General features: G+C 53.1%; 3 protein-coding genes, 4 non-coding genes and 1 pseudogene across 9 annotated transcripts; 7 read left to right on the top strand and 1 right to left on the bottom strand.

Moving 5' to 3' along the window:
• The first annotated feature begins 9825 nt into the window (after positions 1–9825).
• On the top strand, positions 9826–14445 carry LOC114905265 (kallikrein-4-like). Its single transcript, XM_029239833.1, is given in 7 exon segments — positions 9826–9867; positions 10292–10341; positions 10938–11008; positions 12346–12508; positions 12946–13181; positions 13269–13405; positions 14023–14445. Coding segments are annotated over 5 exon segments (750 nt in total). The 5' UTR covers positions 9826–9867; positions 10292–10341; positions 10938–10947; the 3' UTR covers positions 14176–14445.
• Positions 14446–21741: 7296 nt separating this feature from the next.
• KLK1 (kallikrein 1) lies at positions 21742–37562 on the top strand. 2 transcript variants are annotated; one of them, XM_029239561.1, is made up of 6 exons: positions 21742–21815; positions 28516–28675; positions 29958–30244; positions 30391–30527; positions 31107–31750; positions 36421–37562. In XM_029239561.1, the coding sequence occupies exons 1-5, from the start codon at positions 21773–21775 to the stop codon at positions 31260–31262; spliced, it is 783 nt and encodes a 260-aa protein (XP_029095394.1). In that variant the 5' UTR covers positions 21742–21772; the 3' UTR covers positions 31263–31750; positions 36421–37562. The 2 variants fall into 2 exon arrangements, with proteins under 2 accessions (XP_029095394.1, XP_029095390.1); XM_029239557.1 differs by lacking the exons at positions 21742–21815; positions 36421–37562 and adding an exon at positions 26663–26746 and having other exon boundaries at positions 31107–31310.
• Positions 37563–47652: 10090 nt separating this feature from the next.
• On the top strand, positions 47653–53988 carry LOC114905000 (annotated as a pseudogene). The gene is made up of 4 exons (XR_003796080.1): positions 47653–47668; positions 49543–51034; positions 51413–52027; positions 52458–53988. The product of XR_003796080.1 is annotated as an uncharacterized LOC114905000 (transcript).
• On the top strand, positions 49379–49471 carry LOC114890069. Its single transcript, XR_003792209.1, has one exon. It is a non-coding gene; the product is annotated as a small nucleolar RNA SNORD88 (small nucleolar RNA).
• LOC114890070 lies at positions 50826–50921 on the top strand. The gene has a single exon (XR_003792210.1). It is a non-coding gene; the product is annotated as a small nucleolar RNA SNORD88 (small nucleolar RNA).
• LOC114890071 lies at positions 51817–51905 on the top strand. Its single transcript, XR_003792211.1, has one exon. It is a non-coding gene; the product is annotated as a small nucleolar RNA SNORD88 (small nucleolar RNA).
• LOC114890068 lies at positions 52295–52386 on the top strand. Its single transcript, XR_003792208.1, has one exon. It is a non-coding gene; the product is annotated as a small nucleolar RNA SNORD88 (small nucleolar RNA).
• A 1705-nt stretch (positions 53989–55693) lies between the features above and the next one.
• Positions 55694–60288, bottom strand: ACP4 (acid phosphatase 4). The gene is made up of 11 exons (XM_029239413.1): positions 60187–60288; positions 60010–60114; positions 59850–59936; positions 58568–58714; positions 58165–58263; positions 57877–57976; positions 57031–57159; positions 56860–56942; positions 56309–56428; positions 55890–56106; positions 55694–55809 (listed from the first exon to the last, which is right to left on the bottom strand). Exons 1-11 carry the CDS (start codon positions 60286–60288, stop codon positions 55694–55696), a joined length of 1305 nt encoding a protein of 434 aa, XP_029095246.1.
• Between the last annotated feature and the right edge of the window lie 8747 nt (positions 60289–69035).

Here is a 69035-nt window from a genome sequence, read left to right as displayed (position 1 = left end):
AGCACAAGTGAAACAATGACCATAACCAATCAATGCATGTGAGTGAGTTATTTTCATCATTATTACCAGCATGAGCATTTGGGGGGGTAACTGGTTGCACAGAAGAGATGGTTCTGGAAGACACCCCCAAGGTCACCATGATCCAAGAATAAACAGAGATGGGACTTCCCTGGCGGTCCAGTGGTTAGGACTCGGCACTTTCACTGCCATGGGCCCAGGTTCAATCCCTGGTCAGGGAACTAAGATCCCAAAAAATGCATGGCGTGGTCAAAAAACAAAACAAAAAGAATAAACAGAGATTATTGTGACCTCTCGGACTTAGTAAATCATTATATTAGTAGCAATAATTGGAGATAACTGTGGCTGAGTTCTGAGGCTAGAAACAGCCCCTCACCCAAGGTCTCACTGGAATGGGTCTGACCCCAGAGGTCCCATGCTCAGCCCTTCCTTTTAGTATCTGAGAGATCCAAGGTCAGGATCAAGACCTGAGCTCACCAGGGGCAAGGCTCAGAGCTCACCAAGTGCAAAGCTCAGGTGGCGACCCCGGCTCCCGTCACCAGCCCGGGTTGCACCTGCCTCCTCTGTTCCCACATCTGGGTCCAGAGCTGGGTGCTGAGGCCTCCAGGGTGACTGACCCAAGAGAATCTGGGGCCCCTCCTTTGTCCCTCACCCTTCACCTCTAACTCTCTCCCTGTGTGTTTCTCTGGATCCACAAGGGGGCAGTGTTGCACAGTAGTTAGGCGCACAGAGGCAGCGCTGGAGTTGGGAGGGGTGGTGTCCAAATCCCATCTCTAAGGATTACCAGCTTGGTCAATCGTAAATGACCCTTAGCTTCTGTGTGCCTCATTTTTTCATCTGTAAAGTCGGGGTGACAATACTTCCTAATTCATAGGATGTTGAGGCGATTGAGTTAACATTCGTGGAGAACCTAGAATAGTATCTGGAACAAAATAAGTGCTCTCTATGTAGTCTACGAGTAAGTCTATATGGAAGTACTCTTCATGACAGTGATGATGGTGTATGAGTAGCATTGTTATTTGTGACTTGCTTTTTCTCTGATCTGTTTGTGTCCACATCTTTCCGCATCCATGTCTCCACTTTTCTTCTGCTTTGGGGTCACAAAGTCTTCTGCTTCCTGGGGCCAGGCAGGTAATGAGGGAAGTCAACTAGCTGTGGACCAAGGAAAACCACAGGATGCCCCCAGGGCTGTGGCACTCAGAGCCTGCTGAGGATGGTTTATGGCCATGCAAGAGTGCAGATGCATTGCTGAGCGATGTCATGGCCTTTTCAAGAGATGCTGAAGATCTCCTGATCTTTCCATGCTGGTGACCATTTTTTTTTAATGAGCCAAAGAATATGGGCCGCCTCTAGAAGCTGAAAAGGCAAGGGAACGGACTCTTCCCAAGAGCCTCCAGAAGGAATCAGCCCAGTGAGTCTGACTTTGGACTTTGACCTCCAGAACTGTAGTAGAATAAATCTGTGTTGTTTAAAGCCAATAAATTTGTGGTAATTTCTTACAGCGGCAATGGAAATGAATGCAGGCTTATATACTGATAATAAGCTTTTCACTGATAATCAGAGCATATATACTGATAATCAGGATACATATCAGGTTATATATCATATATATGTAATAAATATATAAGGGTATATATAATCAGAGAATGTATACTGATAATAAGGATGAAGCAATGGAGCTGAAACCGCACAACCCATATTGGGACTTGAACCCACTACCTTTTCATTAAAATCACACACCTGGTCTCAGGACCTAGAGAAGTTCAGGATCTTTATGTCTCAGTACAGAAAGAATTTAGTGAGAGACAAAGTGATAGGTAAGAAGTAAATTTATTTAGAGAGATACACATTCCATAGACAGAATGCGATCCTTCTCAAAAGGCAAGAGTGGCCCCGGGGGAGAAACACACTCCACAGAGAGTGTGGGCCATCTCAGAAGGCAAGAGGCCCCAAAGTATGGGGTGGTTAGTTTTTATGGGATGGGTAATTTCATGGGCTATAGAGTGGGAGGATTATTCCAACTTTTTTGGAGAAGGGGCAGAGATTTCCAGGAATTGGGCCATTGCCCACTTTTTGGCCTGTTACGGTCGGCCTCAGACCTGTCATGGCACCTGTGGGTGTGTCATTTAGCATTTGCTAATGTATTACAAGGAGCATAAGATAACGAGGCTCAAGGTCCACTGGAAGTTGAATCTTCTGCCATCTTGGACCTAGTTGGTTCTAACCAAGGACTGTGTCATTCTTTTAAAGGTTGTGCCCTGCCACTGTAGGTGGGAGGACGGGGAGCTGGGAACTGAGGGTGGGGGCTACGAGGAGTCAGGGAAGGCTAATCTGAGGAGGCAATGTTTAAGAAAAAGCCTGAGGGCTTCCCTGGTGGCGCAGTGGTTGTGACCTCTCGGACTTAGTAAATCATTATATTAGTAGCAATAATTGGAGATAACAGTGGCTGAGGTCTGAGGCTAGAAACACTCAGCCCCTCACCCAAGGTCTTTGTACACTGGTGTGGCCGGGGACCAGGGAGGGTACATTTTTTCCCCCTGCTTCTCTTGGCACACAGAAGTGTTGCTGATCTTGAAAAAGAGCTCTAGAAATAGCAGATCTTTTGTCTGGGCTGATCTGCAAATAGCCTTCAGCTGTAGGAGAGATCTATAAACCTGTAAACCTGATCCGAAAGACTTCTGATCACCTTCAGAGTAGAAATTAGAATCCTCACCATGACCCAAAGGCTCACTGCACAATCTGTCTCCCTTTGTTCCTGCTTTGACCTCATCTCCCACCCTCTCCCTGGTGATTACTGCAGTCACACCTGCCTCCTTGATGTTTCTTAGATATGTGATGCACATTCCCACCTCAGGACCTTTGCACTTGCCGCTGCTTCTACCCAGAATGCTCTATGCCCAGATAGCTACCTGTCTCAGTCCTTACTCAGGCTTTTTCTTTCTTTTTTTTTTTTTTTTTTTGCGGTACGCGGGCCTCTCACTGTTGTGGCCTCTCCCGTTGCGGAGCACAGGCTCCGGACGTGCAGGCTCAGCGGCCATGGCTCACGGGCCCAGCCACTCCGTGGCATGTGGGATCCTCCCGGACCGGGGCACGAACCCGTGTCCCCTGCATCGGCAGGCGGACTCTCAACCACTGCGCCACCAGGGAAGCCCAAATCTAAGTGGATTTTAATCAGCGCCAAGTCCACTGGTCCTCCCCTCACCCCATCCCACCCCATCCCCAGTCTGGCAGGAAATGCCTGCCACTTAGAGGGTCCCATCTTCTTCTGCACGGTGATGACATAACTCAGCTTGGTGCTAAAAAAAAAAAAAAAAAAAAAAAGAGGGAATGTCCAGGGCTTTGGTCCATGGGGCCTACTACCTTAACTTCTGCTCATTTGATATTTGCTGAGGCCCCAGACCCTGTTAAGTGGCTAGAAGATGCCCCCGTAGTGGTCCCCACAGCCCACAGCCATTTTCCCAGCTCGCAAGTGGTCAGGCTGTGTTCCCTGTAGTTCTCCAGGCTGGAGTAAGCTCCAACTCTCACTCTCCAGTAAAAACCCCTCCCCAAGTCCTTCTCTCCATTGTCCCTGCTTCTGGGCGGACCCCCTGGTGCTGGCCTCTCTATCTCCTGGGATAGGAGCAGGAAGGGGACATGCCTTCAGTAGGCAGTTATCCTACTGAATCCCCATTGTCCTTAATAAGGAAAGAAAACACTTCTCTTCGGGTAATATAATCTATCCCAAAGTAGCTTTAGTTATTGAGCGATATAGGGGCAGCCACTCCCCCCAGCCTCAAGTTTGTTCAAACTCAGCCTGAAGGCATTTCCTGAGTTTACCAGGTAGAACTCAGGGGTCAGTTCCCTAAGGGCTGGGTCAGACACCCCTGGAAACATGGTCAGGGCCACCTTGGGCCTTAGGGCAGATGACATTCCTAAGCGGGCAGCCACCCTCCACCGTGTCCAGGAGATTTAAGACTCTCTTTTTGGCTCAGCCAGTCCGTGGGAGGGAGGAGGGGCTTGCTCTTCCAGTTATGTGGTAAGAGTAGGTGCTGGGGGCTGAAGGTGGCTTCACCTCATCCCCTCCCCAGCAATGTTCTGTGTCTTCTCTGATCAAAGCTGCACCTCAACTCACCTACAGATAGGAATGAGGGCAGATGGCTCAGGTGAGAGGAAGTGGACCCAGATGCATCTTGGACCCTCATGACTTGTAACCCTGCGGAGACGGTTCACCTGTCCTTCAGTTTCTGCTTCTGTTTCCTAATATGCGTGAAGGAGGCTGCATAGCAAAGACCTCAAGATGTGGGCTCTGGAACCAGATGCCTGGATTCACTGCCACTTTGCTGTGTGACTTTGGATAAGCTGATTGACCTCTCTGTGCCTCCCTTTACACTTTCATAAAATTAGGCATAATAGGTACCTCATGGGGTTATTATGAAGATTAAAACTAATCAACCTGTATAAAGCTGTTAAGAAGGCACCTAGAAAAAAAGTGGGTGATATATCACTGTTAGATCTTTTGTCTTTTTATTTTTTAATTATTATTATCCCTAGTTCCTGAGATGTGTGTCTTTCAGCGTCTACCTTTCACTATGTTTCCAACTCTCTCCTGCTCTATATCTGTCCATGTCTGCCTATTTGTCCACCTCTGTCTTCCAGCCTCAGTCTTCCTATGACTTTGGGGAAACTACCTAACCTTTCTGTGCCTCAGTTTCCTCATCTGTATAAAGTTAATAACAGTATGAACTGCATATGGTGTTGTGATGAAGAAAGTTATTACATATTAACCACTTAAAATAGGGCCATAGTAAGCTCTCACCATAATTTCAATTAATTCAACATTAATGAATTAATTGCGTTCCCCATTCCTGTCCCAGTGCAAAGAGCTGTTATTAACTGTAAGCTATTATTATTGTTTGTTATTGTTATTTTCTCTTTCCATCAGTCTTTGTGTCCTGCTCTTTCCTCTTTCTGCCTGTCCACCCCTGCATATCTTTCTCAGTAACTGTCTTTCTCTCTCTCTACCCATCTATTCAGCATATATTGGACATACTGAATGCCCGCCTACTCCATGAGAAGCATTGAGTTTTCCGTGGTGAACAGAACAGACAAAGTCCCCAGGGAGCTCCCAGGCTAATGAGAGAGGCAGATGTTAGAAAAATAAACACACAAACAGTAACACGTGTGTAAATTGTACCAAGAAGCGTGTAGGATGCTTTGAGAAGACAACAGACAAAACCCAGGAGAGTAGGGGCCTTGGATTAGATTGGGAATGGGGTCAGGCAAGGCCTCTGGGAAGAAGTGATGTTTGAGATAAGATAAAATGAGGAGAAGGGGCGCCTTCGAGATGGCGGAGGAGTAAGACGTGGAGATCACCTTCCTCCCCACAAATACATCAAAACTACATCTACATGTAGAACAACTCCTACAGAACACCTACTGAACGCTGGCAGAAGACCTCAGACCTCCCAAAAGGGTCTTGGTGCTCCGGCCAGGTGTCAGGCCTGAGCCTCTGTCAGGCCACCTCTCTGAGGTGGGAGAGCCAAGTTCAGGACACTGGTCCACCAGAGACCTCCAGGCTCCAAGTAATATCAAACGGCGAGGGCTCTCCCAGAGATCTCCATCTCAACACTAAGACCCAGCTCCACTCAACGACCAGCAAGCTACAGTGCTGGACACCCCATGCCAAACAACTAGCAAGACAGGAACACAACCCCACCCATTAGCAGAGAGGCTGCCTAAAATCATAATAAGTTCACAGACACCCCAAAAGACACCACCTGATGTGGTCCTGCCCACCGGAAAGACAAGATCCAGCCTCATCCACCAGAACACAGGCACCAGTCCCCTCCACCAGGAGGCCTACACAACCCACTGAGCCAACCATAGCCACTGGGGGCAGATATCAAAAACAACGGGAACTAAGAACCTGCAGCCTGTGAAATGGAGACCCCAAACACAGTAAGATAAGCAAAATGAGAAAAGAGAAAAACACAGCAGATGAAGGAGCAAGATAAAAACCCACCAGACCTAACAAATGAAGAGGAAATAGGCAGTCTACCTGAAAAAGAATTCAGAGTAATGATAGTAAAGATGATCCAAAATCTTGGAAATAGAATGGAGAAAATACAAGAAACATTTAACAAGGACCTAGAAGAACTAAAGAACAAACAAACAACGATGAACAACACAATAAATGAAATTAAAAATTCTCTAGAAGGAAGCAGTAGCAGAATAACTGAGGCAGAAGAATGGATAAGTGACCTGGAAGATAAAATAGTGCAAATAACTACTGCAGAGCAGAATAAAGAAAAAAGAATGAAAAGAACTGAGGACAGTCTCAGAGACCTCTGGGACAACATTAAACACACCAACATTCAAATTTTAGGGGTCCCAGAAGAAGAAGAGAAAAAAAAAAGGGACTGAGAAAATATTTGAAGAGATTATAGTTGAAAACTTCCCCAGTATGGGAAAGGAAATAGTCAATCAAGTCCAGGAAGTGCAGAGAGTCCCATACAGGATAAATCCAAGGAGAAATACGCCGAGACACATATTAATCAAACTGTCAAAAATTAAATACAAAGGAAAAATATTAAAAGAAGCAAGGGAAAAACAAAAAATAACACACAAAAGAATCCCCATAAGGTTAACAGCTGATCTTTCAGCAGAAACTCTGCAAGCCAGAAGGGAGTGGCAGGACATATTTAAAGTGATGAAAGGGAAAAACCTACAACCAAGATTACTCTACCCAGCAAGGATCTCATTCAGATTCGATGGAGAAGAGCAGAAACTGACACACCATTGTAAAGCAATTACACTCCAATAAAGATGTTAAAAAAAAAGATAAAATGAGGAGTGGGAGTGGTCAAGGGAGGGAGTGAAGGGAAGAGTGTTGGAGGCACATGGAACAGACCACAGGGTGGCCTAGAGGATGAGGGAAGCTGAGGATTTGCCCGGAGCTGTTCACAGGAGCCACATCCCTCTGGGAAATAGACTGGGGTGGATAAGAGTGGAAGCAGAGAGCCCAGAAAGGGGGCTGGGCCAGGAGAGGGGGAGTCAAGGTGGGGAGACCTGGCTAGGTCTGACTTACTTTTTGGAGGTGTCGTCCAAAGGACGACAGGTGCAGGTGCCTGACCTGCAGACAGGCTAGAGCAATCAAGAAAAGAATCAAAAGGGGCCTGTGAATGGGGGGACACTTATTGGGGGGTTAGGGTTGGGTCAAGTTGGGGGAAATTAAAACTATCTTTTGTCTCTATTTAAAAAATGACTTCCAGGGCTTCCCTGGTTGCATAGTGGTTAAGAATCCGCCTGCCAATGCAGGGGACACGGGTTTGAGCCCTGGTCCGGGAAGATCCCACATGCCACAGAGCAACTAAGCCCATGCGCCACAACTACTGAGTCCGTGTGCCACAACTACTGAAGCCCATGCGCCTAGAGCCTGTGCTCTGCAACAAGAGAAGCCACTGCAATGAGAAGCCTGTGCACTGCAACGAAGAGTAGCCCCTGCTCGCCACAACTAGAGAAAGCCTGTGTGAAGCAACAAGGACCCAATGCAGCCAAAAAATTAAAAAAATTAAAAAATAAATAAAAAATTTAAAATGACTTCCAGAATGTTTAAATAATCTCTCTGTGTGTCATTTTGTCTTTGCCTCTGTCTGTGCCCATCTCTCTGTCCTCTATTCTGTGTGTCTATCTCCCTGTCTCCCTCTGTGTCCCAATCTTTCTGTCTCTGCCTCAATTTGGGTCTCTATGCCTGTTGTCCCTTGGTCTCTGTCTCTCTCTGTCTTTTCTTCCTGTCAACCTCCGTGTCTCTGTTCTTTGTCTCTGTGTGTCTCTGTCTCCATCCCTCTGTGTCTCTGTCTCTCTTTGTCTCTTGTCTCTCTGTCTATCTCTCTCTGTCTCGGTCTCTTGTCTCTCTGTGTCTCTCTTTGTCTCTTATCTCTCTGTCTTTGTCTCTTTGCCCTGTTCTCTCTGTGTCTCTATCTATATCCTTCTGTGGTTTTATTTCTGTCTCTGGTCCCAATCTCTTTGCCCATCTCTGTATCTCTTGGTCTCTGCCTCTCTCCATCCCCCACCCCAGCCTGGGTTCTTACCCTAGAATCCCCACTCCTGGGGTCATTCCTGCCAGGCTGGAAGCATCTCCATGGCGTGACACACACACACACACACACTCTGTCTTGGATTCATCCCCAAATAACTGGGACATGTCTGCCTAACCTCGAGCAGGATAAGACCTAGGTGAGGCCACAGAACAGGGTGGAGGAATGCCACATCCACACCCTTCTCCCTCATTCCAGCTGCCCCAGCCCTGTCCCTCACTCTGGCCCCAACCTGCCTCCTCCCAGTGTCCAGACCTAAGTCACGTCTGGGCGGCTATGAGGCCTGAGCCCCCTCTACACCCCACCCCTACCCCTCCTCCTGGCCTCCTCCATCTTCATGGTCAGGGCTGCAGGTCCCAGGAGTAGGGCAAGGTCAAGGGTCTCTGTGCCCCCAGGTGACTGAATGCAGGCAGATAGATGGAGGCCGAGCCAGAGAACCAGACGGACACTAAGAAAAGGCTAGAGACAGAGAAATCAGAGAGAAACAGGGCCAGAGAGAGACAGAGAGACACAGACATTCATCCCTCAGCAGCACCGTCATCTGTCCCCACAACCCCTCATCAACGCCGTCCACACCTCCTCCTTAGGTGACCTCATCCAACCCCATGGCTCTAGACACAACGTCTCCTAGGATGACTCCCCACCGTTTCTCACCAGCCCTGACCTCTGTCTGCCCCATGGTGCTCACACATTCAACCACTTGGCTCCTATAGGCGCCTCCAGCTCAGCCCTTCTCCCCACACCTCTTTGCTCCTCCGCACAAATGGCGCCACAAATGGAGCCGCCAACAGACCCAGCCTCCGAGACACCATCCTTACCTCCTTTTTCCTCCCTCCCCACCTTCCACCCACCGGCTGGTACTTGACTTTCCCGCCCCTCCCCCACACGAGCCCTGGGCATATGTGTTTCTCTTCTCCTTGGACCACAGCATCTCCCACCCAGGCTGTTGCCACCTCCCACCTCCACGCTGGTCTCTCTGCTTCAATCTCACCCTCTACAATCATTCTCCACGCGGGATGTTTTTGAAACATAAATAAGATCGTGCCCCTCCTACCTCGTGCTTAAAATCCACCGCACTGAAAATAAACCCAAACTGTTTCCCCTGGCATGCAAATCCCTGCACAGTCTGCCCCGTTCCTCGCCTTACTCTGTCTCGTACACACCAACTTTCTCTCTCTCTCTCTCTCTCTCTCTCTTTTTCCCCAGGCTTCCGGGATCTTATTTCCCCCAGGGATTGAACCCGGTCCACCTCAGTGAAAGCGCCATGTCCTAACCACTGGACCTCCAGGGAATTCCTCCAACTTCTCTCTTTTTCCTGCAAAGCTCACTGCCTCTCAGCCTCAAAGTCGACTCCTCTGAGACTCCCCGACCACCCCCTCATCTGCAGTCACCCCACCCAATCCGGGTCACTCTCTAGTATCACCCGTAGTCTCTGCACACACATTACTACCAGATATTTGCTTGTCCCTGTAGTTTTTCTGTTTGTCATTCTCCCCTGCTGGGACGTGAGCCCCAGGAGCGCCGGAATTTGCTTGTCCCTTCCCGCATCTCAAGTGCGGACAGCAGAGCTCAGAGCGTGACAGGTGCCCTTTGTTGAGCAAAGCCTGCTCCCACTAACTGGGCGCCTAGGACACTCCTGGCACTTTGTCTGGGCGTTTTCCCTGCATTATCTCTTTGGATGCATTTTGGGAGAGAGGAAAAATGGTTACCCCGATTTTACAGATGAGAAAACGGAGGCTCACAGGGGTGCAGTCACCGGGCCAAGGCTCCAAAGGTAGAACGTGATGCTGGGGATTTGAATCCGGGAAGTTTTGCTGGGGAAGCACAGCCGGGAGAGAGAGGAAGGGAGGGAGGATGAGAGAGATTTAATGAGAGAGAGAATAAGAAAAAAAGAAAATGAGAGATAGAATGTGTGTGTGTGTGTGTGTGTGTGTGTGTGTGAGAGAGAGAGAGAGAGAGAGAGAGAGAGAGAGAGAGAGAGAGAGAGAAGAAACCTGACAGAGAACCAAGAAAGAAGGGGAGAGTGAGGCCAGGGTCTCCCAGCCCCTCTGGCTCCCTGGCCGCAGGCGGGCACAAGGCAGCCTGAGAGCGCTGAGCTGGAAGCTGGGAGCACCTGACCCCAGGAATGTGTCCCTGGGGGGCAGGCCGGCCCAGCTGGGGATGCTTATAAGCCCCACCGGGGCCCCTGTTGGACGTAGCAGGCAGGAGCTCAGCCCAAAGCAGGATCCGGGAGCCCAGAGACAGCCAGGTGAGTGGCCCCCAGGTCCCCACTCACTGCGCCCTAAGAGCACGCAGTCTTTGTGACCCACTGTCCCTACAGCTCCGTGTCCCTGTGACTCTCAGCATCCGGACCTTGTGTCTCCAGGTCTCTTCTCCAAACAGGTCTCTAGTTAGGAGTGTCTCTCCAGTTCTCTCTCTGTCTCCCCTGGTCTCTCTATTTCCCTGAATCTCTCTCTCCCTGCCTCTGCCTCTCAGTCTGTCTCCGATGATCTCTCTTAAATACTCCATCTTCCCTCCATCCCTGAGAGTCCAGTCTCCTCCATCCTCCTACCTCGCCCAGTTTATAGACGGAGAGACACTTTCTCCATCCCTTCCTCTCCACCTAGTTCTCTCTCTCTCTCTCTTTCCACTTCACTCTCCCTCTCTCTTTTTCTCTCTCAGCCTCTAAATCTCTCTAGGCTGTGGGTCTCTGGGCCATGATCTCAGACCCTATGGCATGTGTGTGTCGGGGGAGGGGTGGTATAGGTCCTTGTTTGCCCAATAATATCCTGGGAGGGCAGGAATGGAGAAAGAAAGAGACAGATGCAGGGCCCCCGGACTCACCTGAGACTGACCCTCACGCAGGTGCTGAAGGATGTCCATGGCAGGAAACCCCTGGGGCTGGTTCCTGGGCCACCTCCTCCTCAGTGTCACAGGTATGTGTGTGTGTGTGTGTGTGTGTCTGTGTGTGTGTGCGTGTGTGTGTCTGTGCCTGAGGCACAGTGTTTGTTACAGGCATGACTCAGTATCCTCCTGGATGTGCCTGAAGCTGCGTGGGTGACAGTACTGTGTGACCGTTGCTCTCCAGATGCACACTTGTGATTCCTGGTATCACAGGGAGTTTGCATGTGTGCTGCCTGTGTACTGGGTGTGTGTGGCTTTGCATGCCTCTGTGTGTGACATAGTATGACAGGGTGTGTGGTCATGCCCGTGAGAGTCGGTGCGTGATTGGGTGAACAACTCTGACAGTCTGTGCCTCTGAATATCCTGCAGAGTGGCAATTCTGTGAGGACCTGGGGAGCCTGGGGTGCCGCTAAAAGGGAGGTGGTGCTTCTGGGGGAGTCACCCATCGCTGGCAATCTGTGCCTGCTTCCTGGGTCTCCGATCCTTGGGCCCCCAGACAGCCACATCACGGGACGGTGTGATAGGGTTTCTGTGTGAGCCGGCTTTTTGCTGCTATGGGGGAGGCTGAGCCAGGGAAGGAGAGACTTGGAGGGCCATAGAGTGTGGCACTGCCTCGAGTGTCTGGCTGTGTCGCCCTTGCCTCTGCCACCTTGTGTGAGGGGGTCTACTTGTGCTGGGAGGCTCATAGCCCCAGTAGTGCACTGTCGAGGCGCGCGCGCGCGCGTGTGTGTGTGTGTGTGTGTGTGAGAGAGAGCGAGAGAGGTGACATGTGGGTCCCAGAGATCTATGTGACACACTTACAGCTGAAAGCCTCCTCTTGACAAGTGACCCCACTTCCTATACCCTGATCTCCGCCTCTTGAATCCTAACCCACCCCCAAAGAATCTGATCCGTGGAGTAAAAGGCCTGCACTGTGATCCCGCCCCCTTCTCACTCATTCTTGATTCCGCCCCTGAGAGCCTGACTGCCCTCAGGATCCCTGACTCCATCCCTGCGGTCCTGACCACACCGCCTGCACTGTGACCCCGCCCCCAAGTGGCCTAGTCCTGCCTCCTGAGTCTGTCCCCCAGCCCTGACCACGCCCCCCTGGACCGAGGTTTTCCCCCCACCCCCCACCAAGCTCTCACAAGCCGTGGTTCCACCCTGAGCCCATCCCCCTGACCTCGGAAGCCCTGATCTAGCCCCTGCACCGTGGCCACGCCCCTGCTCTGTGGCCACGCCCCCGAAAGCCGTGACCACGCCCCCAGGAGTAAGTGTCCAGCCTTCTGGGCCTTTTCCCCAGGCCTGACCACGCCCCTGCACCGAGCCCCGCCCCCAGAAGCCCCCGTTCCCCTCTGAGCCCGTCCCCCAGCCCTGAATCCGCCCTCAGGATCCCTCGCCTGGGGTGGAGGCAGCGACATCATAAACGGCGAGGACTGCCACCCGCACTCGCAGCCTTGGCAGGCGGCACTGTTCTTGGAAAAGGAATTTTTCTGCGGGGGCGTCCTGGTGCATCCTCAATGGGTGCTGTCAGCCGCACACTGTTTCCAGAAGTGAGTGCAGGGCGGGGCGGGGAAGGGGGCGGGGCCTGGGTCCTAGGGAGGACCCGGATGTACGGTGAGCTGAGGGGAAGCGCTTAATAGGTTCCATCTCTGGGTACTAAAAGTGAAAACCAGTGTGAAGGAAGGCTCTGCGAGGGAGGCGGGAGCTATGTGTTGCTTTGGAAGGACTCAAGAGTCCTGGGTTGAAATCCCAGCTCAACTGCTGAGTTACTAGTGACTTAAGGCAAGTTCTTGTCCCTGGATTATGATTGTGCCTTAGGTTGGGTAGCTCTTAGCGCAGTGCTTAGCAAGGAAGATGGGGCTAGGGTAAGGGGCTGGAGATGGGGTTGTGACTGAAGGCGAGAATGGAGATAATGGTGTAGTAGCCACAGAGCTATTCTGTCCCCACCCCACCCCCACCCTGTGACCCTCAGTTCCTATACCATCAGGCTGGGCCTGCACAGTCTTGAGGACGACCATGAACCAGGCGGTCAGATGATGGAGGCTCACCTCTCCATCCAGCACCCAGAGTACAACAGACCATCTTTTGCCAACGACCTCATGCTCATCAAGTTGGAAGAACTGGTGCCCCAGTCTGACACCATCCAAAACATCGGCGTCGCCTCACAGCGCCCGACCGCTGGGGATTCTTGCCTCGTTTCCGGCTGGGGTCGGCTAGCGAATGGTGAGCTCGGGAGTGTGGGTGTGTCCGGCCTTTCTGAGGGGGTTCTCTGCCCAGCCAGAGAGGCTAATCCGATGCTCTGCGTCCCAGGCAGACTGCCCAAAGTGCTCCAATGAGTGAATATCTCAGTGGTGTCGGAGGAGATCTGCAGTGAACTCTATGCCCCTGTGTACCACCCCAGCATGTTCTGCGCTGGCGGAGGCCAGGACCAAAAGGACTCCTGCCATGTGAGAGATGGGAGAAGGGAAGAGGGGAGAAGATCCAGGGAGAGATGGAGAAGGGAGGGGACAGGGAACCGTGGTGAGAAACAGAGATACGGGGAGATAGAGTGACAAATGGGGAGAGAGACTGAAAGAGAGAAGTCGACACAGGAATAAGGAGAAGCAAAGAAAGAGACAGAAATAGAGAAAGACAGATTCAGTAAGGCAGAAACACACATGCACACACGTACACCCACAGAGAAACATATACACAGACGCGTAGAGATGAAATGCCAAGTGAAATAGGAAAAAAAACAAAAATAGAATATACAAAGAGATGCAGAGAGGCACAGAGACTCCAGGGGTCGTTGAGACAGAGAAATAAGCTACAGGGGGAAAAGAAGAAGGAGGGACAAAAACAGAGACAGAACAGTAACAAACCCAAGAGAATCTACCAGCTGTTAGGATATAGGGGAGCAGAATTGGTGCGGTCAGGGCTCTAGAATGGAACGTTTAAGGAATATGTTGCTATCTTTTTTTTTCCCCCTCTCCTGCCATTGCTTCTCATTTGGTTCCTTTCTGATCTCACATCTGTCTCCATCTCTCTGTGTTTTAGATTCTCATTCTCTGTCTCTCCACAACAGGGTGACTCTGGGGGCCCCCTGGTCTGCAACGGGTCCCTGCAGGGCCTTGTGTCCTTTGGACAATCCCCCTGTGGCCAGCCCAACGTGCCAGGCGTCTACACCAACCTCTGCAAGTTCACAGACTGGATACAGAAAACCATCCAGGCCAGTTAACTCCAGGGACTGGGACCCATGAAATTGAACCCCCAAATATAAGCTGCTGAAGGAATTCAGGAATCTGGGTTCCCGGTGCCTTCTCCTTCAGACCCAGGAGTCTAGACCCCCTCCCCCATCCCCAGTAGTCCAGTCCTGCTAAGAATAGCTTCCTGTACACAGTGCCCCCTAGTGGCACAATGTTGACCCCGCCTTACCATTGGTAGAGAAAGTTGGGTTTTCACCGTCATTTGTTCCTTCATCTAAGCCCAGAAATAAAGTCTAAGAGAAGCACGGACTCGGCTCAGACTCTCCTCCATACTTCCCTTCCCACCCAAGGGATTCCAGCAAATAGCTTTCCCTCCTTGTGCCTCAGTTTCCCCATCTGGGAAATGGGAGCCTTGACCAGGAGTGACACAGGATCCCCAAGGAACGAGACATAGCTGGAAGGTTAAGAGAACTGATTCTGTGGATGTTGTCCAATTTCTGAAAAGTCAAATCAGCAAACGGCAAATTAATGGAATTTACTTATTTAGTTTATGTAGCTTTCACTGACTTATTTTGGTTTGGTCTTCTTAAATGCATTTTAAGAATTCTCGATTTGTAGCTGCCTCAGGACCCTCCTGCTGTAGCTGAAGACTGGTGGGAAGAATCTGGGGGGCGGCGGGGAAGGGGGGGTCTGAGGACAGAGAGAGGGGAGACTGGGGACCCAAGAATATAAGGAATTGTTATTATACTATAATAATTGTTATTATACTAAATAGAATATACTGATGAGAATTTATATTCATAAATATATTCATAAATATACTGTGAATCTATTCTTAAGGAAATATTTAAATTTTTATGTATCTCTTAATGTATCCTCAAATATATAAAAAGTGAAATAACTGGGCTTCCCTGGTGGCGCAGTGGTTAAGAGTCCGCCTGCAGATGCAGGGGACACGGGTTCATGCCCCGGTCGAGGAAGATCCCACATGCCGCGGAGCGGCTGAGCCATGGCCGCTGAGCCTGCGTGTCCGGAGCCTGTGTTCCGCAACGGGAGAGGCCACAACAGTGAGAGGCCCGCTTACCGCAAAAAAAAAAAAAAAAGTGAAATAACTAAAAGTAAGATAGACAAATCCCCACTCATAAAAGAGGATTTTGGGGATTCCCTGACGGTCTAGTTGTTAGGACTTGGTGCTTTCATTGCCAAGGGAGCAAGTTTGATGCCTGGTTGGAGAGCTAAGATCCCGCAAGTGGCGAGGCGTGGCCAAAAATTTTTTTTTATTAAAAAATGTTAAAAAGAGGATTTTAAGGTGACTCAAAAAAATAATAGAACAAACAAGATAAAAATGGATAAGGACATAGATGATTTGAACAATGTGATTAACAAACTTTACTTAATGGTCATATATAGAACATTGCACCCAGTATCTGAAGAACATACAATCTTGTCAAAACACAATACCTACCAGAATGGCTAAGATTAAAAAGATGGACAGTGGGCTTCCCTGGTGGCGCAGTGGTTGAGAGCCCGCCTGCCGATGCAGGGGACACGGGTTCGTGCCCCGGTCCGGGAAGATCCCACATGCCGCGGAGTGGCTGGGCCCGTGAGCCATGGCCACTGGGCCTGCGCGTCCGGAGCCTGTGCTCCGCAACGGGAGAGGCCACAGCGGTGAGAGGCCCGCATACCGCAAAAAAAAAAAAAAAAAAGTCTCAGAGTAAAGTAAGCTGTACTTGGGGTGTTCCCCCTGCTCGATGTCACACTCTCAAGCTGGGGCCTCACACACCTGTTTTCTCTCCCTGGGCCTCAGTTTCCCCATTTGTAAAACGGGGGTCTTGATAAAGAGGTTTCAAAGAGAGATGCCAAAACTGAGAGATGGAGAGACTTTGGCAAGTCCTTATCTACTGCTGCCTGACTGTGTCCTCTGAGAAAGACCCCACAACCACTGCTCCCCAGCAATCTGGGAAAACAGGCCTGATAACGGCCTGGGATTACTCAGCACTGATTAAGTGTCAGGCACGAATTTCAGGCACTGACGCCTCAAAACACTCCTACGAGGCAGAAACAATGATTATTCTCATCTTACAGAGGAGGAAACGGAGGCACAGGAAGGCCGAGTGACTTGCTTAAAGACACACAACATTATGTGTTGGAGGCAGGATTCTATCCTGGCTGCCTGGAGCCAGAGTCCACGTCTGAATCATGTCCTGGGTTAACCCGTCTTTCACGCACCAGCCTAATTTCGATTTACACACCTGCTCTGTGCATATTACCTCATCCAACCCCACCCATTTCCACTCCTCCCCCACTCTAAGACCCCATCACGGGTGTGCACTGATAACCAGAGAGGTGATGTTTCACACTGAAGGAAGCACAGGACTTCCTGGACCATTCTCTTGTCCCTCCCCCCAGACTTCTGCAACCTGGATGACCTTGAGCATCGTGGGGCTCTGTCCTCGCCACCGTCTGCTCATGTGTGTGGAATTGTTTACTGTGTGCTCTTAGCTCCTTACACGCACTAACTCTTACTCCTTGCAAAACTCTGTGGTTTTATCTGATTATTATTAAATAAAATTATCTGATTTTAAGGATGAGAAACTGAAAGCACTTACCAGAATTTCCAAAACATCAAGTAGTGGAGCAGGGGTCTGAGCCCAGGACCCTGAAACTCCACTTTTGACTGGTTCCATAATGAAGGGGGAGGGGGGGTTGTGGTGAGATGAAATTAGAGGAGGGCCGACACTACATGAGGAGTTCCCTGGGGCATCGAGAGTCCAGTCCCCCTCCCAGGGTGGGCAGGATGCAGTGACTGTCTCCCTGGGGCAAGGGTTCCAGATGAGGTTTGTTCCCTCAGGGGGATCCAAAGGGGCTCAAACACCAGGCCGAAGGCATTTGTCCAGGGGTGACAGGGAGTCTCCATGGAAGGGTTGTGAGCAGGGAAGGGGCAGGGTCATCTCTGAGTGTAAAGAGAGACCCTCTGAAGCCAACTAGTGGTGGACAGGAGGGGACAGACTGGAGGGTGGGAGGCCGCGGTGGAGGCTGGGGTGAGGGTCCAAGAATAGAGGGGAACACCTGAGCCAGACCGAGGGGACAGAGAAGAGGGACAGGGCTGGGTACCGCTGGGCTGTAGGGGATGAGGGGAGGGAAGGGGTGGAGACAGCACCCTCGGGGATCTGGCCACATGACTGAGTGGACAGTGGGGGCTGTCCCTGGGATGGGAAACATGAGAGGAAGGGGGAGGAGAGTTTGGGGAAAGAGAGAAATGTGTTAGGTCACAGTGAGTGAGAGGGATCTGGAGACCCCGGGCAGGGGTGGGTGTCTCCCGGGAGCAGGTGGCTGCCCAAGGCTGGAATTCAGGGTCAGATAGAGGAGAACTGCTTGGTTGGTGGTTGAACCATGGAGGTGATGAGAGAAAGACTCTAGGGAGTGTTCCCAGGAGGAGGCATAGGGCAGGACTCAGGCCTTAGTGGAGGGGAAGGACGTCTGGGGAGATGCCCAGGAGGACGTTGGTCACCCAAGTCTAACTCGGCCAGAGTGGGCGGGCGGTGCGGGGGAGGGGCGTTGACACCGTGTCGGGGACAAGGCGAGGCGCGGCGCCCTCCCGAGGAGCCTGCGCACAGGTCAGGTAAGAGCCTGGGCTGCGCTCTGGCATGATTTCAGAGTCCCATCCGTGTCACGGAGACGGTTACAATACCTGCCTGTGTGGGCTGGTGGGAGGAGCATGTGTGATCTTGATGGAAAGCGCTTAGCCTGGCACCCGGGAAGCCCTCGTTATGATCACCCCTCACCACCACCCGGCTCCAACAGAGGGAGGTACCTCCAGGGGTGGAGATGAACAGACCAACTAGGTGTTCCCAAAGACAGACACTGGATTCTTCCCACCCTCTGCCGTGACCTTTGCTGTGATGCCCCTCTCTGGGTCTCAGTCTCCTCTATATTAAGGAGGAAGGACTTCCCTGGCAGTCCTGTGGTTAAGACTCCATGCTGCCAACGCAGGGGCCACGGGTTCGATCCATGGTCAGGGAACTAAGATCCCACGTGCCAGCACTAAGACCCTACATGCCGGCACAGTCAAAAAAAAAAAAAAAAGGAGGAAGCCATCCATAATAAACACCTCATGGGGCTGTCAGAAGGATAAATGAGATAATGCAAGGCCAACACTCCATAAACAGAGACTGCTCAATTGAAGCTGTGGCCCACTGTGAGTCCAAAGCCTTTGAGCACGAATTTGTGGCAAAATGAAGGGGCAAAGTAGTTCTAGAATAGCTTCTAGCCTGGGAAGCCAAATTATCTGGGGGTCCCAGAACATCTGAAGATGATAGGCTTCTAGAATGTCTAGAGATCTGTGGTTTTAGGCTATTTTACGGTCTTGGGTTCTAGAGCATCTGAGGACCTAGATTTCCAGAATATCTCAGGCCCTTCTATTCTAGAATCTGAAGGTCTGGTATTCTAGAGCTTTTGAAGGTCTGTGGTTCTAGAGTGACAGAGACCCTAGGATTCTGGAATAACTAAGGATCTATGGTTCTGGAATGTCTGAAAGACATCTGGGGGCTTAGACACCATCATTTCCCCATATTATCTGTGAGGAAGTCAAGTGCCAGGGACCCCTAGGCATTGGCCACGGATGTCCTTAACAGTCAGCCCCAATCATGCAGCCCCTTCCTATATATGTGATGGATTTCCAGAAACAGGGAGAAACTATGCTTATAATAGGTCCCATCTTTCACTGGGTGATCTGAGGTCAGTATTTCCTGCTACTGTGCCTCTTCATTATTTAGACAAGCCACGATAGACTCTAGACAATTTTCCAGGGCCCTCTATGGTCCTGAGACACTGGTAAACAAACTTAAATTCCCAAAGCTTTGGGTCATCTTAATGGTGACCTCCAGTCTCCAGAAAACAGAATCCAGGTTTCAAGCCTCAGGATGCAGAAGGAAGACTGCAAGATCCAGAATAAAGACTCTAGTCTCCCAGTCTCTAAAGTCATGCTCTACAGTCAAGAGTCTAGGAATCTCAGAATCATGGAAGCCAGGCCCCTGTCTCCTAGTCCAGTCGCTTAAATACGCAATGTAGTTTTCTGGGGGTTTTGGGGGGTTTTTTGTTTTTGTGTTTTTGGCTGCGCCAGGTCTCAGTTGCAGCAGGCGAACTCTTAGCTGAGGCATGCATGCAGGATCTAGTTCCCTGACCAGGCCCCCTGCATTGGGAGGGCAGAGTCTTACCCACTGGACCACGAGGGACGTCCCCTCGATGCAGATTTGAAACTCCATACTTCACATTCCAAAGTCAATCCATGAACCCTCAGAGTCTAGACCCAGACCCTAGAATCCAGGCCCCATAACTCAAAATCCAAAATCTATCATTCATATTCCAGGCCCCGAAACCTCAAGTCCTAGAGTCCAAACATCAGACTCCAGATTCTTAGTCTGGACTCTAGATTCAGAGGCCCTGGATCTAGAATCCAAGACTGAGACCTGTCACTCAAAGGCCAGAGTCCAGTATCCAGATTCCAGACCCAAACTCCAGAAGTCGCATTCCAAAATCCACTCCCGACTTCAAGTCATGAGTGGCCGATTCTAGGCCCCAAACTCAGAATCCAGAATCAAAGATGAAGATCCAGAAATATCCAGAATCTAAAGTTGGGAGGTTCAGACTCCAAGATCCAGAATTGGGGATATATATCCAGAACCCAAGGTCCAGAATTGGATATCCAGACCCAGGATCCACTGTCCAGAATCAGAGATCCAAGATCCAGAATCCAGAAGAGTGGGTTCCGAATCCAGAATCAGGATCCAGAATGGGGGGATCCTGGTCCAGCTCCAGAATCCAAGATCGAGACCCCTAATCCAGGCACAAGAAGTGTGACTCTAGAATCCGGTTTCTACACTCCAGACCCCAGATTCCGGGTTACATGCTCCAGACTCCTGGTTCTATGTTTTGATCTCCTCCAATTTTCTGCTCTTGCCCTACTGTCTCCTCCCCCTTGACAAACTACCCTTGGTAGGGAAATTCCTCCTCAGAGACTCAGACAAAAGCTTCAGCCTAATAAATGCTCAGTAGGTCTTGTCCCCCACCCCACCAGCCACTTAGGCATCCCTGCCTGTAAACCTGACTCTCAGCCACTTCCCACCTCACCCTATCCCCCTCCCCCAAGACCCGGGTGGGGCTGGGAGCTTATAAATTCTGGCATTCATGTGCCTGCTCGTTTTCTTCTGGCTTCCAAGCTACCCCAGATGCTGCTGGAGGATCTGGAGGGGGGTGAGATCTTTGAGATGGGGCAGGGGGTTTGGAGTGAGGAGAGACACAGGTCTTCCCTGGTCTAGGGGAGACATGGGATGCCCTGGTTCCAGGGAGCAGACATGGACTGCCCTGAGGGATTTGCAAGTCAAGGGCACCTGGGTGGGTCCATGTGTTGTTTGCTGAGGCACCGAGTTGAGCCTGAACCAAGAAAACGTCCTGGAGATGCAAGAGGGAGCTGCAGCGGTAAGGTGGGGGAGGGCACGGAGTAAATCAGGAGGACGTCTTCTAAAGCACTTGTACCAGAGCCAGGAACAAGGTCAGGAGTTATCGCGCGTGCAGGTCAGCTCAGCACAATCTCCCTGAGGCCTCCCGTGTGCCCGGCCCCTGGCTGGGCAGTGCTGGGGACACAAAGAGGACCTGACCTGAACACTCCTGGGGATGGAACCAGAACAGGCACTATAGGACCCAGAAGAGATACCTGTTAGGTATCGGGGTCTCCCAGAAGAGGTGAGGGCTGAGCCTCAGAGGACAAATAGGAATTTGGAAGATGCGGGGGGGAAAGGGCTTTAATTCAAGCCCAAAGCTTGCCGAGCTCTGGGCAGTGCTGGGGATCCAGAGTGCAGTCAGGCTGGGCTCGCCCTCAGGGAGCTCTTGGTCTGGAAGGGGAGGCAGACACCGCTGACTCAGGGAGGTCAGAAAAGGCCTCCAGGAGGAAGTGGACCTTGAAGGGACTGGCATACCTGGAAGGAGGAACGGCCTGAACAAAAGTGTGGAGGCATGAAATTGCAAGAAGGAAAATGGGAAGAAATAGCCTAGACGCGCAAGGTCACGAGAGACCCGGCCAGAGGGGCTGGAAGGGGAGAAGCCACGCATGGCCTCGCAAGTGAGGCTGAGGGACTGGGACTTTATCCTGGGGGTGCCGGGGGTCTGCGAGAGCTGTGAGTGGAAAAGGGATCTGGTCAGCACCGGGTGTAGGGGTGTCCTGTGGAGCCAGGTAGGGGTACAGGCTGTGAGGAGTGTGGGACTTGAGTGGAGGGACAGGCTTGGTAAGGACCCAAGAGGCCAGATAAGAGGCTGGTGTGGGGTTTGGGGAAAGAATATATCCTGAGCTAAAGCTTTGGGGTAAGTGGATGGTGTTGGGCTCTGCCAGGCTGTGGGTGTACCTGGGAGTCTGTCCCGGTGCCTGGAGAAACAGCAGACCCTTGGGAGATGGAGAGCCCGGGAGGAAGAGCAGTTTGGGGTGGGGAACAAGGATGGTGAAAAGGGGGTTCTTAAGAGCAGGTGGGATGAGTTTGTGTCTGGAGGGATCCAGGTGGGGGCAGGAGGGTCCACCCTCACACCCGCTCACTCTCTCCCCTCCCTAGACATCAGCAGAGCCCTGGTCCCTCCTTCGCAATGTGGCTTCTCCTCACCTTCTCCTTCCTGCTGACCTCTGCAGGTGAGGTGGGCCCAGGTCAGGTCCGGGTCAGTGGGAGTGAAGTGCCACCTAATCCCCCAGCCTAACTGGGTCCTGCAATCTGCCAGCAGCGCCTACCTCACTCGGGGACCATCTGCTGATCCTTCCCCCACACCCACCTCAGCCACATGGCAACATCCCTGGGTCCTCACCCTACCCCAAGAGCTGTCAGGGGCCTGGGGCTGCTCTGGAGTCCCCATGACAATGAACATGGCCCTTGGGTGACACAGACCTGAGTTCGAGTTCTGGGGCTGCCCCTTCCTTGCTGTGTGACCTTGAGGAAATTGCTTCACCTTTCTGGTCCTTCAGTGCCTTCTTTAGAAGACAGCACCCACCTGCAACAATAATGGTAAGGGCTCAATAGCACGATGTAGGTAAAGCTTATACTGAGCATTAAATACATGTTGGGAAGCTCAAGAACACAGACTCTGGGTTCAAATCCTGCCTCTGCCGCTTTCTAGTTACTTGACGTCTCTGTGACTCAGGTTCCCTAACTGTACCGTGGAGATAACAACAGATGCTCTCTCATAGGGTTGTTGTGAGGACTAAATGTGGTCCCGGCCCACGGTACCGCCCTGTAAAGGTGTGCTAGCATTGCTGGGCACTTGGTATATTCCAGACACAGTGCTCAGCACTCATCTAAACCTCTGTGGCTCAGAGAGGGGCAGCCACTGGGTCAAGGTGACCCCAGGTGGCAGGAGCGCTCCAGACCATGTTCAGCCACCACCCGTGGAGAAATTAACTGTAACCTGATGCCTCTAGCCCGGAGAAGTCGAAGGTGGACTTTTATTAACCCCCCCCCCACATGACCCTCGCTTCTGGGGGCCCCTCAGACCTCCCCGCTGCTGCCAGCCTCCCCTCAGGCTCTCTCTGTGCTCTTTCCTCCCTGCCCCCACCCGCTGCCCGCTGCACCCAGCTAGGGCCTCCGCCCTCCTCCGGCTTGGACTGGTCAGGGGCGGCCTCAGTGCCCAGCTGTTCAACCCGCACCCTCTGTCCTTCTCTGTAGGACGACCCCACCCTTCCCTTGTTAAGCCCCTTGTCCACCACATCCGCGTTCCCCCGGCCTTGCCAGGGCCCTTGGCCCAGTTCCTGACCTTGGCAGGTAGAGTGTGGGCATTTGGTGTGGCTGTGCACATCTTGTCCCATTGTGGGTGTCTGTGTGCCTGGCTGTGACCCTGAGGGGACATATCCACGTTGCCCAGTGTAGGGGGTCATTGTCCTATGATCTTGACGCATCCCTGTGCATGTCCTTGTGCATGGTGCAGTGTGGGCAAGGGGAGTGTGTGTGTGCAGAGTCCTTCGTGTCTACATCCCGCCCACATGTCTGAACCAAGTCCTCAACTGTGAAACTCAATTAGTGACCCTGAACACCAAGTGAGTGACTTGGGGGCTGATCTAGAGATGGATAAATATGTCCTGACCTCGCTGCCTGTGTCTTGAGCAATGTGTCTTTGACCTTGAATGCCACCTTTGTGTCCCATGTTTCCCTGGGTCTGATCTAGTGGGTCCACATCTGAGCTCTGGCCCTCTGGGTCGGTTTTATAACTTTGAATCTCCACAAAGTGACTTGGGAATGAATAACAGTTTTGACCTTGACGATCTTTACCTGGGTCTGCACATACGTCTGGCTTACTTTGGCTAAATTTGTGTCCGCAACCTGAACATCCACACATACGTCTACATAAATAAATCTATATGTCCTTTGTTTAAAATAACTGATATTTTTAAAGCAGTTACAATATGCCAGGCATCATACACACACTCTCTCTCTCTCTCGTGCTCTCTTTCCCATTTAATTCTTACAATCCCATTATACAGATGAGGACATAGAGGCACAGAAAAGTCCGTTTGCTCAAAGTCTCACAGATAATATGTTTGGATCCAGGATTTTTTACTCTATCACTTCAGATTTAACCACTATACTATAGACCCATGTTGGTGACAAGTCTTTTAGGACCTGAGTGTGTATCGGCGTCTCTCCCTGTGTACCCTTATTAAGGACCTCAGGAAGACTGGCTGTGCCTGTGTGTTTGCCCATGACCTTGTGTGGCTACATCTGTGTCCTTGTAAGATACTGCATTTGGCTGAGATGTCCAGACTCTGGGGCCAAGAATGTGTGTCCCACAGATTGAGTGGCCACACCCTTTTGGTGTCTGTGACAGCTCGGTGAACTTGAATGGCTGGTTCCAAGTGACCATCTGTCTGGACCTATATCCATTGTCCTTGTCTCTACTCCCAATCCCAGAGGACTGCCTGCCCTCTGGTCCTCTCCCTGTCCTCTCTCTCCCGGAGTCCTATAGCAAACGAGTTGGGGGCCGAGGGCAGAGGGACAGTTCTGGGGAAAACAAGCAGCAGTTGTAAAAGCTAGAGAGAAGGCGGTGCTTAAATTTCAACAGGAGGGACATCTTAAGAAGTTGGGGAAAGGCAACAGGTGGAAAATGTGTAGTGAGGTCAGGGTACAAGGAAGGTGTAGGGTGCAAGGGAGAGGACTCTGTCCTCGGGGATCTTCCTCTGTCTCCTCTCTCAGTGGCCCAGGATGACAGTGACAAGGTGCTGAGTGGTGATGAGTGGGCGCCCCACTCCCAGACATGGCAGGTGGCCCTCTTCGAGCATAGACGCTTTAACTGCGGTGGTTCCCCCATCTCCCCGCACTGGGTGCCCTCTGCAGCCCACTGCCAAACGCGCTATGAAGGCTTAGGGTCCTGAGGGGCCGTGGCGGGAGGGTCTAAGGGATCTCACAGTCATGGATTCTGAGGAAAGAGCTGGAGCCTGGGGATTGAGTTCCAGGTGTGTGCATGACTTTGGCACCTTGGTCTCTAAGAGGCAGAGGCTGAAACTATTGGCTTCGGGGTCTTGCGGAAAGGCTGATGGGATCTCCAGATTTCCAGAGGGTCAGGGGACCCAAAGTCGCCCACTCTTTGATCTTTCTGTCCACTTCTCACTCCATTTGCGGCTAACCACTCGCCCGCACAGCTCCACGAGAGCGCGCTTAGGCGAGCACAACCTGCACCAGCGCGATGGCGCAGCGACTTCAGGGGACCCCTCGTCTGTGGGGATGCCCTGCAGGGCACTGTGTCCCGGGGTGATGTCCCCTGCGACACAACCACGAAGCCCAGTGTCTGTACCAAAGTCTGCAGCTACTTGGAGTAGATCAAGGAAACCATGAAGAGGAACTGACTATTCCGGGCTACCACCTGTGTCCCTGACTACACAGAAGCCCCCGTGGCTGGCCAGCAGCCCCATCTTCACCTGGAACAGAACTGGGCCATCCCCCAAGGCCCCGTCCAAGACCCAGAGGTTAGCCAAGGACTTGCCCCTCTGAGACCAGAGCTGGTGCTTCAGGTCACCTGTTTGATACCAGAATAACAGAAAACACTGATGCAAGTTTCTCTGTGGAAGTTTCTGCAACTTACTTCTGGGGATGAAGGGAAACGGGGGCCACAGACTGGGTGGGGAACTCACGGCCACTATATACTGTTCCTTTTCACTCACTGCCCTGACGTTCATTCAGCATCTAGGACCGGCTATTTCATCTTGAGCGGAAGACCCAACCTCAGTCAGCCTGGGTTTCCCCCATCTCATATTGCCTTCCTCAGAGGGCTGCTGTGAGGATTAAATGAGGTGATTCCTAGGAACTGATTTGAATAATGTCTGGCACTGAGAAAATACTCTGTGTTTCTGGACCCCAGTGAAAGAACGCAGCACACACTGGATGCTCAAGAATGACTTCATTTTCTTCAAGATCTAGGATTCCCGGTCGCCATGGCAAAAAGGCAAAAACTCTCCTTTCCTTAGGCAGGTTCCTGACCTACAGCAGAGGCTGGGCCCCCATGAGCTGCTTTGATTTTACTGAAGAGCCAGGAGAATGGGTTGGAAAGCTTAGAAATGGATTGGGTTTATCATTGAGGCTGCAGGAATCTAGTTCCTGGCCCCCAAAATGTGATTTTTCAAGGTCACTGAACGTCAAGGTGCAGGAACCTGGCTCTTGAGACCTAAATAGTTTATGGAGGGGAGGGTGGATTGGAATTTGCAGAGACGATCTCGTGACTCTCTTTGGGACTTTGGAGGACATGACCTTGAGAATCCAGATTTGGGGAACAAGGAGGAGGTGGGTATTGCGGCCCAACATTGTTTAGGGGGGGCATTAGATTTTGAAATGCTAGGAAATTTACACTGGGAACCATTGAAACTTCATATTCCTGCATCTGGGGATGCTAGGATTGGGTGACGGGTGCCTAAGATTTTATTATGAAAGGAAGAGTAGATTTAGGGGCCTGGACCCCAAATCTAGGAGTGCAAGAGTCAGGGCATTCTGAAAGCAAAGGCTTACATTTCAGGGGGTTCTAGAAGCTGAGAAGCTGGTATCTTTGGCTACAAGTGGTGCAGGGAGAAAGGAATCAGAGCCCCACTGCTGGTATTTGAGGGTATAATGGGTCTTGGGGGTACATAGCCTTACTTGGGGTTAAGGTAGATGGGGTTTTGTGTTGAAGGTCAATGGTTCTTCCACCTTTGCCGTTTCTGCTCCCACCTGCCCCACCTCCACCTCCCCTCACTGGCTCTGTCCCCAAGAGCAAGGTCTCAGGAGCTCCAGGCCCTGCCCTGTCTGGCTTCAGGCCCCAGGAACGCTTCCAGTGCAACCGAGGGCCTGCAGAGCAACAGCTGTTCCCTCTCCCGCCCCTTCCACAAGCTCTGGGTGTGGGAGAGGGTTGTCCGGCCCCCAGGAAGCAGGGGCAGGGCCTTGGCTAGCATCTGGGTGCCAGCAGGGCAGGGGTGGGGCCCCGGGGCAATGAGGGCTTTAAAAGGCTCCTCGGGGAGGCTCCCCGGCTCCAAGCTCACCGCCTGCCTGCCCCTGGACACCTCTGTCATCATGTACTTCCCGGCTCTGTGCCTTGCCCTGTCCCTGGCAGGGACTGGTGAGACAGTGGGGAAGATGTGGGAGGGCGGTTGGGCCCCGATTCTCATGCTGCCCCCCGGCCCCGCTCCATTACTCCTTGCCCTCCCACATGGCACTGCAGCCTGCACCCCTGCAACCCAGTCTAGCCCAGACCAGGACACCAGCCTCTCTCTCTTATCTCTCCCAGTCCCACCCTAAAATCCAACCTGACCCCTCCTCAGTGTCACCTTGCTTGCACTAGGTCCCTGCTCCCTCGGGAATAATCAGACTTTTCTCCTCTTGCCCGCTCAGATCCCTGCCCCCATCCACTTTACTAAAGGGGCAGATCCTGGGCCATCTCTGTCTCTCTCTTCCAAGGAGCCCCCCAAACCCATCAGATTCTGGGACCCTAATCACCCCCTCCTATCCCTAGTTCTCTATGGCCCAGCGGTCCAGCTCTTGAGGCCCCAAATCCTACCACACCCTGGTGATTTTCCCCATCCAGCTGTCAGCTCTCAACTAGCTCCTTCAGTCCTGACATCTGGTCCCCCGCCATCCCCCCAGGACCCCAAATTTCACTAGACACCTATGCTTCTTCAAAAACAGACTTTCTGGTCTGTGACTAGGTAGGCCTCCCATCTGGTACCAGGGGTGGGTTCTGCAAAGGTCACTTCCTCACCTCTTTGCTCCAGAACCCGCATTCCACAGCCCCAGCCTTTTCCCCCCAGGAAAATTATCCCGAACCCACGATCACATGCTCCTTTCCTTGGAGAATTTCCATCCTTCCCCAAGCTCCAGCTCTTTACCAACCAGAATCCCTCCTGTGCAGCTCTGGTTTTCTGGGAACCCGCCCACCAGGATCCCAACACGTACCTTCCCAGCCCAGCTGTCCTGCCCTAGGTACCCCAACATCTGATTCTAAAACCCCACGTCAAGTGAGTTCTGTGTTCCCACAGCTGTTTGGCCCCTGATATGCCTCCTCGTCCATTCCTGTCCTGGCACTGCTCCCAAGAAAACCCCAGATCCCTGCAGTAGCCTCAGACCATGAACCCAAACCCCATGAGAATCACCCGATCCCAGAATGACTGTTATTCCACTCTCCCTTCTCCTGAGCTCCCTCGCAGTCTGACCCCAACCTGGTCCCGGGGCCCTCACTCTTGTTAGAATGCCATTCCTAGACCACAGGACCCCTTTCCCAGCCTAATCCTTTCATTCATTCTTTGATCTGAAACCCCAAATTCTCCCAAATCTCCCAGCCCCAATCCAGGAGCCCCCAAACTCCCCAGATGCTCTTCTTGGCCCCTCTAACCTAATTGCCCAGATCTGCATTCTTTCCAGAAGCCCCAAAAGCTCAACCCAAGCCCTAACCATTTCATCAGCCTGAGAGCCCCTTAATCCTCCAAATCCTTCCTCCTGCAGCCTCTGACCTCGTCTCTTGGTGCCTCTATCCTTGGTTTCCCCTCTCAGAACCCATAGCCTCCTGTCCCCAAGTCCAAGAACCCAAATCTCCCAACCCCCTCACCAGATACCTGCTCCAGATGCTGTCTTGCTGTTCCCTACCCTAATCCCGGGGGTCAGCTCTGCACTCAGCATAGCCTCCACACCCAGGACCAGCCACCAACCCACAAGCCCAGGGATGGCTCCAGAGTTCCAGGCCCTTCCCAACACACCTGGCCCATGTTCAGACCCCCAGCTCTGGTCCTCTACCCCCATGAACCTCCAATCACACAGCTCAGCTCCCTCAACTAGCCCAGTCTCTTAGCCCCATTGCTAACTCCACCCGACCTGACCCAGCACCCCCATCCACAGGTGCTGTGCCCCTTATCCAGTCCCGGATCATAGGAGGCCATGAGTGTAAGAAGCATTCCCAGCCCTGGCAGGTGGCTCTGTACCATTTCAGCAGCTTCCAGTGTGGAGGTGTCCTGGTGGACCCCCAGTGGGTGCTCACAGCTGCTCACTGCATGAGCGAGTGAGTAGGGGCAGGGGATCTGGAGAGGGGGGCGCACACAGGATTAAGCGGCCAGCACTGTCCCCTCGGATAACCTCAGGGGAGGCTGGGGGACCTGAGGCAGAGAGGGGAGGTTTGTGGTCCAGGGTCACAAGGAGGGGGACAGGGCTGGGACTGGATGACCCCAGGGAAGCCCACTCCATGGTTGCCTGGGTCTCTTGGGTCTGTCCTGTAGTCTCTCTTTCTATGTCTGCCTCTGTCCTATCTCTGTGTGTGTCTCAGTAACTGGCTCTGCTGTGGGTCTCTCTGTGTGACTATGATTGGTGTCTCTCTCCCTCTCTCTTCTGTCTCCATTTCTCTGTGTCTCTCCCTCTCTGTCCATCTCAAGTCCCTGCTGCCATCTCGGTCACCTATGTCTCATCCTCCATCTCTCTGCCCTGTCTCTCTGTCTCTCTGGGTCTCTGCCTCACTCCCTCTCCCATCACTACCGAGCACACCTCCACCCCAGAGAAATGGAAGAGATTATCCATCCCTGGGCAGCCCCTCCCTCCAGGCCAATCATCCACTCCAGGGGGACACAGAGAAGGTCTAGTGTCAGCTGGAACTGGGTGGGGGCAGTGGAGGGAAGGAGGAAGGAGGAGGAAGGAGAAGAGGAGAGAGGGAGCTGGGGCAGAAAGGGGACACCGACCTTGAGCTGGGGGCCAGGCCACCCGCCTGCTAGGGAACCAGCCTCGCAGCCCCAGCTGCGGCTGAGCTGGTCGCCCCGCCCCGCCCCGCCCCTCCCCATCCCCCCCGCCCCCTCCCCATCCCCCTCCTGTTCCGTTTTCTCTCTCTCTCTCTCTCACCCCTTTGCCTCCTCTGCCTCTATTTCTCATTCTCTCTCCTTCCTTTCTCCTCTCTTCCTCATTTGGTCCGTTTCTCACTCTCCCGCCTCGTTCTGTGTTTTCCCTCCCTTCCTCTTTGTTTAGTCTGTTCTTCACGGTCTCTGTCTCTTCCTCTTCGTGTCTCCTATGTGCTCCCTCTATCTCACTGTCTCCCCTCCATCTTTCCCACCCTCTCTACTGTTCTAAGCTCTTCTTTTACTCCATTTCAGTCTGTCTCTGTCTGTGACATTGTCACCTTCTTTCATCTATTTACTCGCAGTCTCTTTGTTTTCTGTGACTCTGTATCTTCCCTCGGTCTCTCTCTCTCTCTCCCTCTCTCCCCCTCTTCCTGTTTCTCTTTCTCATTTTGGACCCTTCCTCATGCCCTCCCTTTCTGCCTCCTGTCTCATTCTCATCGTCTCCACCCTCTCCTTCACCAGCAATTACCAGCTCTGGCTGGGTCGCCACAACCTGTTTGAGGACGAAGACACAGCCCAGTTTGCCCATGTCAGTAAGGACTTTCCACACCCCGATTTCAACCTGAGCCTCCTGAAGAATGACACCCTCCCCCCAGGGGAGGACTACAGCCATGACCTCATGCTGCTGCGCCTGGAGGGGCCCGTCCAGATCACAGAGGATGTGCAGGTCCTGGAGCTGCCCACCAAGGAACCCCAACTGGAGAGCACCTGCTATGCCTCTGGCTGGGGCAGCATCGAACCAGATAAGTGTATGCCAGGGCCACACCGTGCAGCCTGGAGCCCGGGCACCTGGGTGTAAGGGAGGAGGGGGCTGGGGACCTGGACTCCGGAGTCTGGGGAAGGAGGGCTTAGGGGGTGGGGTCTGGCCACAGCCGTGTTTCTCCCTGGCCTGTAGTCATTTACCCAGATGATCTCCAGTGTGTGGACCTTACTGTCCTGTCCAGTGAGGTGTGTGCCAGTGCCCACCCCGAGAAGGTGACAGAGTTCATGCTGTGTGCTGGACACCTGGAGGGCGGCAAGGACACCTGCGTGGTGAGCCAGCCTGTCCCCCGGAGTCTTGAAGTGCTGGGGGAGGGGACTCAGATTCTGGACTGGGGTTCAGAGATAAGCAGGCATCTGTCTCCATAGCTTCCCAGCTGTAGCTCTCTGCCCCCTTTCCTTCCTGTATCCCCATCCTGGTATCCTGCGTATCTCCCTCCTGCACATAATAATAGTTCACCTGCTCCTCTAACACAAGCTTACTGTCCACTCAGAGAAAGCTTCTCCGGAGAGGTGACATCTGACATGAGCCCTGAGGGTGGGAGTGTCCTATAGATGGGTCCTCCCCACTGATCTGTCTGCAGGGACCATCCTCCTCCTGGATCCAACCCCCCCCCCAACCCCGGGGAAGAAACTGGACCCTGAGGTCCCATCCCCATTGGCAGGACTCGAGCCACTGTCCCCTCTGTTGGAATCCCCGCTGATGTTCTGGGAGTGGACTCTGGAGACAATTGTCTCTTTCCCCAGAGATGAGGAGTCGCTGTCTGGATCTGTGCACCCAGGTCCAAGTGCTGGAGCCCCCCAGGCCCAGCTAACCTCTCTCACACTCTCCCCCTCCCCCTTGTGCTGTAGGGTGACTCAGGGGGCCCGCTGATCTGCGAGGGTATGTTTCAGGGAATCACGTCATGGGGCCACATCCCGTGCGGTGCCCCCAATAAGCCCTCCGTCTACACCAAAGTGATTTTGTATGTGGATTGGATCAAGAAGACCATGGCTGACAACCCCTGAACGCCCCCGCCCTGTCCCCTACCCCCAGTAAAATCGAATATGCATCAACTCCTGGTGTCATTTGGCCTTCCAGACGCTAGACACCTGGGAACTCGGGACCCATCCGGCCCAGACTAGAGCCTCCCCAGCCCTCCCGGTCTCTCTCGGCGGGAGATGTGCAGTTATGATCAGAGGGGAAAGGAAGGATCAGAGGCAGGTGTGGACAAAGAGGCAGAGAAAGGATCAGACCCCAAAGGACAAGGCAAGAACTCTGAGCCTCACTCTGCCCTGGCGTAGAGCACGAAACGGAGGCTCGGACTCTGAGAGATAGGGCCCACGTTTTATTGTGGCAGGGAAGCCAGGAAGGGGCGGGGGGTATAATTGCAAGCCACACCTCCCTGGGGAGGGGTCTGTTCCGCCGAGGAGCGTGGCTACATCAAAGGCTAGGCAGTGTCGTGTCGGCCCGGGTCAAGACTGGACATCCTGGGGCGCTGCTGGCCCTCGGAGAGGTAGGAATTCCTATGATGAAGTGCGGCTTCGGGCCGCGGCCAGCGAGGGCTGGCCACCTGGGGGCGGGGCCTAGCTAGGCTCGGGGGCGGGGCCACACCAACAGGCCACACAGCACAGGCAGAGTGCAGAACTGGAGGGGGTGGTGTTGGACTTCCGGGGTGGGGGCAGGGTGAGGACTGAGCGGGAACCGAGCCGCAAAAGGAGGGCCCTGGCTCGAGGGGTGGGGCTTTGTCACCCGTTCTCGGAGGGTTCTTAGGGAGTGGGACCTTCAGGGAAGTCTAGTCTCGGGCGCGTGGCCAAGATGAAATGGGTGGGCCCGGCACCTGGCGGCGGTGAGGCGTCAGTGCCCTGAGAAGCTCGGGTGCAATTGCTTAGAGAGGCTTAGACGGGGGTTCTTGGGGAGGAAGTGAACTGGGCTCTTCCTCGGTGCTCTTGGAGTCTGGGTCTGACCGCTGCTGTTCGGACATGGACTTCAGGGTGCTCTGCTGCGAGACGCACCGGCGGTGGCTCAGCCGCTGCTCCATGGAGGGCCCCCTTTTGCCCCACATGCCCACGTAGTTTAAGTAGCTCAGGGCTCCTGGGGGTGGGGGCCAGATGGGCTGGTGGACTCCGAACCCCGCCCTAGGCCCCGCCCTGTCCCTCGAGGCTGACCTCCCCGGGGGTCCGCCCCAATCTGGCCAGAAGCCCTGCCTGGTATTCTCCCCGGGTTCCGCCCCCTGCCCTGCCGAGACCCCAACCCCTTCCTCCCGAGGCCCTGCCCTCACCGGCCCCCAGCGTCACGGCGCCGGCGCCCCAGCACAGGTAGGTGGTCGCCAGGTAGGATACCTGTGGCCTCGGTTGGAGCGTCTCGCAGTTGGCTACAAAGAGCGTCAGGCTGAGGACAACCAGGAGCCCTGCACTGGGGGTGGGGCCAGAGATGGACACGAGGCTGGACAGGGACCCCGAGGCCCCCAGAAAGAGAAAAGAGACACATCCTCTCCCACCCTCCGTGACAAGGGCGCGCGCGCGCAAACACACACACAAGACAGAAAGATACCAGGAGGGGGCGGAAAGAAAGAGTGGGAACCAGGAAGAGAGTGAAAGGCCCAGCACCCTCACCCCGACTGAGAAGGATATAGAACTGAGAAACACACAGGGAGGGTGGGACGGAGAGCCCAAGAGGCATTCAAAGACAGAGACCCAGCAGGACAGAAACTCTGAGACACACAAAGCCAGAAAGAGAGCCCCGGGGAGAGATGCTGAGGTAGGGAGGGCACCCCTTCCCCCAGGGAAACACTTACCGATGCAAAAGCTGAGGGAACTGAAGATGAGGTCCGCCTTGTTAAGGCGGCGGAACACTGGCCGGAAGGAGAAGCCCATGGCCAGGAGGAGGACCAGACACAGGGTCAGGGCCAGGATCATGAAGCCCATGCTCATGTGGATGAGAACTGGAAGGAGAGGGGGAAGTGCCCAGGGTCATCCTCCCAACTCATCCCCACTCACAGCCCTGAGCAACATCCCCAACAGACACCCCCAAACTTTAGCTACAGACATCCTCGAAATCACCCCCACTGCCCTCGCCAAAGTCACCTCCTTGAAACCCCAAAATGACTCCCACTCTCACAAAGTCCACCCCGCGTACCCATAAAGTTAACCCAGTCTTTAAAAACCCACTTTCTTTAAAAATTGTGAATCACTATGTTGTACACCTGAAACTTAGTCAACTATATGTCAATTCTTAAAAAAGTCATCCCCACTTGCACCCTCAAAGTTGTGCCAAATCACCCTCTCTTACCCCAAAGTCAATCCTAGACACCCTCATGATCAACTCCACACATACCTCCAAGGTCACCCCACAGATGGCCCTTGAGTCACCCCCACTCACATCCTCAAGTTCACCCCACAGAATCATCTCTATTATTTCTAGAGTCATCCCCACAGTCACCCCTAAAGTTATTCATACTCCCAAACGATGTCCCACAGCAAATTACATTAATAACCTTCCATACCAATCCCAGGCACTCCCAATAGCACTCTTAGTCACTTTAATCACCTCTAAAGTCACGCTACTTGTCTCCCACTCTTACCCCAAGTTTCCCTAATGACCCCACTCACACCCCCAGACCTCCCCAGGTATCTCAATGTCACCCCCATTCACACCCTAGAGCCCCTCACAGACATTCTCCAAATCACCCTCCTGACATCCCCCAGAGCACACACACAGATGTACACACAAGAAAATTTCCAAATACTCTAAAACCAAAGTACCTAAAAGACGTAATCACACTCGGTTTAAAATTGATATTTATCCAATTTGCATTTCAGTATGACAAGAGTTTCGGCTCCTTCTGAGAATTACACTTCTCCCTTTTAGCCCTTTCCTACTTTGCCTACTTTTGAGCAGTGCAAGACTATTTCAGCCAAATGAGCTAAGACTCCATTTGCTTTGTTTCTGGCAAACTGCACATATTACAAAATAGCAATAGTGCTCTCAGGATCAATCACATAGTCCTGGTTGAGAGTTTTTCATGACATACCCTGCCCTCTGGGGCTACAGAGGTAGTCATGTGACTCTGGCTGAGCCAATCACAGTGCCCCATGACCCAGACAGTGGTGATTGGCTCAAACATGGGCACATGACCAAAGCCAACCAATCAAGCTCTTCCTGGGGACTTTTTCTAACTGAAGCTGTCAGGGACCAGCTCTTTCTTCTCTGATCAAGAGGATTATGAGCTTGGAGCTGCCTGAGCCTTGGACCCAAGCTCCTAGGTGACAGGAGAACTGAGAGAGTAAAACTAAGAAGAAAAAGCAGACAGGAGGAGGAGAGAGAGTTGAGATGACACTCAAGTCCCTGGCTCTTGTCATCCCAGAGACAAGCCCACTCTGTAGTTTGGTCAGAAGGGACGGCCATTTGCAGCTTACCTCCGCACCATGCATTTCGCCTTCCTGCCGTTCCTCACTTGGAGTCCCAGTTAAAATCCAGTCAGTACGTTGCATCGCTCTAGTCACCACGCTTGGTTTGGGGGTAGGTACCTTGTGAGCCAGTCACACAGGACTTTTGCAGGAAATTTCTGCACTCTTTTTTCCTGCCGGACCTGAGGTCTGAGCTGTTAGCAGTTCTGCCAGTCATTCTTCTGTCTGCTTTCAGGTTCATTCCCCACCCTTCTCTGTTCTACATTACAAGGACTACATTTCCCAGCCTCCTTTGCTCACTGACTTATCTCTGTTTGGCTCATGGGAGGCACTGGCAAAAGACTGGCTCTAGGGGGATGGGACAAGCCTGGGTATTTATCCTCCTCTCTCTCTGCCTCAGTTGGTGTCTTCAGCCATCGATGCATTTCTTCTGTGATTGTAGCCACCTCTAAGCAAATCTCAGCATGAGTCTATGCCTTCCAGATGGCTCCAACTTCCAGGCTCCAGTAATACTACTTCTTCCCTTTGTTCTTCTGGCGTAGGGGCCTGGCAGCTTCCTGAGTTGCTAATCCCTGATTTGCCTCACCATTCCTACTCGGCTTCTCAGCTCTTCTATTACCCATGAAACCAATTCCCTATATTTACTTCCCTCTGAAGCACCTAGAATGATTGTTTTTTCCTGACTGGATCCTGCCTTGCCACTATATGGAGCCTTGAGAATGAAGCCCACTCAAGTAAGTAACCAAGAAACAGACAGACAGTAATGTCTGATGCGGTCACTTGGACCGCTGAACGCAGCCATATCTGAAAGCGTTTCTACCCCCATACTTTTTCACTTAGGTGAGCCTGTAAATTCCTTCACTCAAGCTAGTTCAAGTTAGAGTTTCTACCACCTGTGATCCAAAGACTTATGACTAATTCAGGTCCCTTCTGTAGGCTCCTGGCAAGGAGCACAGGATTCAGTACTGCCTGAATACCACCCACCAACATCACAGTCAAACCCTAAAACACACACACACACACACACACACACACACACACAAAACCATAATTGAATGTTCGGCAAAGGTGGAGAATTTAGACTACATAAAAATCCTAAATTTCTGCACCTAAAAAATAATTAAAACCTTCACAACCTATTTGTTATTTCTTATGCCAACCACAAAGCTTTGTATATTCTTAGCATTCGATACATGGTGATTTACCTTTAAAAGAGAACTGTAATACTGCCATGTGTGCTTTTTAAATGATATATAAATAAATACATACCTACATATGTGTGTGTATGTATATATATTCTGATGTGTATATAACCATAGCCATTTTCTCATATATGCAGAGAATATGACCAGCAGAACACACAAGGGCTTAAAATGGCTTAGTGACATCGGTTGCCCCCAGGAAGGGCAACTGGGAGGGACGGGGGACAAAAATGAGAGGGAGACGTTTGCATTTTTTAAAATGTTGAACCACGTAAATATATTACCTGTTCAAATAAAATAAAAGTCATTTAAATTTTAAAATAAGGAAAAAATTTTAAATCACACAGAGGGATTCCCTGGCGGTCCAGTGCTTAGGACTCTGCGCTTTCACCGCCAAGGGCCCAGGGTTCAGTCCCTGGTGGGGGAACTAAGATCCCAAAAGCCGCGTGGTGCAGCCAAAAAGTAAAATAAAATAAAATAAATTAAAGTAAAATCAAATAAAATCACACAGAGTTAACATTTTAGAACAAATGAGGAATGTAATGAATAGTCACCATTCTTTTTTGTCTTCCCAGCACCTTTGAACACCAGTCCTATGTTTGGGGAATTTCCCAATGTTTGTATCCACACTTCCCAGCAAGGAAACCAGCCTCTTACTGCTAGGACCTCAGCATGCGACCAGGTTCCACCAATAAAATAGAGCCACGCTAAACTTGGATCCGCAGCCGGGAGAAATAGTCGTGAAATCTATTCTAGTCGGGGCGGCTGCAACTACCTCCAGGGTCCTGGGGCAGCAGAGAAAGAGGTTCCCCAGTGGAGTCCAGGCCTGGAGAGACTGGGTTCCACACGTCAAGCTCCGGTGTGTGTGACCAGTCAGCCAGTCCTGATCACTCAGTCCCTGGAGCCCAGTTCCCTGGCCTCACAGAGAGTCTATAAGCTCCGCAATATCCTGTGTAAATCTATTTTCTGCTCAAACCAGCTTGAATTGGCTTCTGCTGCTTGTCATGAGAATCCTGACTTCCGTATGGGGAGCGTATATCAAAGCCTTACAGAATTTCATCAGCCCTTTTGAAGCACTGCTATTCTGCTCTTGGGAATATATCCCCCAAGAGGAATCATGCTCAAAGAAAGTACTGTGAATAGAGGGGGAAATTGTGCCCAGTTGCTTTTGCCCACCCAGCATCCAGTCCCATTCTTCTGGCAAGAGCAACTTGATATTGTTCGGAGGAACTCTCTGCCCACCCTCTGTCCTTGGGATTCTGACAGAAATGACCCCCTCCGTTGACTCTTTAAGAAAAGCATGTGATTCAGACCCAGGCAAACACAGCATGACGTCCTCCTGACCACAGCAAATGATTCAGGGAGGAGTGAGAAATCCCAGGGTAGTTAATCTGATCCCATCGGAGCTAATCCTGAGACCTCTGTGTGAGGGCCACAGGAGAAAACTTATTCTCTTTTCTTCATCGTTGCTTACAGGAAAAAAATGGGCCCCGGGAGCTGCTGAGAGCCCCACTGCCACTGTATGAGCACAGCTTGCCTGAGGGCCCAACACAAAAGAATCCTTCAAGGAGAGATGGCAAGAGACAGATACCTTTTGAGCACCTGGATCCCAAAGCAGGGACAATTTATGCCTGCAGACTTTTCCATAACTTGAAACCAGCTTGAGTTTGAGAGGTATGAGAGAAAGAGATACTCAGAATAAATAAATAAGATTAATACCACACAATATTCTGGAAGTTTTATGAGCACTTATTTGAGATCTGAAATGAAGGTAGGTACACTGGCTGGTGGGGTGGCGGATCCTTATAATAATAATAAGAAATCTGGGTGTAGCACTTACTATGTGCCAGGCACTCTTCTAATTCCTTTATGTGTTTTAACGTATTCCTCAAACAGCCCATGAATTGGTACTACTATCACTGACATTATAGAAATGAGGAGACTGAGGCACACAGCGGTGAAGGAATATGCCCAAGGTCACCCAGCTACCACGTGTCTGAGCCAGGATTCAAACCCGGAGCTCTGGCTCCAGGGCCTGGGCTGCCTCTGTGGCAATGCTCAAAAGCGCTGGAAACGCGGAGACCTACAAGGAGGCAAAATGTTTCTGGAGGAGCTGGAAGGCTCTTGTTATCTTAAAAAAAAAAAAACCCCACCATTTTCAAAAGAGTGAGAGAGAGAATGATGGTGTCTAGCTATCTAGTCATGAGGCAGATTGGGTTTTGGCCAAGTGTAACGCCCATCTTCCCATGAGCAATGACAGTCCTGTTTCCTCATAAGCCCACATATAACTCCAGGAAGCTCCCTCCTAAGGCCTTCAGAGAATCTCCAGAGACCCTCTCAATAATTCTAAAGATCCGCCCCCCCCAACCAGGAACACCCAAAGAGACTCCCCCAGAGATTCTCTCCCCTGATCATCTCCAGAGACCACTCCGCCCCCAGAGCATCCCAAAGCCTGCCCAGGCTCCTACTGACCGGTGACTTGGCCCAGGCTGGCGCACTTGTGCTTCCCGCAGCTGGTCCAGAGGCCCAGGTAGCCAGTGTAGGAGCCCTGCAGGTAGACCATACGCCCATCCAACACGCTGAGCAGCATCAGGGTCGCCAGGATGTTGAAGACAAGACACCAGCCCCGCAGGACAAACTTGCGGTCCTCCTCCCAGGAAGAGGCTTGATCCGCTGGGAAAGAATAGAGTTCTGGAGGCCTGGCTCTGCCTGCATCACTCTGTTGCATCCTAGTCTCCATCTTCGAACACAGCCACGTCTCCACCCCCACCCTAACCTTGCCTTTTACCCCGTTCTCAATCCCCTTCCACCCACAGCCATCTTCCCATCCCCACCCAAACCGCAATCCCAATTTCATCCCCATCTCTGTTTCCTGTCCCATCCCAGCACCATCCACAGCCCCGTGCCATCCCCAATATTCTCCCTGTCCTAAACCCTGAACACAACTCCATTCCCATCTCTAACCCTAATGCACATCTCCTCTCCCACCCACTACCCATCCTAAACCCAAACCAACTTGTTTTGTCTCCAACCTCATCTTCTGCTCCCTATTCCGCCAAGCCCAGCTCCATCTCCACTCCCAACACCATCCCCTTATCTCCATCCCTGTATCCCTGTCACATATCCCAGCCCAGGACACAGACGACTATGACACAGGTTCCAAAGTGTGTTCACGAGGCCAAGACCCATGGCGCCAAAAGAGTGAACACGGGTGGTGCACCCGACATTCACCAAGGGCTGTGATCTGCCAACCTTCCAGCTGGCAGGGACCCTGACCCCGCACTGCTCACTTACCTCCAGCTACGCTGGACTTCACAGGGTCCCTCCCACACACCAGGAGACTACCTTGGGGCCTCTACACCCTGAGTTCATGCTCTGATTCATGCTTCTCCCTCTACCTCTCTGACCCAGCCATAACCCCTTCTTGACCCAGTCCTGACCCCACCAAGACCCTACACTGAGCCCACCCTGACCCAGCCCAAGCCCCCATATCTCTCACATGGGGCTAGGGTGGCATATGAGTCCATGGCCAACGTCCCAACCTCCTGGAACTCCTCCAACTGTCATGGAACCTGCCCCCTGCCCCCAGGCCAGGCCAGACTGAAGCCCTGAGGACTGCCTTAGGACAGCAGGAGAGACCAAGAAACACAGAAGAGGGGACAGAGAGATTCAAACCCCAAGGGACAGAGCCTGAGCCCCGGAGAGACCAATGGACTTCCAGGTGGCCATGGAAATGCCTGGAAAGAGGGGATGAGGCAGTTGGCAGGTTGTTGAGTGCATCTGGGGACTGGCCTTGTCCCTCATCTCCACATGGCACAGAGGTCCCAATCTGGCCAGCAGAGCTCTCAGCCAGAGTCCCTTCCAGTAGCTCCCAGCAACACCCAAGGCAAGACCCAAGACCCTCCGTCAACTACCTTCAGGCCCCGGATCAGTCCCCAAGACTCTCAGCCCAATGTTCAGGGTCGCCGGGTCAGTATCCAAGAGCCGCTGCCCAATGTTCAGGGTCGCCGGGTCAGTATCCAAGACACACCATCCATTACCTACAGTCGCTGTTTCCATACCCGAGGTGTTCCACCAGTTTTCCAAACTCGCCGCTTCAGTAACCAAAACCCTTCATTAACCGCTCGCACCCCCCTGACCAAAGTAAAATCAGTTACCTACAATAGTCAAATTAGTATCCAGCCAACGACCCAGAGTTTCCACTCAAGTCTTCAAAGCTCCAAGTCACCAAACCGGGCCAGAGTCGATGTCCCCCCATCAATTACTCACAGCCCCGAGGCCAGTGTCAAAAGCGTCGAATCAATTATCTGGACCTCCCAGGAGAGTATCAAAGACACTTTGGACGGCTCCCAAATCAACCAACATCCTCCAGAAAGCAGCATTCACAGCTTACCATCAGGCAGCTCCATTGAGAGCAGTCCTGGCAGGTAAGAGGCAGGAGTCCACGGGGTAGGCCAGATTTGGGGCCAGAATCCTGGGGGAGGGGCAACAGGCAAAAGTTAAGGACCAGAAGCACTGTCAGTGTATGAGGCTAGAGGTTGGACTTAGGCGTGGCAGGGCTTGAAAGCTGGACCTGAAGGCTGGCCCTGGGCGGGGCTCGGCATAGAGGCTGGACCTATGATTCAACCTAGAGACTGCATCTGGGGGTGGCAGGGCCTGGAAGCTAGATCTGGAGGCCAGGGAGCCTAGAGGCTGTATCTGGGTGAGCGTGTCCTAGAGGTAGGACCTGGCGGATACAGGGAATGGAGAATGGACATAGGGAAGATAGAGTCTGAAAGTTAGACTGGGTGGGACTCTGACAGTTGGACCTGGGCTGGCTGGCTGGACTCGGTGCTGACCCTGGTGGTGGGCAATCTGCTGCAGGTCTCTGGAGACGCGTAGACTCAGCCATTCCCAGCTGCCCATGGGCTGGCGGCTGCTGCATGAGGCCAAGAAGATCAGTCGCCAGATGAGCCTGGGGCTGAGCCTGGCCGGCTTGGTCATCGTCGGCCTCATCTGTCTGGGCCAGCCCTGGATCCACTTCCAGGTGCCACTGGCGCCCCCTGGGGACCCTGCTGGCTCCCAGACCATCCCCATCGATACCATCTTCTTCGTGCAGTGCTCTGACATCTCCTGCCTGCCTGAGTACGACCAGAATGCTTGTAAGGCCTGCCTTATACTCACCATTCCTGGGACTCCTCTTTCCTCTTTGTTCCAGAGACCCCTTTCTGCCTCCCCTGGGTTGGTCCTCCCTTCTCCCCGGAAGGGTCCTCGCTGCCTCAGAACCATCCTCACTGCCCTATGCTCGTTCTCACCCACATGCGAGCCGTCCTCACAACCTTAGCATCTTATTCACTATCCTGAGGCTTTTTCACCCCAAGGAATCTGTCCTCATCACATCAAGTTGGTTTCTCAGTGCCCACCCCACTTGTCACTGCCCACCCCAACAACCTGTCCTTACTGACCTGGGGGATGTACCCTCAGTGCCAAAGGCATCTGCCTCAAGATCCCTTCTCTAGAGCCCAGTTTCAATTTTCTTAAAAGGGGGATGAAGAATGTTCAAGGGAGAGGGCTTAAGCATACTCCCAGACTCCCCGGAGACCCTCTCCCCCGTGCTCGGGGCCTGAGGGCCCATCTTGGCGTTCCTGATTCTCTTCCTTCCCCAGATTTGTTGGACTTTGCCTGGGCCTTCCTCCTCATTGCCAGCATTGCCAGCTTCGTCCTCTGCGTCATCCTCATAAACATCACCTTCTCCACCAGCTCCAACATGCCCGTGCTGGACCTCTCCAACGTCATCATGAGTCTCCTCACAGGCACGGCACTGAGATCCTTCCCTGAGGAACCAAGTCAAGGAGTACCTCGATCCCATCCCCATCCTGACCTTCAGCCCCAAGCCCAAGCCTATCTCCCTCCAAGTCTCCAACCCATCCCAGTAAAAAAGATCAACTTCCAATCCAGCCCCATCTCCAGCCCCAATACCAGCCTCCACTTCACCTCCCATCTCCATCATCAACAAATCTCAAACTCATTCACATTCCCTTCTGTGATGTCCATCTCCATCCCCACCCCCATTCCAAGTTTATCTTCTTTCCAATCTCCAAACCATCCCCATTACCATCTCCAACCCCTTTACAAACCTCAACGCCCAACTCCACGCCTGACCCTCCTCGAGACTCATTCCAAATGCAACCCACCCCTCGACTATGGATCTCAACCTCAGACTCAACCCCAATCCATCTCTGATCCCATCTTCTTAATCCCCAACCTCAACTGCAACCACATCCTTATCCCCTGCGGATCTCACTCTCAAACTCAACCCAGCGCATTCCCAACCGCATCTTCTTACCCATCTCCAATCCATCCTCATCCCCAACCACGACCCATGCCCATCCCCTAAACTCATGCCTCAACCTTAATGTCCATCACTCAGACTCCAACTACCCAACACTCAACCCCATGTTCAGTTCTAACCCCATCCCACGTCCTATCTCACCACCAGCACCAGCTCTGTGATTTTGTTCAAGCTACTTAATGTTTCTGAGCCACAGTTTTCTCATCTGTAGGATGGGGATAATAAAATTTCCTACCAAGTGAGAGGTAGTGAGGATTGAATTAGAAAATGTCAGTATGTGATGGTAGCTATTTAACTCTGCACACATCCTTACCTTGATAGTACTCCCACTCCCTTCCAAATAACTCAAAAAACGATAGTCTAGTTTTTCATTTGCATGCCAAATTACACTTTTTAGAAAAAGGGAGGCAATTTAATTTGGAAATGCAGGATATTGTGTTCCTGTCTCTTGTAATAATTGTTCACAACTTTCAGTTGCATCAGAAGAACATTCTTGGGCTTCCCTGGCGGCGCAGTGGTTGAGAGTCCGCCTGCCGATGCAGGGGACACGGGTTCGTGCCCCGGTCCGGGAAGATCCCACATGCCGCGGAGCGGCTGGGCCCGTGAGCCATGGCCGCTGAGCCTGCGCGTCTGGAGCCTGTGCTCCGCAACGGGAGAGGCCACAACAGAGGCCCGCATACCGCAAAAAAAAAAAAAAAAAAGAGCATTCTTGGAGAGTGATAGTAAGTCCAAGAAGAGAGAACACTCAACTTCCTGTTTTCTTGTTAGTAAATGGTATTTATCCAGTTTGTCTAGTAAATCTTCCCAATTGTTTAAACATAAGGTACAAAGTGTAGAAAACACCCCTGTTATATGTCATCTAAAATAGGACATTTTTTCTATAAGAAAATCATTTCTGGGACTTCCCCGGCAGTCCAGTGGTTAAGACTCCATGCTTCCAGGGCAGGGGGCACGGGTTCGATCCCTGGTCGAGGAACTAAGATCCCGCATGCCGCGTGGCATGGCCAAAAAAAAAAGAAACATTTCTGCCCATTCCCCCTTTTAATGAAATGGAAAACACCTCCTATATTATTTTGCAATAACAAAGAAAAAATTACTCAGTACTCCGTTACCTGAGAGGGGAAAAAATGAGTCTTTTCCTTTTCACAAATTATCTTTAATTCATGTTATTTCAAAATAAAATTAAAATATCCAGAATGACTAAGTCTCTTGCCACTGCTTCAGAAGCCCAGAATTAAAGACCCAATATAGTGATGATGATCTCAATTTTTTTTTTTTTTTTTTTTTTTTGGCTGCACTGCACGGCATGCACGATCTTATTTCCCCGACCAGGGATCGAAACTGTGCCCCCTGCAGTGGAAACACGGAGCCCTAACCACTGGACCAGCAGGGAATTCCCAATAATCTCAATTCTTGAGGACACACTGTGTGCCAGGGAATGTGCCAATCTCAATAACTCCTCAAGACAGCCCAAGGAGATGGGTTCTACGATTATGCCCACTTTACAGATGAGGGAAATGAGGCTCAGAGAGATGGAGTGACTGCCCTAAGGTGGGACAAAGAGGCTGCCCTAAGGTGGGATACAGAAACGGGACAAGAGTCCCAGTCTGTTAGCTCCAAAGCCTGGGGTTTTATTTTTTTATTTTTTTATTTTTTATTTTTTGCGGTACGCAGGCCTCTCACTGTTGTGGCCTCTCCCGTTGCGGAGCACAGGCTCCAGACGCGCAGGCTCAGCGGCCATGGCTCACGGGCCCAGCCGCTCTGCGGCATGTGGGATCTTCCCGGACCGGGGCACGAACCCGTGTCCCCTGCATCGGCAGGCGGACTCTCAACCACTGCGCCACCAGGGAAGCCCAAAAGCCTGTGGTTTTAGACATCAACATTGCCTGGTTAAACACCAAGTCTTGCCCTCCCAATCTCCTCCACCAAGACATTGTCAGGAGCCTGTTTTCCTGCCTGTGAGCAGAGGTTCATGGAGGTAAAAGCAAGTGGGAAAGTAAGGAACAAGACCCTGGCAGCCACACAACTATGGGCAGGGGTCCTCACACCCCTGATGCCCGGCCTCCTGACACCTGTACTCATACAGGAGCCAGCATGATATTGGGTATCCTCTTCTACCTGATGCAGGCCCATGAGTTCCTGCAAGAAGGCATGACCTACAAGCTGGGGTGCAGCTTCTACCTGGCATGGATCGGCGTCTTCCTCTTCCTGATAACTGGTCTGGGCTGGGGTGGGGTTGGGTTTGGGGTTTGGGCATGCGTTCAAGGATGCAGATGGGGACAGGGTGGGATATGGTTTGGGATGGGAAGGGGACTATGGACTGGGAGGACTGGGTTGAGTAGGGAGATGGGACTGGGGATAGGCCTAGGGCTGGATGTAGGGGCGGGGTCAGGTTTGAATTTGGGAATGGGTTGGGGACAGTGTAGAGAGTGGTGCTGGGTTTGGGGACAGTTTAGGGGCTGGGGCTGAGTTTGGGTTTAGACATGCATTTGGGGACATGATAGGAGGTATAGCTGGGCTTGGAGAAAGGACTGGGGTCAGGCTGGGGCTGGTGAACTCTGCGCCTCACCCCCTTTGCTCTCTTCCTTCCCCCAGGTTTCTTTTCCTATCTGAACTACATGAATTTCTGGTCTCTCCTGGCGATCCAGGCCATCTGGACTTAAGACATGAGAATGTCCTCACCTCAGGCCTGCTCCCACGGCTCCCTGCCAAGCACCTGACAACCCTGCTCTCTAGCCCCCTCAGTCCCCTCTGAAACACCCCCCCAACTCAGATTAATAATCTGTATTTTCAAATAATCTGCGTTTTTCACCCAGAACATTCTTTTAAGTTCAGTACCTTATAAGTGTTCCCTGGAAATGCCACGCCTCTCTGGGGCCATCCCTTGAGCCCTCTGGGGAACAGGGATAGGTGAGGGAGAGACTCGGGAGGGAAAGAGACAGGAGGTGTCAGCAAACAGGCTGGCTCCTGGTTCCTGGCGTACAGATGGTGCTCAATCAATGTGTGTTGAATAGCTGATTCTCTCCAAGCTCTTTGGGCTTCATCCTTCACTTTTGTGACCCCCGATAATTTGCCCCTCCTGAGGTTAATTCTCCTTGCATCCACACTTCACCTCTTGCCTTTGCCAGCACCTCCTGCCACCACTCCCTTTCTCCTCCCCTAGCCCAATTCAGGTCTATTCCTTTTTTTAACTTAATTTATTTTTCTATAGCATCCCATTCCTTCTCTATTTATTTATCTATTTTTTTGCGGTACGCGGGCTTCTCACTGTTGTGGCCTCTCCCGTTGCGGAGCACAGGCTCCAGACGCGCAGGCTCAGCGGCCATGGCTCACGGGCCCAGCCGCTCCGCGGCATGTGGGATCTTCCCGGACCGGGGCACGAACCCGCGTCCCCTGCATCGGCAGGCGGACTCTCAACCACTGCGCCACCAGGGAAGCCCTCTATTTGTTTATTTTAAAGGCTGTTATATGTAGCCAATTTTTGCATATGGTTTGGAGGATAATGACAGCACAGTTGTTCCTCGGTATCCGGAGGGAATTGGTTCCAGGACCCCCCCCTTGGATAACGCAATCCGGGGATGCTCAAGTCCCCTATATAAAATTGCAGGGTATTTTCATGTAACCTATGCTCATCCTCCTGTACATTTTAAATCATCTCTAGATTACTTATAATATGTAATACAATGTAATTGCTATGTAAATAGTTATAATGTAAATGCTATGCAAATAGTTGCTGGGACACACAGCAAATTCAAGTTTCGGTTTGGGGAACTTTCTGGAGCTATTTTCTCCCCCAATTTTTTTGATCCGTGGTTGGTTGAAATCGTGTATGTGGAAACTGTGGATACAGAAAGCCAATTGTACCTTAATCTAGTTAGAGTTTAGTCCATAGTATGTGCTCATTAAGTGTCGTTACAATAACTCTTCCTCTGGTCTCCCACAAAAGGCCCTCCAATGTGTTCATTTTTAACAAAAAGTGAGCTGCAACTATGTGCCGGACATGGGGTCTACAGGACTGACCCAACTGGACACAAATCCTAGTCTTTAAGGAATTGACAATTCAGCAGGGAGCCAAAAAGAAAAAAAACATGCCCACAAATAGATATGTCAGGAGATAAGAGCTATGAAGAAAAATAATAGAGGGTAAGGGAGACCAGTCTGGAAAGGACAGGTCTGTTGTATAGAGCAGACGGGTGAGGGCTCTATGCTAAGGTGACATCTGATCAGAAACAGGACTGAAGAGAGGAAGAGAGTTATGGGGATTGATCGGGGGAAAGAGTTCCAGGCAGAGGAATCAGCAAATGCAAAGGTCCTGGGGTAGACATGTCCTTGGCAGGTTCCAGGAAGACCAGGGAGGCCAATGTGCTAGTGTAGCCCTGAGCAAGGGAGAGGGAGGAAGGCAATGAGGGGAGAAAGGGAACAGGGACCAGGTCACTCTGGGCCTTGTGGGCCACAGTGAGGACTTTGCATTCCTCTGAGGGAAGCAAGAATCAGTGAAGGAAATGTGTCACTTACGTGCAGAGTTTAGGTCTCTTACTTCAGACCACAGGCTTCATGGAGGAGTCTCCTCACTAGAAGGAAGAAAACAACCCCAATGACCCGGGGAACCAGCTAAACAAAGCGTGTTCTAGTCACACAAGGGAATTGCTTAAGGAATGAGGTCACTCTGTGTACGATGGGGAGAGACTACTTATGGGACTACTGGAGTTAAAAAAGAAACAAGCATCTTTACCCATAACGTCTGTGTGTATATCATAAAGTAAAAAGTCCACACCAACTTGTTGACAATGGCGACTCTGGACAGTGGGTTTGAAGTAGAAAAGTTTTATTTAATATCTTTGAAAATAACTTTTACAATCATGTCAGTTGAAAGACACTCCTCAGATCTCTAGGCGAGTCCGGGCCTTCAACACCCTCCTCCCTCGACTCAGGAGTCAGGCCTTCCAGCCCCAGAGTCCAGCCTCTGGCCCCGCCTCTCACTGCGCAGGCTCGGCCTCTAACTCTGCGCCACGCAGACCCTTTCCCGCAACGCCCCCTTGTCAATCTCCTAACTGGCCCCGCCTCCCACCCTGCGCCTGGGACTGCGTCTGAGTCGGCCCCGCCCCTGCAGCCATGGCTCACGCCACTGCCGCGCTGGCAATTCCTTCTGGCCCCTCCCACTCTTGGGGTCCTTCCCCTTCACCGCCCGCCTCTTGTGCTGTTCACAGAATTGCCTGACTCTCATGATAGGTAAAAGGGCCCCAATATTTCCTTGCTCTCTTTTCCTCCGCCTCCAGGGACAATGTATCGTCGCCTGTTCGGAAGTATTCTAGAGGAAACAGGTAGTATTTCCTTCCCCAAGCACCAAAGTGGGGTTTCCGACACCGGTGAATATGCTGGATGCCTCAGGGCGGAGCCCGACCTGGGGCCGGGGGGCGGGCCGTGCGAGCGGCGCGCGCAATAAAGCGGAAGGTGCAGCAGCTCGCACACGCGGTGGAGAAAGTGAGGGTTGGGTGAGAGATCTTTGCATTTTGGCTCCTTTATTTTTTTTTCGCGGGAGGGCGTGCGTTGGGACCTGGGTCGCGCGTGTCGTGTGTGCCCGGGGCTGCTGCGGGGATGGCCACGCTGTGGCGTGGACGGGGTCAGGGCCTTTGTAAGGGCCTGGCACCCGCGCTCCGAGGCGAGCCTGAGTGCTCTCTGCGGGGCGGGCAGTGGCGACCGGAGAGGGTGGTGGCTCTTTGGGGGTTCTCGGAGGGTGGGAGAGGAGCACTCCCGCCGAAGCGAACTGGGGACACCAGAACTAGTCCTCCTTTGTCTTCACCGCAGCCTGGCTGCGCCGTTTCTGTTGCCCACGTCGCAGGGCTCCGCCATTTTGTCCATTTCGGGGTGGGGGTGGCTTGTGACATTGAGCTTTTCTTTCTGAGGTTTTCCACACCTGTGCTAGCTACACGTACTTCCCTTCGGAAATCGTTCTTGTGTATTCCCATTTCATGTGGCTGGCGTTTTTGTGCAACGTAGAACAGAGACTATGGGGCAGGTAGAGACAGAATCTCAAGGGTTCCTGAGGAAGAAGTGCGAGTGGGGTCTCTAAGTGAATTACTGGGTTGTGTCTGAGAACCAGATAGGAGTAGTTTTAGGAGAAAGCAAATGGGGCCTTCGTTCACTTTCAGGAATCATTCTGACACGGCCACTTAAATATCAGTTTCGTGATCACTCAGAACATCAGAGTTTTGTGTTAAACGTTAGTTCTGGGCTAACCGGACTTTTTTGGACATGGTTTCCCTGACTCCCGAGGAATACTACGCCCCTGCCAAGGAGATCCAGCCCAGGAGCAGCTAGCTGATTTTCTCTCCCCACCACAACCCAGCAAGAATCCTCTCTAGCTGAGTTTCTCCCTTCAGTCAACCATCTAGAAAACCGTTGACTTTATCCTAACTGTTGCCATGTCACAAGTGGAAGGATATTCATCCATTCATCATTGGAGCGCGCCCCCTTTTGCCATTGTCCCATGTATTCCTTTTTCGCGCCATTTTTTTTTTTTTTTTTACTTTTTATTGTTAAAATCCTCAAACATGCAGGGAAATAGACATGTTTGACAGAACATTTCCCCACGTTTACTTTTGTGTCTTTCACGTTTTGAAAGTAAATTCCTTGGTTCATCCAAAACAGTTAACACTGTGTCACTAAAGTAACATTTTTCTACTTAATGACGCTGCTGTCGTCGTCCTCAGTGAGATAATTCCTTAATGAGGCCATCTCCTATCTGCTCTGTGTCCATAGTTCCCAAGTCATCTCCAAAATGTCTTCCACGGTTGACTTGTTCAAAAATGGTTGTGTTTAAGGGTCTCTGGTCATTGCTTACACTGCTTGTATTTTAGGTTTCTCTTTTCCTCTTCATTTACCCCAACAGTTTCTTTCAAGGGATTTGCATCTTAGCTTTAATTGTTTAGGGTCAGTAGCAGGTATAGCCAATGCTGGAAATCTGCAGAACTAGGCAAGGAGGTTAGCAGGTTCTCTCCATGTCATGGGTTTGAGGACAGTCCCTTGTGGGGACTGGGGAGTGACACTGGGGAGGTGAGGGCATTTTGGTGTCACCACAAGGAAGGCTGTGGGCATTTGTACATCCGATGGATTTTGTGTTTTCCAGTCTCTAAGCACTGTTAGCTTGCTTGGCCTCTGTCCGTGAAGGTGAGTGGCCTTGGGACCTGGTTGCAGAGGGACTGGAGCTCCCATGATGTCTAGCACTGGGCTCCGATCACCCCTGAGGACACAGTGTGCCCCCCAGGACCTTTGACACCTGGGGGTCTGAGGGGCCCTGGTTTTGATGTTCTTTGGACCCCCAGACTGTTTCTTCCCCTACCCTCACCAGATCCTTCCTGTGTTACAGGTGTGTCTTCAAGCTGAGGGCCCACCCGCCTTGGTAAGAACCCTTGCTCCCAGTCCCTGACCCACCCAGGTCTAAAATATCTCACCCTCACTTGGGGTGACTTCACATCAGATATCTCTGGGACCTAATTTTATATGCCAGCAATCATGCAAATCCCAGCTCTGTTCTTGGGCTTAGGGATGTTAGTCAAGTGATTGGTCTCCTGAGCCTCAGTTTCTGTGTCTGTAGAGTGGGCACAACGCATCAAAGGTAAGGGTTGAATGTGACGGAATACATGGGCTGTAGAAGAGGAAAATATTTAGTCGCTTTTTGGTGTCCGTGGGGGAGTGGTTCCAGGGCCCCGCGGATATGGAGGGCCCAGTGTATGTTTTGGGGTTTCAGGGAAAAGGACTAATCAGAAATCTAATTTTCAAACTCGGCACAAGAAGAAACAGAAGGGCTCGAAGCATTATCACTCACTGCAGGGCGGTGGGGGTGGTTTGTAGACTAAATACAGTGTACCTTCCAGCAAAGGTTAGGCAGCTTCCCATGCATCATGCATATGTAAACTGGTAGAGCTGTTAAGGTTACCCTCAGTTTATACAATACTTGTCAGAGAACATGGTATATCTGGAGAATGTTTCATAAATGTTTCACATTGGAGAATGTTTCACAGATGTTTCAAAGAGCTAAGTAAATCATCAAATGGGCATGGGTATGTGTGTTACCCAAAAAGAAACAAGTGTTCCCAGCTCTAGGAGGGTTTTTTTCTCTGTTCAGTGAGGTCTGGGCCTAAATCTATATTCCCATTAATAAGGATGACTTGATACTGATACAGGTATGTCTTCACCTGTATTTAGATTACTTTCTAAATACATAATGTGGAGAACTGAAAGTGTAGCCTGTGGGGCTCTTAGAGGTTTAGGTTCTCGCCAACAGGTACCTTAGGGGGCGTGGAGCTGCGTCCTGTGAAGGGTTAGCTCAGAATGCAGACCGTCTGAGCATCTTTCTGGGGGGCTGTTCTCTCCATCTGAGGCGTCCTCTGCAGGGCTCTGAAGGTGTGCTGTGGGCTGAGAGGGAATTTCTGGGATAATGTGGAGTAGAGAGTGTCGCTTGGGCGGCGATACGTGAGGGGGTGAGAAGAGGGGGCGCTGACAGCAGGACAGGGAAGCCCTAAGGGATGTGTAACACCTGTCGATGTCTGAGGCACTGCTGGCCAGCAGAACTGGCAAGGTGGAAATGTTCTATCCTGCACTGCCCAGTCCGGGGGCAGCGGAGTTGGGGTGTGGGGTTTGAGGACACTGGGACCCCCGTGATGTCCAGCACTGGGCTCTGATCTCTGTTGAGGACACAGTGCCCCCCGGGACCTTTGACACCCGGGGGTCTGAGTGGGGGGGTCCCGTCTCTGGGGAGGGACGGATGGGGGCCATGGTTGCCCTGCACCCTATAACCTCTCCATCCCCCCATCCCTTCCTGTCTGCAGGTGGTTCCCCCAGGAGTTGAGCAGCCCTCGGTAAGAACAGAAGAGACTCCCCTTACTATTAATGCTGTAATAATCATATTAAATTTAGTACATTATAAATTTACTGTTAATGCAGTTTATAGAGTATGGTAATATTAACATAATAAGGACAGGTGCTGAGTACTGAGCCTGAGCCACGCCGCATTCCTAAGCACTAGGTTCAGTTAATCGTCACAATAACCCCATTATTTGAAATCGGTGCGGTTTTGTCCGTATTTCACAGGTGAGATGGAGGCACATAGAGGTTGTGGTTTGCCCACACTCGTCTCTTTGTGGTGGGGAGGGGGCTTATTTCTGCAGCCTCCATCCATGTTCAGGTGCAACAGGGTGATGGGGGCTTTCTCTGTACCCCCCCCTTCTTCCCTACAGTTGATACAGGACCAGCGAGGTTGGTTTTGATCCCCGGTTCTGCCACTTTTGACCTTAGGGCATGATTTGTCTGCGCGGATCGGGCTGAGAGGTAGGCTCCCTGGTGTGTGTGCTGTGGGCCCCTCCCCCCCCCCCAGCAAGGGCCCAGCCCCTCCTGGGCTTGTAGAGATGCCTCAGCTGGTACTGCTGGGGATCACCGGGATCGCTGAGAGCCAGCGTTGCGCGCCCCCCGCCCCCGAGTGCTGCCCTGAGTTCTGTGGCATCCGCTGCAGAGATGGGGGTGGGGCGTGTTAGAGGAGGTGGATGCGGGAGGGGTGGGGATGAGAAACAGGCCAACCCGCGGTGGGGGGGCCATGGTTTGCAGTGAGATGTGCTCAGTTGGTGCCTGAAGGGGCTGTGCTTGGTGACCCCTGTGATGTCCAGCACAGGGCTCTGCTCTGTGACGACACGGTGCTCCCCCGGGACCTTTGACCCCCGGGGGTGGGAAGGGTCCCTGGCTCTGGGGACAGATGGATGGGGATCATGGTTGCCCTGCACCCCACCAGCCTGCTCTTCCCCCCCTCTCTGTCTGCAGGCAGTTCCTCCAGGAGGCCAACAGTTCCACCAGGCGTCTCGGTGAGAACAAGTTCTTATTAATACCATAATTATATTAAATTTACAGTTACAAAGTGGAGAGATTATGGTAATGGTATATGTACAGGCAAAGGCTGAACACTTAACTTTAAACCAGGCAGTCCTAAGCACTAAATTCATTGAATCTTCACAGTAACCCCGTGATGGGAGCGCAGTGGCTGGTGTAAGGGGAAGTTGGTACAGGAGCAGCTTGGGGTGGGGTTTGCGGGGAGACATCCAGTATGAGGGCTCCTGAAGGGGCCACGCTTGGGGCCCCCATGATGTCCAGCACTGGGCTCTGATCTCCCGTGAGGACACAGTGCCCCCCCAGGACCTTTGACACCTGGGGGTCTGAGGGGCTCCCCACTGTGGGGAGAGGCTAGGGGCTTGTGACTATTTCCCCGCCCAATGCCCCTCTGTGCCCTTCCCGCAGCTCCCGTGGCCGTGCCCCTCCAGCCTTCCGGCTCTTCTCGGCCCGTGGCCATGGCGGGGCAGGGCAACCGCTACTACACATACACCGGGCTCCTGGCCATCACCCGGCGCTTCCGGCAGAACCCCAACGAGCTCATGATCACCTGGATCCTGCGGGTGTATGACCAGGGCGGCCTGGCCCTGGCTTCCAGGGAGTTGGTGGTGCTGGGCGACCTGACCGGCGATGCCCGTCTTCAACTACCGCTGCAAGGCCCTGCGGGGTGACGGCAAAACGCTGCTGGCGCCAGCGCTGGGAGTCCTTCCTGCACTTGGAGGGCACCGAGCTGCCCTTCCGACCCTGGAGCACCATGGAGGAGGGCATCCAGCTGGTGCAAGAGCTGGGCATGTTCGACTGGATCTACCGCGAGCCGCCGCTCCCCGAGCCCGAGCGCCTGGTGCCCGAGGACGTGCCCTTCACGCAGGGCCTGCAGCGGCGCCTGCTGGCGGCCACGCCCTCCGAGCTGAGGCTCTCGCTGGTCGGCCTGCTGGCCAAGGGCGTGACGGTGCTGGAGGCGGTGATGGTGATCCAGACCGTCACCGACGTGGGCCTGCTCTGGCACCAGAGCCAGCCGGGCCGCGCCAGGCTCGTGCTGGGACCCAACCCGACGCGCAAGGACCTCATGGGCTGGCTGCTGAGCCACGGCATGCCCAAGGAGCGGGTGGACAGGCAGCCCACCAAGATCCTCCTGGAGCTGTACATCCAAGAGGCCAGGCGCAGCCACACCCGAGATGCGTTCGGGCCGGGAGAGGAGCAGCCCCCGTGCCCGCCATACTCCGACCAAGCCTGTGGGGCAGAGCCACCCGTGCGCCATGACTAGGCCTCCCGGAGCAAGGAGGCAAGGAGCAGGACATCGTAGGGGAGACGCAAAGCCTTGGTCGGCTCCAGCCGGTGTTCAAGGAGCCCCAAAGAGGGGTGTCCTTGCCCCCAGCCCACCCCGTGGGCGTCACCAGCCAGAGCTGGTGGAGAACAGGCAGCTGGCTGATAGCTGCTGTTGCTGGATGCCAGACAGTGTGTTACGTTTCAGTCTGTTACACTTTGGCCTGATGGGCTTGGTGGGTGGGCCCCCGCCGCTGTGCACATGGGCTTCTGAAGCACTACAGGCCAAGCGGGAGACCCCGCAGCCCACACCTTGAAGCTTGTACCCTTTCTCTTAAGCCTTTTTTTAATGCAATATTTTTACCTGTTAACTTCATACAGCACTTGGGTTTTATGGTTGCTCGTTTCCCCTTTTGCCAAGGTTTTTCTATTAAGTTTTTTTTGCAATGCCTTTCTCTTTTAAACTTGAATTTTGCGCTTTGCTTGCCTGCGAAGGGGGCGGCCAGTCCCTTCCAGTTTCTGTAGCTGTGTGTGTGGCTGGTATCTTTGGGCGAGGGATGCTGGGCCCAAGAATCCCAGCTGTGAGGATGGACAGCCCTGGCAGGCGGTACCAGGCACCCATTAAGTAGCCTGCATGTCACTGCGTGTAAGCTGCGGCGTCTGACTGGGTCCAGGTGTGGAGCTGGAGCCAGAACCCTCCCCGGGTGAGGATGGAGGGAGTTGCATGGCAGCCCTAGCGAGGCCCCGCCACCTCCCTGACCCTCCCAGCAGTCTGCTGAGGAGGGGTCTAGGCTCACAGATGCGGGGGCGGCTGGAGCTTCCTTTGGGTCTAACATGCATCTGGAAGCAAGAGGCCGCACCACTGCAATTCCAGCCCCGCCCCCCAAGCAGGACCAAGAAGTGAAGTGCGGAGGGCATTCCTAGGCCTTCCCTGAGGCCCTGTGACAGTCCAGTACCAGCAGGGGCAGTGGTAGGCCGCGTGCTCATGACAAGAGGCTCCCTTGGGGCCCAGGGCAGGTGGCGCAGGGAGGTGGGTGGAGCCGGGTTTGTCCACACGTGTGAAAATGGGGCTGCTGACCCCTGCCCTTTCCCTCCCATGCCCACGGTGTTCTGGCAGCTGGGGGTGGTTCTCATGTCTGGCTGCCCAGCCCCACCTCCGATCCTCCAAGCCTCCCCCATCTGACAGGCACCCAGTGGCGGTTACAGAGCACCCACTGCACACCAGGCTGCCCACCAACAGCCTAGTGGGGTGTTGACACGTTTGCCTGATTATGCAGACAGGATCATTGGTGCCCCAGACTGCTGCCTGGTGTTTGGCGTGTGGAAAGGGCAGAGCCGCCTCCTGGGTTGCAGAGCTAAATGCAGCAGCGCAAGTACAGGCCTGGGACAGCCTGGTCTGTGACCAGCACCACGTGAACCTGCTGTGTGGTAGCGTTACCTTTCCGTAATTACGTTCAGGGCTGTCACGTGGAAGCTCCCTGTCTGCGCTGCCCGTTAGGGCGTGTGTGGCTAATGAGTGCTGGAACTGGCTAGTACGACTGGGACCTGAATTTCACATTTTATTTATTTACACAATGTGAATTCAAACAGCCACGTGGCAGCCAGTGGCAACCATACTGGACAGTACTTGGGTGGGATCCTGGGATCCCACCCCCTCCAAATCGTAATTATAGCAAATGCTATGTTAGGTAGCCCAGAGGGGATGCTACCGCCCCCCTCCCGCTACTGGCTTCCCGGAGGCTAGTTAACCTGATGGAGGAGTCGGGTGTGCTAGAGGAGATGGTGGTGCAGAGATGAATGCTTAGCCCAGAGTCAGCCTCCAGGTTGGTCCCAGCAGGCTGGCTGTGCGGCCAGGCTCTGAACCCTGACCTTAGCTCTCCCACTACCAGGCGGGCACCAAAGCCAGACCGAGTGAGCTGGACCCCGACAGTGCATGACCCGTGGTGGGGAGGAGGTCACCCTGCAGGCTCGCACACATCATGTGTGCTGCACCTACAAATAGAGGTTCCCGCACGTACACCACGCGTTCCCAGGCGTGTATAGAAACCTGTACATAAACACTGGTGCACGTATCACCCACACATGCAAAGGAGCACGTAAGCATGTGCGTGTACGTCGAATATGTGTATACACATCCGTGCAGGAGCATATGCATGAATAGGCATCCACACGTATGTGCATGTGTACACAGACCTGTGCACGTGCGTTAACACACATGCGCGCTTAAGCCCACACATGCATAGGACAGCTTGTGACTTGGCCTGGGAGCCCTCCCTGTGTCCCCCGGCGCGCACAGTAAGTCACAGAAGCCAGAGCAGCGGGTGAGCAGCTGTGTTGGGATCCAGTGTCAGCTGCGGGGGAAACGGTGCCGGTTCCGTGGCTCACACGGGGCACCTCCAGTCCCGCAGGCAGCCGGCTGTGCAGGCCAGCAGGCCCAGCCCCATGCTGAGGGCTGCCAGCACAGCCACAGCACCAGCCAGCAGAGGCACCACGGTGGCTGCGGGGAGAACGTGGGGGGGGGGGTGAGTCTCCAGACCTGAGCCACCCCCCTCCCACCCCAGCACCAAGGGCAGTCACCTGCGGGGGTGGCGGGCTCGTAGAAGCCATGGCAGGGGACCCCGTGAGCCGGAGGCCGGGCGGGGGCAGTCAGCTGGCGGAAGCGGCCTAAGGGGCAGGCTGCCGGGCACCCGGGGAGGCTGAGGGTCAAGGGTAAGCCAGCAGAGTCGTTGCGGTAGAAGAGGGAGATGGTGACATTCCTGGAGGGAGAGAGGAGGTGGTGGTACCCAGGCCCCTCCTTGCCTTCCCTACTGCTGACCTGAAATCTGGAGGAGAGCAGCTGGGTGGAGAACTGGGCTCCTGACTCCTTCCCGATGCCGTCCCCAGTAATTTCCCCTCGGAACCTGTGCCTGGGCCATGCCCTCTACCTGGCACCGCATCACTCCTCTTGAGAGTTCTGGTCCTGCCCATTCCCGGGTACCACCCCCTCCTCACCCTGCGTCGTCATCCGGGTCCCCAAGGCGCCTCCGGAACTCAAAGCCGAGGCAGGCGGCATAAGGTGGTGTGTGCCCATCATAGAGACCCAGGGCCGCCTGGAGAGCCAGGAGAGTGCTGTCGTGCTGCAGGCGGATCCAGGGCTGACTCAGGGCTCCTCCAGATGTCTCCTCTCTCCTGAGCTTGTGCATCCAGCTGCCTCCCAGATGTCCCTCAGACCCCTTAGAACCAGTCCCCCCAAACCTGCTCACCCTGGAGGCAGCCCCACCAGTTACAGGTGGTCACGTAATAAAGATTGGTTAAATAGACACGAAATATGACAGCTCAGTTAAAAAGCCAGTCCTTGAAGAAAAACTGAATTCTTTCCCATAACACCATCACCTCCTTCCTTCCAGATTCTATGCCTCTAGTGATATGGTCCAAGAATATGGTTTGGAGATATGAGTTACTCAAGGCATCAGGCTGAGGTTCCACTGGAACCACCAGTCCTTTCACACCCAAATTGCCCCCCCATCCCTGTGCCCACGTGGCACTGCCTCCCTTCCCAGAGACTCACAGCCGAATACATAACCATATTGAGGGGCAGCCCCAAGTGCTGCACCCGAGAGAAATTGGCAAGGATGGCATCCAGCAGGATTCCTGACAGGGCGAGACAGAGTGCTAAGAACTTCCCAGAGGAAGGCGCCTCAGCCTCCCAGCCTCCCAGCCTCCCAGCTCCACACCTCACCCCCAGACAGCTGGGCCTTCTCTGCTGCCCCGGGTGGGCCCACGTGTGCCCCAATATCCAAAGCCGAGATCTGAGCTAGTGTCTGCAGGACATCCGGGGAGGCCCAGGATGGGAGGGGGAGACCGTGGGCTTGCTGGGGAGAGAGAGGGAGGGGACAAAGTGACCGCAACGTCCTGAGCTCTCCATGCCCCCCTTAGGCCCTCCTGTGTTGCCTCCATCAGCCACAGTCCTCTCCCCCGACCCTCATGGGCTACGTCTGGCCAGGAAGTTATGGGGTGGGCGATAGCGATTATTAATTAAGCATAGGAATGACCATCATTCCAGATGGCCTTATCCAAAATCCTTGGGTCCACAGCTGTTCTAGAATCAGACGTTTGGAATTTTAGAAAGGTACAGTGGTGAGGATACCTTATACCTCATAACACATCCAGTGGGGTCTGGGGCAGCCCCCTTAGACATACATTCCCGTAAAGTGGGGTAAGAAAAGACTACCAGCGTCATGCAGCTTCAGGTCAGCTCCTGCCGCCGAAGCCGTAGTTACCGGCGCTTTTCCGCTTATGGAACTGGGGGATTGGAGTTGCAAGCACACAGATTGAAAGGCCTCACTGTGTGCCAGGCGCTGTTCTAAGGCATCACGTGAATTAACCCGTTTTGATCTAAACAGCAACCCAGGGGGTGTTGATACGTGTGTCGCCATCCCCATTGTGTAGATGGGGAAACTGAGGCACTAAAGGTTAAGTGACTTGCCTGAGGGAACACAGGTAGTGAGCGGCAAAGCTGGGATTTGAACCCAGGTGCCAATCCCAGGTGCCATAAACGACTTGGCTGGGTGGGTGAGGCAGGGACCCATCTGGCAAATAAGAGTGTCCAGAACTTTCCACGCCCTGCGGAGCGGCTCCCCGACGAGCGACAGCCCCGTGAAGTTCTCCAGGTGAGTCAAGAAGTCCTGAATGCACCGGACTGGACTGGGTGAGCCTGACAGACCTCCGAGCCCGGCGGGTCCCACGAGGTCCTGCCGGCCCCGCCCCGCTCCACTGGCCCCGCCCTGCACCGCAGGTCCCGCCCTATCCCGCCAGCCCCGCCCCGCCCCGCCGGCCCCGCCCCATCCTGCCCCACCACACAGGCCCTGCTCACCGTCCAACCCTCTAGGGCCGTCTGGTACTGGGCGGCCTCCATGGCCTCCCTCAGCAGCTCCTGGTATCGAGGACAGCTTCGTGTAGGGAACCTCAGCAGCTGGAGAAAACGGAGGCTCAGCGGGGACAGCAGCGTGACTGAGGCCCGACTGCAGGCGGGGGCAGTCGGGCTGTGGGGCCCTGTCTCCGGTCCAGCGTCTCTCCCAGATCCGGCTGCACAGTGTCGGGTAGGCGGCTCACCCCATCAGGACAGCTCAGCCTCAGGGAAGGTCTGGGTGTTCTGGCTCCCGGGAACCACCCATCCAGGCCCCGAGCCTCCTCTCTCAGCCGCTGGCCCTCTCCATCTCTGGGGTCCCTGTCTCCCTCCATCCCTCCCACCTCCAGGCCCTGTCCAGCCCCCTGACCTTGTCCTCGGTGACGGGCACAGTGTGCACAGGGATCGGCCTCCAGGTGGCCTCGGAGCGCCCTGGGGCGGCCTCAGGGAAAAGCCCCGCGAGGTTGGCCTGAGCGCTCTCCAGGGTCCGGTCAAAGTCTGTGCTGCGAATGTACACCTGGGTGCGGTGGGGAGAGGCCAGGCCAGGGTACCACGGTCAGGGTCAGAGGTCAGCTATAGCAGCAAACCAAAAGATTCAGATTAAGTTCAGAGTCGAAGTTCAGGTGTTGGGGGTCAAAACTCAGGGCGGGTTCAGGGGCTGGCCTTCAATTTTGGAAGCTGGGATCAAGGGTCAGAGGTCAATGTCAGGAGCAGTTGGGTTGGGGGTCAGAAGTTGGGTGGACATTGAGGATTAAGGGGGTCATTTGAGTCAATGAAAGTCAGAAAGGAATATCAGGGGCTTCCCTGGTGGCGCAGTGGTTAAGAATCCGCCTGCCGATGCAGGGGACACGGGTTCAAGCCCTGGTCCAGGAAGATCCCACATGCCGCGGAGCAACTAGCCCCGTGCGCCACAACTACTGAGCCTACGAGCCACAACTACTGAGCCCACGCGCCTAGAGCCCGTGCTCCACAACAAGAGAAGCCACCGCAGTGAGAAGCCCGTGCTCGCCGCAACTAGGGAAAGCCCGCGCACAGCAACAAAGACCCAACATAGCCAAAAGTAAATAAATTAAATAAATAAATTTTTAAAAAGTAAAGGAATATAAGAATCGCTGGAGGCTGGAAGTTAGAAGTCAAGATGAGGAGGGCAGATTGGAGGTCATGGGGTCAGAGTTCAGTACATGTGTATCAGGGATCAGAGGTCAGGGGTCAGGAGGAATGATCCTAACTGGGGATCTGTCAGGAGACAGAGGAAGGTATAGGAAAGTCAGATTTGAGGAAGGGTAGAGGTCAAAGTTTGGAGTCAGAAGGGCAAGTAGAATCAATGAGGGTCAAAGACAGAATCAATCAAGTTTCGGAGTCAGAGGTCAGAGGGTCTGGTTGGAGTCAGGGGGAATCAGAACACAGAGGTGGAGGACAGAAAATAAAGTCAGAGATGATGGAGGTCAGAGGTCAAGATGTGACTCAGGTTGAGATAGAGTCAGAGGTCAACGTGGTTTAGTCGATGGTTCAGGGGTCAGAGATCAGACATAAGGTGCAGGTCAGGTTGATGGGGGTCAAAGGCCAGAGGTGGAGGCCAAGGGGAACACTAGAGTCAGTGGAAGTCAGAGGTGGAAGGCCAGGAGGTAAGATGGAGGTCAGTAAGGCAGTACCTCCTCCCGCCAGTACTCAGGGCTCAGAAAATCCTCGTAGCGACTCCTCAGGAAGCGGCCCAGCTCCAGCTGCTGGCGGACCCCTTCCTGGGGACAGAGCAGGCTCAGCGGACCCCTCTCCACACTGCCCCACCCCTTGCTCCCATCCCCAGCTTCTCACCCCGGTCAGCTGGCCCAGGCCACGTGGCCACAGGGTAGATACAGCCTCCTTGTGCGGGTCAGTGGGATAGGAGGCCAGCGGGGCCCGGTCGCCATGGCGGAACACCTGGGGAGGGGACCAGGTCAGGGCTGCCCTGGGGGACATGAAGGGCCGGGCAGCGGGGGTGGGGCACCTCACCACAGCCACAAAGACCAGGGGTCCCTCTGTCAGGGCCTGGGGTAGCAGCAGCAGCAGCAGGAGAAGTCCAGCAGGGTGGCCCCGAAACCCTGGCCCGGCCATTTCCACACAGCCAGACGCTGAGCTCAGCCCACTGTCTGTGCCGCAGCTCCACCTGCTCATTACCCCCCCCTCAGCAACGCCCCCCCGAAGAGCAGGTCCCAGCACGCCTCCCCGCAGAGCTCGATCCCCCAGGGCCTTTGTCAGCCTTGGATTCACCGTGGACTGACCCATTTAATCTTCACCACAACCCCAGGAAGTGTTGATCTGATTATCACCATCTCCATGGTGCAGATGGGGAAACCGAGGCACAGCAAGGGTAAGTAATCTGCCTGAGGGAACACAGCTAGTAAGTGGCAAAGTTGGGATTTGAACCTAGGAGCCCTTAAAGTGGGCACAGATGGAGGGAGAACCCCGCCCCGCCCCACATTCTAGACTCTGCCCTCCCCTCCTTCCCCACTCCACCAGCCACGTCTGTTCTTTTTCTCACCCCTTAAATGTTGGGGCTCTTTGAGGCTCTCTTGGACTTCTTGGTGACTTCTTCCAGTGCCACCCACAGCTGGCCAAAGCCAGCATGGCCCAGAGGTTGAACACCCACACCCTGGAGTCTGGACAGGCTGGGTTCAAACCCCAGCTTTGCCATGTATAAGCTGTGTGACTTTGGGCAAGTTACCGCATCTCTCTGTTTCCTCATTCATACAATGGGGACAAGCATAGTCTGTTCCTTGGAGAGTTGCTTTCAGGATTAATGAGTTCAAATATATTCAGCACTTAGAACAGCATTTCTCAGGGTAAGCACTAAACAGTGTTGGTTATGTACTGCTGCGTAACAAATCACTCTAAATCTTAATGGGGCCTTCCCTGGTGGCGCAGTGGTTGAGAGTCCGCCTGCCGATGCAGGGGACACGGGTTCGTGCCCCGGTCCGGGAAGATCCCACATGCCGCAGAGCGGCTGGGCCCGTGAGCCATGGCCGCTGAGCCTGCGCGTCCGGAGCCTGTGCGCCGCAATGGGAGAGGCCACAACAGTGAGAGTCCCGCGTACGGCAAAAAAAAAAAAAAAAAAAAAAAAAACTTAATGGGTTAGGACAGTAGCCATTTATTATCTCTCACAGCTTTTGTGGGCCAGGAATTTGGGAGTGGCTTAGCTGGGTGATTCTGGCTCAGGGTCTCTCATGAGATTGTAGTCAAATATCCACCAGGGCTGCAGTCACGTGAAAACTCGACTGGCACTGGAAGAGCCACTTCCAAGCTTACTGATGTGGCTGTTGGCAGGAGGCCTCAGCCCGCTCACCACACGGGCCTCCCCGAAGATGCTTGAGCATCTTCACAGCATGGCCACCAGCTTCCCCCAGAGTGACTAACCCAAGGCATAGCAATGTCTTTTATAGCCCAGCCTCAGAAGTCACCCTCTGCCATTTCCACCATATTCCACTATTTACACAGGTTGACCCTATTCCATGAGGGAGGAGACTACATGGGATATGAACTCCAGGAGGTGAGACTCACTGGGGGCTATGCTGGAGGCTGGCTCCATGGCAATGTTCTTTATTTTATTTTATTTTTGGCTACGTGGCACGTGGGATCTTAGTTCCCTGACCAGGGATCAAACCCACACCCCCTGCATTAGAAGCATAGAGTCTTAACCACTGGACCGCCAAGGAAGTCCCCATGGTAATGTACTTTAAATAAAGATGTCTTGTCAGCCCACTTCCTGAGTCCCCCCCCCCGGAAATTCATATGTTTTAACCCGAACCTCCAAGGTGATGGTATGAGGAGGTGGGGCCTTTGGGGTGATTAGGTCATGAGGGTGGAGCCGTCATGAATGGGATTAGTGCCCTTTTAAAAGAAATCCCAGAGAGCTCCCTGGTCTCTTCCACCACATGAGGACACATCGAGTAATTGGCCATCTATGAACAAGAAAGCAGGCTCTTACCAGACACCAAATATGCCAGCACCTTGATCTTGGACCTGCAGCCTCCAGAACTGTGAGAAATATAGTTGTGTTATTTATAAGCCACCCCGTCTATGGTATTCTATTATAGTAGCTCAAACAGACTAAGACAAGTTCCGTCTCAAGATCCTTAATGTTATCACCTCTGCAAAGTCCCTTAAGCCAGGTGAGGGAAATACTCACAGGTTTTGGGGGTTGGGGTGTGGCCAGTTTGAGTCTATTACTCAGCCCGCCACACACGTAAATACGGGGGTGGCCCACCCCACTCCTCTGATCCACTTTCCACCATTCTCTGTCCAGCTCTGTGCCCTTGAGGCAGCCTCTGTCTTCATCTCCATCCTGGCCCCCGTGCCCTCTGGATCCCCGCTGGGGTCAGCCAGGGAGGGGAGCAGGAACTCCTAGGATGAGAGGTGCTGGCTGCAGTATAGCTTCCTTCGGGGAACCCCCTGTCCCTTGAGGTTCTGATGACATGGATCTCACCCCTTGATGCCTAGAGGTGTGTATTGGTTTGCTAGAGCTGCTGTAACAAACAGCCACAAACTGGCTGGTTTAGACGTCAGAAATTTATTGTCTCCCAGTTCTGGAGGCCAGAAGTCCGAAATCAAGGTTTCAGCAGGGTCGGTCCCTTCTGAGAGCTGTGAAGAAGGATCTGCTCCCTGCCTCTCCCCAGCTTCTGGTGTTGCTGACAATCCTTGGCTTATAGAAGCATCACTCCAGACTCTCATCATGCGGCCTTTGTGTGTGTCTGTCTCTGGGTCTCTCCTCTTCTTATAAGGACACCAGTTATGACCTGATCTTAACTTAATTTACATCTGCAAAGACCCTATTTCCAAATGAAGTCACATTCACAGGTACCGGGGGTGAGGACTTGATCTTTGGTGGGACTCAATTCAGACCCATCTGGGTGGCAGCAGCTCCCCAAGTTTCCTAAGCCCAGTGCTGCGCTGTCCTGCCAACTCTGAACATGGGCCCTGCATTAAACTCCCTCCAATTAAACCTTTTTGAGCTGCGCCTGCCGCTTTCTGCTGCAACACTGAGACAGCACATCCTTCCAGATTTTTCAACACACACGTTCTTTTTTTTTCCTGCCGCACCACGTGGCACCTGGGATCTTAGTTGCTCAACGAGGGATCGAACCCGTGCACCCTGCAGTGGAAGCGCAGAGTCTTAACCACTGGACCGCCAGGGAAATCCCCACATTTAAAAAATATATGTACTTTTTACCAAAATGAGATCATATCGCACATGCAATTTTGGAACAATCTCCTCCTTTCCATGTCAATAACACTTTCATCTCATCTAATACCCACTCTCCTTTCAGAGGTCCCCAATATCTCCCCCAATATCCTTTACAGCTGAGTTATCTAAACCAGAATCCAGTTCAGGATCACCCATCGAATCTGGTCTTATGTCTCTTATGGATTTGTTTAAATAGAGCAAGTCCATTTGCCTTGGTTTTTTGGGGGACACGGACTTGTTGGAGAGACCATGCCAGTTGCCCTGTTCAGTGTCTTGCCTTCTGGAGTTTTCTGGCTGGTGCACTCAGGTATCATTTCACAGCTGATTCATGTCATTTCCAGCATTTATGTTGCATAAAGTCACCGGGAACGCGGGATTAGCAAATACTGAATCATTGCTTCTAGGGAAAATGTGTGTGTGTGTCACGTAGATTATAATCTTAAATCCAAAAAACTACTCATCCTGGTAGATCCTTTTTTTTTTTTCTTTTTGTTTTTTACAAACTAGAAAATTTGCCTCAGGCCACCCCACTCACAGGTGCCAGAGCTGGAATCCAAACCCATCCCTCTGGCCCCAGAGCAGGAGCTCCTCCCCAGCACTGCCCCCTCCTGTCTCCGGCCTCTGGGCAGCTCTCTGTTTGAGCTGAAACAAGAGAGCAGAGGATTGTCACCTTGATCAACAAAGGAATGTGCGTGTCCTCAGACTCAAACTTGTAGCCACTCTGGGCAGAGATGGAATCGCGGATAATAAGGGCTGACTGCACTGGTTTCCTCTGTCCTCTGTGTTTCTGGTGACCCCAAAGTTAGTTCTAAAGGCATCATGGACCTAAAGAGATTTAGGTCTACAAACTCTCGGGAGGGCTGGCGGAGTAAAAGCCAAGGACCGCCAGAGGGCCATGGGAGTCCCGGGCACATCACTGTCCCCGTGGCCCAGAGATGGGAAAGCTGCTGCCTCTGCCACGAGTTCTACCATTATAACTGCTGCTTCCGCCCCCAAACTGGTGACCAGGCTCTGGAAGGCTCGGTCCTCCCCCTGCTGTGTCTCTAAATCTTGCAACTGACAGATACCATTGGAGGAAATTTTGCCTGGGCCACCTCATCTGCTCTCTGGCTTCCAGTCTCTTCCTGTTCCAAGGTACTTTTTTTTTTTTTTTTCTTCATTTTTTTCTGTTTTCATTTTTCTTTTTTTTTCTCCAAGATACTTCTGGCACCCAGAGCTCACCCCATCCCACCCCTGCTCGCGGCCCTCTCACGGCTCCCCAGCACCCTCCAGGGTTGCAGGTCTGGACTCTCCCATCTCAAATGTCCCCATTCCAAGTTCACATACTCCATGTGACATTCTGTACCCAAATGCCCCTCTCCCCCAAGCCTCTGCCACAAGGTCCCCTTACCCAGAATGCCCTTCTCTTGTCACCATGGCCACCATTCTGGTCTCCCAGATGACCCTCTGTCAGGCTCTGCTGGCCCATCTTCCCTCTCTGGCTCACAGGCCCAGGAAAGGGAGAGAGAGGCCAAGCAACCCTGCGGCTGAGACCTCTGGCCATGAATTTTCAGGAAGTGAGGAGGGGTCCGGCAGGGGGAGGGAGGCCCGGGGTAGGGGTGGGGAGAGGGAAGGGAAGGGATGGGTCCTGACCTCTGACCCCTGCACCCAGAATGTGACCCTGGCCATAGCCGTATTCACCATCCTCACCTCCATCTACTTCTTCAACAAGGTGAGTGGGAAGAAGGCGGGGGTAGCAGGCTAGATCTCGGGGCTCTCTTTCTGTCCCACGTTTCCGTGTATCTCTCTGTCTCTTTTCCTCTCTTAGACTCAGCAATGAGAAGACACAGGACCCCTAATCCAAGAGCCCTGCCTCTGCCCTGACCGTGACTGTGGCCTCTGAGACCAAATAAATGTGACTGAATCAGCACACCCTGCTCTATCCCACCACCCCGGCAGGCACACAGCCTTGGGCCAACTCTGTCTGAGGGCCAGGCTTCTGCGTCAGAGAGAGGAGGCCCGCACTCCTGGGTCTGGGGAAGGTGGAGACTAGGGGGATAGACTATCAGGTTTGAGGCTAGGTGCCCAGGGACTGAGCTGTGTTTTGAGGGGGGAGTAGTCTGTCAGGAGCGTTTAGAGAGGGGGAAGGACATTCCAACTTTGAGTGCAAAAACACAGATAGGAGAAGAAGCAGGGATGACTCACCACCTGGTACCAACACAAACTGCTGTGTACTTCAGATTTATTCCTTGTCTCTGAGTCTTGGTTTTCTTCTCAGTCAGACAAAGGTGAAAATCTTTGACCAGTGGGCCCCAGAAGGCCGCGGCAAGGACAGCCTGATATCAAAGATGCGAATGGAATTTGCAAGTTGCAAAGGGTCTGTAGTGATGTCTTCATTGCTATATTGTATCAACACATCTTTCTCTTTTCTTAGCAAACTCCTATTCAGCCTTCAATACCTACTGTAAATGCCCCTTACTTATAAAAGTGTCCAGACCTCCAGATATACAGTCAGTTACCAGCTCCCTCACTAACCGCCTCCTTCCCACTCACTGTCTCCATCCCCAGTAGGTGGAATGCCATGGGTGACACCCCAGCCTTTGGTCAAGTTTCATCCATTTTTCTCATCAGACAAACAATTTCATTTCACCTCAAGATCTGAAAAGGCAGCTTCTGAGTAGGGTGACTGAACATCCTGGGTTTCCTGGGAAAGGCCTAGAAAATTCCAATTAGAAACGAATTTATAGTTTCACTATAATTTTAATTTGTAATAGTGTCCTCTTTAACTCTTCTAAGCGTCCTGATTTAGAAGACAGTCTTACTTATAGGAGACCTTGGTTACAATGCTAAGAATAACCACACAGGGGCGGTGTTGTGCTATGTTCCCAGCCAGAAGTGGTTCGGCCCAGCTCCAGCAGGGAAGCCGATTTCCGCAAAACAAGAGTTCTGAGACCTGAGCCGCGTAAGCGGTCCTTGAGGCTTCGTCCCCTCTCCCAGGGGCCTTCCTCTCTCCCTGGACCATAGCCGCGCCCCCTATCTCTCTCCTTCAGTCTTCACAGGGGTCATTCTACAAGCAGAGGTGACCTATCCTTCCCATGGCTCCCGGCACCCCTGGGACAAGAGTCCCAGCCCCTCAGCCTGGCATAGGAAGCTGTGTTTTGGGGTTTGTTTGTTTGTTTTTGGCTGCGATGTGTCTTCTTTGCTGCACGCGGGCTGTGGGCTTTCTCTAGTTGCTGGAAGCGGGGGGTTCCTCTTCATTGTGGTGCATGGGCTTCTTACTGCGGTGGCTTCTCTTGTTGCAGAGCACGGGCTCTAGGCGCGTGGGCTTCAGTAGTTGTGGCACGTGGGCTCAGTAGTTGTGGCTCCCGGGCTCTAGAGCGCAGGCTCAGTAGTTGTGGCACACAGGCTTAGTTGCTCCGCAGCATGTGGGATCTTCCCAGACCAGGGCTCGAACCCATGTCCCCTGCACTGGCAGGCGGATTCTTAACAACTGTGCCACCAGAGAAGTCCCGGAAGCTGTGTTTGACCTGACGCCCTCCCGTCTTTTTCTTTTTTTAATCGCACCCACCTCTTACGCCCCCTCTGTAGTATATCTTAACGTATATAACTCACAGATGGTTTAAAGAAAAAAAAGTCGCACCCCAGGGTCTTTGCACATGCTGTACTCCCTGCCCGGAGTGCCCTTTCCCTCCTCTATTGTGTGTGAGCTCCACCTGGAAGGCTTCCTAAAAACCTCTCCCAATCAGAGTCAGCCTCCCTGCCTCTCGTCGCCTCCCCGCCACTTCCTCCCCACCCTTCTTGGCTGTGACTGGGAGCCTAAGGCAGGGGGTGCACAGAATAAATCTGACTTCTGCTGGACCCCCAGCTTGGGTCTTGGCTATCAACGTTTGGAAAAAAAACAAATATTGACAAAGAAATCAATCTTTGCGTCCCTCCTCCCCACTCCCACCTCCAGGGTTTTCAGCCATTGAGTGCTGGGTTTCTCAACCCCCTGGGAGCTACCAAGGTTGCATTTGCACAGCCACAGGCACTTGGAGATGGATGGGGCTCAGCCCGCTGCCCGTGGGACTCCCTGGCAAGCTTTGGAAACTCCCAGAGCCCAGCTCTACCCTAGAACACCTGGGGATGGGCCCTGGGCACTGATTTGGAGTTTGAAAGCTCCTCCGGAGATCCTGATGTGCAGACAGGGTCAAGAGGCATCTACTATAATGCATTTTCCAAAGACGGAAGAGATAGATTTTCCCCCTTGGAAAAAATTTCCCCCTTGGAGCAAAAATTAACCTTTAGTTTGGAAACATTTGGGAGTTTGAAAACCAAAGGTGACCAACAACATCATTTCCCAGGGGCGGGGGCATGGTTAGGAGTTGTGTGCGTATTTCAAAAGGCAGCAAGAGAAGACGAATGATAGCTAGTGTCCTGGAGACCCAGAACATCCGGTGGCCAAGTACTGTCCTGTGTTACTCGGTTTCACCTGCAGGGACCACGGCATCCCGGCGTGCATGAGACTTTCCCGGTTTTAGCTCCGAAAGCCCCATAGCCCAGATATTGTATTGCTAAGTCCTGGCATAACCAGGGTGGTTGGCTGCAAATTCCTAGCCCATGTCTATAATCGTGTCTTTTGATCCAGGCCCATGTCTGTCTGTATGTCTGTCTGTCTCTCCCTGTCCATCTGTCTCTCTCCCCACTCATTCTCCTCTCCTTCAGTCAGAGTCTAGTTCCTTTCCATCTCCTCCTGGGTCTTTGTCTCCGTATCTTTTCCTGTCTTGTCTCCCACTTGGTCCCTCCCGGCAGCCTGACCTGTCTCTCGCGTCCCTTCCCTGCCTCGGCCTCCGTCTGCCACCACGTCTATGTGATGCTGTCACGTCTGCGTCGGTGCCCATTTCTCCCTCTCTGCGTCTCTTCCTTCACTTGGCCTGCTTTCTCTTTGCATCTTTGTTCCCCATTCTCTGGGGCCCTGCCCCCCACCCCGGGTCCCTGTCCCCCTCTCTAAATTTCAGTCTCTCTCAGCATCTCACATTCTCTGGAGTTTGATAAGGTGGGAGACCCCCCCTCTACACTCCCCCTAAATGTTCCCAGCGCCCCCCCAGGAATTTCCCTCCCGGTCACCGCAGGACACCTGGGCCTCCCTCCCCAGTGCCAGACCCCACCCGTCTCCCCCTCAGACTACCCCACTTGGCGGCACCAGAGGGCCCGCCCAGCACAGGTGCTGCCTGAAGGCCTGGTCCTCTCACATCCCCACCAGCATCAACAGAAGCAGCAGAGGGAAGGGAAACCAGCAGAGAAACAGCATGGTCCCCGTGGCTATGGCACCCCTAGCAGCCGGGGCCTCCCTGTGAGCCTCGCCAGCTGCAGCCTGGCCTTCAGGAAGCTGTGAAAGGCACTCAGCACCGCCAGTGGCACCCCAAAGCTGAACGCCCGCTGACTCAGTGCAGGGCTGGAGGATGAAGATGGCTGGGCAGGCTCCCCGGCAGGCATCTTGTTAAAAGCGTCGGCCCGGTTCACCTGGCCCCTCAGGGTTCACAGGGCTGATGTGCCCAGGACCAGAAGAAGGAGCCCAAAACCCCCGGCCCAGAAAACTGCCCTCCAGGCTGTGCGATGGTTCTGTGCCCAGGTGGGCTGGAGCGCAGAGGTGTAGCAGTCG

The sequence above is a fragment of the Monodon monoceros genome, unplaced genomic scaffold, assembly GCF_005190385.1.
Source record: "Monodon monoceros isolate NGI ecotype Baffin Bay Population unplaced genomic scaffold, NGI_Narwhal_1 Super_Scaffold_10, whole genome shotgun sequence".
Classification (NCBI taxonomy): domain Eukaryota; kingdom Metazoa; phylum Chordata; class Mammalia; order Artiodactyla; family Monodontidae; genus Monodon; species Monodon monoceros.
This window is presented reverse-complemented; position numbering and strand designations above follow the sequence as displayed.

Excerpts from the sequence above, each read along its gene's own strand:
- KLK1 (XM_029239557.1), top strand. The coding sequence starts at position 26,701 with ATGTACTTCCCGGCTCTGTGCCTTGCCCTGTCCCTGGCAGGGACTG. Across the intron at positions 28,676-29,957 it reads GCTGCTCACTGCATGAGCGA|CAATTACCAGCTCTGGCTGG; the intron begins GTGAGTAGGGGC and ends CTCCTTCACCAG. Across the intron at positions 30,245-30,390 it reads CAGCATCGAACCAGATAAGT|TCATTTACCCAGATGATCTC; the intron begins GTATGCCAGGGC and ends CCTGGCCTGTAG.
- ACP4 (XM_029239413.1), bottom strand. The coding sequence starts at position 60,288 with ATGGCCGGGCCAGGGTTTCGGGGCCACCCTGCTGGACTTCTCCTGCTG. Across the intron at positions 59,937-60,009 it reads GCCTGGGCCAGCTGACCGGG|GAAGGGGTCCGCCAGCAGCT; the intron begins GTGAGAAGCTGG and ends CTCTGTCCCCAG. Across the intron at positions 55,810-55,889 it reads CGAGCCCGCCACCCCCGCAG|CCACCGTGGTGCCTCTGCTG; the intron begins GTGACTGCCCTT and ends TTCTCCCCGCAG.